Source organism: Coloeus monedula, assembly GCF_965178545.1.
Source record: "Coloeus monedula genome assembly, chromosome: 6".
Classification (NCBI taxonomy): Eukaryota; Metazoa; Chordata; class Aves; order Passeriformes; family Corvidae; genus Coloeus; species Coloeus monedula.
In genome coordinates this window covers 7,821,117-7,893,205 of record NC_138786.1, presented here as the reverse complement: position 1 = coordinate 7,893,205, position 72,089 = coordinate 7,821,117, and the positions used below count along the sequence as shown (strand labels likewise).

The 72,089-nt window shown below is 40.7% G+C and overlaps 1 protein-coding gene across 1 annotated transcript; it reads right to left on the bottom strand.

Moving 5' to 3' along the window:
- Positions 1 to 23,830: 23,830 nt before the first annotated feature.
- Positions 23,831 to 34,850, bottom strand: RCN1 (reticulocalbin 1; the record flags this gene model as incomplete). Its single annotated transcript, XM_082283076.1, has 6 exons — positions 23,831 to 25,085; positions 25,958 to 26,157; positions 28,743 to 28,803; positions 29,327 to 29,505; positions 31,066 to 31,259; positions 34,636 to 34,850. The coding sequence occupies 6 exons, from the start codon at positions 34,848 to 34,850 to the stop codon at positions 24,978 to 24,980; spliced, it is 957 nt and encodes a 318-aa protein (XP_082139202.1). The 3' UTR covers positions 23,831 to 24,977.
- Between the last annotated feature and the right edge of the window lie 37,239 nt (positions 34,851 to 72,089).

Sequence of the window (72,089 nt, the reverse complement as noted above, 5' to 3'; positions counted from 1 at the left end):
TCAAATATCTTGTGGTCAGCTGCAGAGCAGCACAACTATCCTCTGCTGATTTCCTTTCCCTCTGCCCTCAAAATGATTTTGTACCACTACCAGCCTGGGTATGGTGAATTTGAACAAATATATACATTATTCTTTTGCAAAAAACTTCCTTGTACAGTTTCTAATTAAATGATTTTAATCATTCCAATTCAATTAACCTACATAAACAACAAATATCAAAAAGGAATCTCTGTTCCTGTAGTCTTTCACTGCCTCCACAGAATTGTTCTCAGTGGTATAAATGATGTTTGTTCTCCTGTTACTGCATCTCCAGATAATGAGCAGTTTTATTATAGTTGAAGCATTATCCCAGCATGTATTTGCAAGAAGTATATGACAATGAAATAGTAATTTTTCATTATTTTTCTTAATATCTTTAGACCATCTATGCATCTGATAAATATTTATACTCAGCTTTGTATAGAAATATATTCCTCTTTTCTAAATTACCCTCAACTGCAACTGCTTTATATGACTTTTTTCTCTTTTTATCTATTATAAAGCTGTTTTTAAGGTCATCTCAGTATTTTGCATGAAAGTTTTTTCTTCTCTATGTTTGTTAGGAATATGTGCTATGGACAAAGGAACCATTATTTACCCAGGGTAATTTTCAGTTTTACTTTAGACCTACTGCAGACTGCTGCAAAGCATTTTGTTTTCTTTTATCTATATCTTAGTGATGAAATTATAATGATATTTTCATTACTTACTGATCTTGTTTTACTTAAGCATTAATTACTAATCTTGTTTTCAAGTAGACTGTATCATAAAAAGGGGTATAATGAGATATTCAAAAGTCTGTTTCTTACAGGATTTTTCCCATTTTTATTTGAATGTTTCCCTAGCACACAAGGTTCGTTACCACTAATTACTGTGGTTACACTTGGATTTATGATGTAGTTCCCAAAAGGAAAAAAAAGCTCTATCTATCAGTGTTTTCTTCAAAGAGAAAGTTTGGCTGATCTGGGGGAGTAATTGCACCAAAATAGTTCTTGTAAATAATAATGTCTTCGTCATTTTTAGGGATAAGAAAATGAGCATGAGAGCTGAGTTGCAGAAGGATGTGTGTGGGTCTCCTGTATCTCCTTACTTTTTAAAGTATATCCTCTTTCACAGCAAATATTAATGATGAGACCAGTTCTGATGTGGGCATTGTTTCCTTCTACTGCTTTGTTACATTTACATTGGTGATTGTTAGACAGATGATTCACACAAAATGCACTCTCCCATTTTAATTTTGGTCTCATCTAAAAATAGAGATCCTATATCAGAAGAGTGTAATAGAAGATAATGAGATGATACGTAGAAAGGAAATACCAAGCAGCAAGAGAAAGACCAGAAAAAAAATCCATGTAGCACTTAGCACTAATATGGAGGAAATGAAGACATTGCCCTCTAAAATCTTGACAGTTGAAATCCAGCTGTTTGTTGCCGCATCCTAATCCTTTCTGCTTTATGGGTTTCCGGAATAATGGAATTTTAAATTAATGGGGTTTTGGTGAATTTATTTTCAGAATTGTGAATCTCCCTGTCACAAATCTCATTAACACAGATTAAATGTGAGGAACATTGCCTTAGTGACCAAAACAGGCTCACTTGACTGCTCCTTGTTCCACACAAGGAAAGAGGCATTGGCAATCCAGGTAATACAGAAAATGCACGTGTGATGGATCTGTTTCCTTTCTAATTTAAGGAAGTTAACACGTGTCATCACTGCAGATCTTTTCAGGCAATTTAAACTGCAAGATCTACAGATCTCATGCCTATTTGTCATAGCTTTCCATGTTTTTTATTATACTATTAATGTTTGGATAATTCTCAAGCATTTGTTATTACCTTTTCTCCTCAAGTGCATATTAAACATGGCCTTGCACAAATCTTGGTACATTAAATGTAATTGGCAGTATTATTGATATTTGCAGCTATGCACTGTTTCAAAGGATTGCATTATAATGAGGAAGTTTTCACTTAATCGTCCTTTGTCTTCTGCCAGTGTAGGCTAAGTTAACTCTACCAATCACCAAATGTGAATTTGAACCTGTATTTTTATTGCCAGTGATGTCAGAATTAATATGAAAGAAATAATATGAAGTCTTTAATATACTGAGTGGAAAAATAAAGTGCAGTGAAAGCTTCCTGTTTACATGGTGGTCTTGGTATTGAGAAAAATCTTTTCTGCTTCATACCTCCTTATTGTATTATACAGGACTGTCATAGGTTAGCAAGCATAGTCCCGGAAGGGACATCCTTGCTAAGGGGTGCTTACAGTTTCCTCTGGGAACTGATAGAACCTATCAGCTGGCCAGTTTGAATATGGACAATTCTCTAAGCCACTTAAAGTTGTGACCACCTCTGTGATCCACATTTAAGAACAGACAAACTCCCCCTCCAAGCTCTCTCTCATTTCCAGCACTGGCACAGGTGGCTGCGGGCCCCGTGTGGGGGCCAGCGGGCCTGGCCAGGCCCTGCTTGGGCCAGGCTGGGCCGGGCCACGGCCATCCTGAAGCCGATGGACCTGTTCCAGCCATGGAACCCCCCCCCACTGCCTTGCCGTGGGCAGCCGGAGCGGCTCGGCTCTCCCCCCTCTCCACTGCGATAAGAAAAATTCAACATTCCAGCTGCAAAGCTGCAAGGCCGAGGTGAGATTAACCCTTTTTATTGCTGTGAAGAGCTGAAAACCTGAGGGAAGAGAGAGAGGAGATGCTTAAAGCTGAAATTCTCTTGTGAAGCTATGATATATCAGAGTATCCTGTTGTAATTTCATGAAGATATGGGGGGTGGAGTGTTCAACTCGTAAGCAAAAGCACCTGTGCTGAGATAGGCAGATGCTGACGCAGCTGTAATTTCATGAGAAGTTTGGACAGGGAGAGATGAACCAGATGAGGACTTTTGCTCCAAATGGGAAAGGAGAAAACCTCAGTACCTAGAGATGAACCAGATGAGGACTTTTGCTCCAAATGGGAAAGGAGAAAACCTCAGTCCCTAGAGATGTTCCCAGAGATAGTCTAAAGATGAAGATGATGAAGACCCTTTGCTCCCAGGGAAGGAGAAGGGCCTCTCTCTGTTCTTGTTTCTGAACGGCTCAACCTTAAAATTGTACCCCAAGAAACTTCAAGAGTGGACCCTCGAAAGCAGTTGTGGGAAAAGCTGCAAGTCGGGGGAAGGGACTCACATGCCAGCAGAGAGACTCCTCTTCCTAAATGGACTGAACAATATTTGGAAGTGGACGGCTGTCTCGTTGTGATAATGTTTTCATAGCACAAGCAAGAAGAGACTTCTCTTTCTAAATGGACTAAACAAGGTTATTATGGAAGTGGTAAACAGACTGAACATCTTAAGGGTTGTTTTTTCACATTGTCAGTGGGAGAAGAAAGGAAGGTGGGGGGAGGAGGAGAGTTCTGAAGGTGGTATAATTTTTTTTCTTCCCTCTTTTAGGTCTGTTAATAAACTTCTTTATATTCTTTCAAGTTTGGTGCCTGCTTTGCATTTCTCCTAATTCTTATCTCACAGCAGATAAACAGTAATGAGTATTTTGGACCAAACCACTACAAGGACCCATGAGAGTTTGATGCCATTAGCAAGTGCAGGAATGAACGCAGAAATGTTTCAACAGATGTCAGAATTGTGCATTGTTTTGTATTTCTGCTGTTTTAAAATATTTTTCATTTAACAACACCTTTGTCCTGTGAAGACAAAAAAACAAATGGGTTTCATGTGTATGTACAAAATTCACCTATATGTTACAAGGCAGCCTTGTCCTTCCATGGCATGCTTTACACAAGCAGCATGGAGCTCTGTGGCAGCTGCAGTGACACAAAAGTAGTTATAAACAACAGCCCAAAGCCTGGATTTAAAATTCCCAACAGGTGGAGCAGATCATATTGCATTTGCCAGTGTATTTCAAGGCTCTAGCTACTGTAAAGAAAATCCTTTTGTTGATATTTTCAAACAGAGCATAGCATTGGCTAAGGAGTTAATTATGTAAGAAAAAAATCAGTAGTTACTAAACAGGAAAAAAGTCTAGATGTGTGGCAACTGTAAGTGAAGGAAGGAAATCATGGTAAAAGATGGTAGAATAAGCTGGCATGTACATGGGTGATATTGTGAGTCTTGCATGTGGCATGTAAAGCATTTAACAAGTCAATCATTTCCACATTTCCCAAAGCACATGCTTTCAGCTTGCTTCAGTGGTACATTAAAATAACAAAAGTGTCATAACAGTTGTGATTTTTTTTTTAATTTAAAAGGATGGCTGTTAGCAGAATTATCCTAAATCAGAAGTTTGGAGATGTTGAACTGGTGTTTTTTAAGTCATGAACCAGACTTTTTTTTTTTTTTTTTTACAAGGAGAAAGACTTACTGTTTTAAAAGCACCTAATTATAAGTTGATGTTTCTATGAAGTTGTGTTTTGTCTATAAATTAATGTTACAAAAAGTTATTGCCTATGCCTTAAAGAGAGATTTTTGGATTCTTTTGTGAATGTTCATTTTTCCTTTTGTGCTTAGAAGTGAAAATGGTTTTGCTTATGAAGTGTATTTTCATATGTTTTTACTTTCTGTTAAAGGGCTGGCTGGCTTTTGCCTGTGCTGATTAACCAGAACACTTCAAGGTACACATTCATCCAGAATTTTTATTGCAGAATATAAGTTTCTAAACTTCAAAATTTGAAGTAAGGATCTAGAGATTATTGTATAGTTTGATACTGAAATGGTACCATTCATAAGTTTATATCCCTTTCCCCTTGCTGTGTACACAAGTTTCCTTGAAGAGCTGTGTGTACTTTTGATGCCCACTGCAGAATGTATTAAGGTAGCCTTTGCCTAAGGCAGTGCTCTGTACTTTGGCTCTTTCAGGCCAGTGCCTCTGGCTCCAGAGTAAAGGCTTAAGATCTGAAATGAGTTGCAATGATCAATTCCTTCAATAAATCTTAAAGAACTTTGAAAACTGAAAAACTGACTCCCAAAGGTGATTGAAACTTGTAATTCTGTTTTGCTCGACGTGAAGTTATATAATCCTTCAGCACATTACATGGTTCTCCCGTGGCATTAGGGTATTAGTACTAATGGAAAGACATAGTTATTACAAACAATTCCAAATTTCACGGTGTGTATCTTAATAGCAGAAAGGGATTTTCTCATGATTAAAAAGAAAAATGGGTGGCAAAATAAGGAAGAAATGCTTGTTCCATAGGGTGATCCCCTGGAGGCTTAATTACTGAAAAAACAAATAGGAGGTAAATGTTCAAGATGTTTACAGGTTAAACATTCCATGAGTATCTTTTAAATAAGAGTATCTGCAGCCTTGAAGCAGCTAATTGCTCAAGAATCACAGCCATTTGTGCTGCCTCATTTTCCCCTGGGATCGACACTCACAACAGGATAATTCTTACCCTGATGTAAGTGTCACAGTAGGGACTCAGTGTAATTTGCTGATATGATATCAAAAATAGCATTAAGGTAATTACATTTTGCACTTGTAATGTTTCACAGGCAAGAATATAACTGAAAATTACTCTTTTTTTTTTTGCTTACAGTAACCTGGCCGTTCCCCACCAGAACCAGAGCTTTCTTCTCTTTTTCTTTCTAAGGTTGAGCAGTGAAGTTACTCAAAAGTTTTGGGGCTTTTTTCATCTTCAACACAGAATTGAAGAACAGAGCTGAAGAACAAATTGAAGTACGTATTACACTGTTTGACTTGGGAGATGTTCTGTAGGCTAAGCTGATCCACGGTGTGATCTGTCTTCAGTCCAGTTCCACTGCAGCATAATTGAACTCTGTTCCTCTCGTTTTCTGGAGGAAAAGTAAAATGAGTAGATTGTTTTGCTCTTGTTGCTTGGATATATTTCAGTTGATAAAATTAAACCTTTGTGTTGAAAAATTTAATTCTCTGTAACATTAACTTGTGAATTGTGAAACCTATGCAAGGAAGCTCAGTATTTGCAGCTCTTAGGATTACCTGGTCATACAGTAATTCTTACAGTCCAGGGCAATGAGAGTGCAATGGAAAAATGACTACAGCAAGAAAACCAGACCTTAGTTTGCTGGAAATTGCCATAGAGATCTGGATTTAAATTGAGCTCCTCCTGAATTTACATCACGTGACAGAATGACCCAAGTGCTACTCACTTGAGTCACCAGGGACAAAGGCAATGGATTTAATGATGGACTCAGCTCAACAGAGATTTTGCAAAGTTTTGTAGTAAGTTGGTGGTTGTTTCTTTCAAGTCTTGTATCAGGTTCTGGAAAATGCCCAAGTCCTGGGAAGCACTTTTTTACTTGCATGTGGTATCTTATTAAGGTGGTACCTATCATCTTATTTAGACATTTTAGATTAGATTCACAACTTTGGTATTACAGAGGGGATGACTGTTCATTAAATATGAAGAGAGGGCTTCGGTGGATCGATGTTTTTTGCACAGGGTCCCTGGTGGCCACACTCAGGCAGCGCTCTGCCAGCACCCACGCGTGCACACGATCTCACCTTCGCAGTGGTTGTGAACAGCCGCTCACACCCACAGTCTGTGCACCACCCGGAGACAGAGGGGCGAGAGGGCTTTCTGTATGCAATTCCGAGGTGTTTAATGAAACCAACACACGCCAGGGAAGCAAGGACAAAGAACCCCCCAAAGGAGGCGCGTGTGGTTTTAATCTGAAAGGTCCCAGGGGCGGGCAGAGCATCAGAAGCCAATGGTCTGAGGGCTAGGGGGCAGAGGCAAGGGCGAGTGACACAACAGGAGCCAATGGGAGAAGGGATGGGAGGGCGGAGAGAGACAGTGACCAGGGGAATCTCGGTAAAGGGAGAACTTTCTGGCACAGTGGTTTAGGGAGAGACCACTTCCAAAGCAACATGGGGGGTGTAAAGTGGACTTCGCCACCACAACAATTAAATCCTGGTCCAAACAAGCAAAGGTATCCCAGAGATGACAGGCATGTGGGAACAGAGTTTAAATTTTTGTAACTACAAACTACAGGCACGTTGAAGAACTGATGGCAGCTTTCAAACCAGCTGGTTTAACTGGTATGGTGGTTAGCCTACAAAGCCTCCAGGAGCTGCCCCATGGAGAGCTGCTCTGGAGCCAGCTGTGACTTGTCTCTGCTTCATCCAGACCTCTACTGAGTTCTTGCAGGAAAAAAAATGTATTTATCTACCTGGCTTTGAGCGACTCACTGACCACGCTGCCCATGGGTGACTGTTTCCTGCCAAAGACTGGTCACGAAAATGCATAGAGGAGCCAAGCTGGACTGACAGTTTATCTTTGCAGCTGGTACAATTTCAATATACAGAAACAACCATTCAGAGAGAGATTGTTCTTCAATACAAGAAACACTCTGAACATCTCAAAATTAAAGCCTAGAAATGAAGGCAAATTCAGAGGATGTGTTTGTGGGCTCTCCTGCAATGGACTAAATCACACAGAGCAAAAAAGAAGGGACATTTGAATATAATTTTATTTTGCCATTGAACAGTGCTAGGGACCTTTTTTGTAGATAGACAAATGCTTGTCATTACTTTATGCTCAAAGGCAACATTGAAAGTGACCTGGAACAGGCAGGAACTGACTTTTTTCTACTAATATGATATGAAAGTTTTATCGTATTAGGAATTTTCTGTCATGGTGGATTAGTATCAGGTCATATTAACGTTCGTTTTTACTAACTTACAATGAAATGTGCTAACGTGACTACACTATCACATGAGAAAAAAAGGAGAATTATTTTATATTAATGTGATTCCATAGAAAGATTTCAATACCTCTGTCCCATGGCAAGTAGGAAGAAGTTAAAAATAAAATAAAATATAATGGCTTGGGACAAGGAGTTTTTTTCCCAGGGATGAAACTCCTTCCCTCACCCTCCCCATCCCCAACATCATGTCTATATTTGTTTAATGGTTTCTGGATTTTTGAAGTGATTAATTTTGAAGCACTTTGGGCTTGATTTCATAATTATGGTTGTTCTCCCATTTCTAACTAGAAGTCATTGGGAGCAGCAAATACTGGATACCTATACAAAACAACCCAGGATGTTCCAGGCTGATTATTCCTTTACTTTCAACAAAGCAAGTGTTGACTTCTCAAAATGTTGATTTAGAAGCCAAATTTAAAAAAAAAAAAAAAAAAAAAATATATATATATATATATATATATGGGGGAGGGGAAAAAAAAGGAAAAAGAAAAGCCATCATATTGTGTCCATGCTCCATTATGCACAGAATACTGTGGCCAGAAATAATTAACAGGCACAAAGGGTGGCAGTTAGTCATTTGGCTGTATGATTGTACCTGCAAGGTTTCTTTCATCTGGAGCCAAAATCTGATAAAAATGGATAATGTTTGAAATGTTCAGTCTTATCTAAATTATGGCCAGAAAAAGCCTGGGTTTAATCTTGGCACCAAACTTTATACAAGACAAAGCAGATGAGTTTGGCTCCTAGATGAAATTCAAGTCATCTCTAATTCTGGAAATCTGAAATGTGGTTTTCAATGTTTCCTTTTTGATGCAGCTAACATTCCTAAAGGCTTTGGTCTAAAATAAAAGGGATCAAAACCTTTCGAAACTGCAAAGAGGTGATAAATTAAAGCAGACTTATTTTTAAAAGGGCATGATTGCTTCATTAGATGACATCCATGAATAAGACTGGGTTCCCTGCTAGAAGGTGACGAAACATATTTACACCAGGTCAGAGGACTTGTGGACCCTTCTTGCTGCATGTTCAGCCCTTTGCTTCAGGCCCTTGGCAGGTAAGGGGAGGAGACCCCGTCACGCTCCCATTTCCAGTGAGAAGAGAACAGTTGTATTTTCCACTTGCTATTCTCAATAGTAACAGTGCCCTTGTGACCGGTCTGGAGCCCCTTGTCCTTTTGCTGTCTGTCATCCTGGCCCTGTGTGGGTTGTGCAGTGATGGCTTCCAGGAGCACTGTGGAGCTGCAGGGCAGGGCTGGAGGTGTTGTGCCAGCTCTTTTGTTTTAACACCTATAAATGAAATAGGCCTTTGTGCTCCAAAGCATGGCAAGGGCAGGCAGAGGTGGTGGGCTCCCTCTCTCCATCACTGAACTGGAGACTTCGGCGCTGCTGTCAAGCTGGGGAACAAGTCTCCCACTGATCCAGGTTGTTTATGATTAGGTCACGGTGTTGTTGGTCTGACCAGCACTGAGAGAGGTAAAAAGAGGTGGACTCTACCCAGGGAATTTGGAACCTGAAATGCTCTGCGTCATTCACAATACTGATTTGGGAATCTAGCGCAAGCAAACCTAATCCTAATGCATGGCTCAGCACAGCAGTAATAGCCAGCTGATAATGGATACTGGGGAGAAAGTGTGGATAGCCAAGTCGAGCTTGGTCTTTCTAAAACATGTAGAAGCACATTGTATTAGAGAGGAGAAACTCTGAAGTTTTTATGTCAGTATATTAAAAACATGTTTGTTAATATGTGTAGTCATTTAAAAGCTCTTGCAAGTTAGAGAGCCTGGGCTCCTCATCCTAGTGCTGTCCCTGTGAGCTTCTGAAGCTTCACATCAGAATGGCCTCAATTAAAACAGCAGCACCACTATCTGTAGATTACTGCTTTCCATCATTTATACTGTGTTATCTCTCTCTTCAGACTGGTTTTTAATTTTTATGTTTGCAATTATAAGTGATTTATAGGAAAATTCATTGCACGACCTGTCCAGAGTCATTAAATTCACCTAGGTTGAATAACCTGATGTTCACCTGGTAATAACCACATCAGTGACATTATCTTACTGAATTTTCAGCTAACTTAGAAGTATAGAGCTTATCTTTTCTTACTTTTTTTTTCCTTTCAAGTATAGTGGTGTGGGAGGGGGTGAACATTTTTAATTCATAAGAGGTAATTAGCCAAGTCTGAAAGGTGTGCACTAATTACAGAATGCTGTCCATCTCGTGTAGCTGATTGCAGCACAGGTTTCTGAATAGTAGGTATGATTTTTTCCAAACACTCTTCAGTAATTTGAAATGTTATTAGGGGATTAACTTTCCATATGAAAAGCTAAACTAATACTTATTATACAGATTATAACGGCAAGTGGCCTACGAAGCTGTTGAGGCCATTATTTTGCAGGCTGCAGTCACTGCCAAGGACCAAGGAGAGTGCTGGATAACCATCCCAGCCAGGGGAATATGCAGGGCACCATCCTCTGCTGTTCCTCATGCTTCCTACCTCTGCCAACACGAGGCAAGCTGATGGGCTCCATTTAGGAACGTGACTCCGAAATGAAGAGGCAGAGGAGAAAAGGTGTGGGGATTGTTTTGTGCTACATTGTTCTGCTACAGTTGCAAATCAGTCAAACTATGCTGATCTCAAATTATTTAGAAGCCAATCTTTGGGAAAAGTCTATTATATAGTTACTGTTTTGAGAAAACTGAGCACTACACCTTTAAGTATTTCAGCTTGCTTGACACAGGGTAAAGTTAGATTTTGCATCAGTATTTTTAAACCCCATTAAATAAGTTGTTTTGATTTACTGTTTATGGTGGTAGGTAGTATCTGTTGTTGATTCTTCTTCCCTCCTCCCCAGTCTTTATGCTCTTATAGGGTCACATATTCTCTCTTTGTGTGACCTCTGATATTTGTTCAACACATGGGAAATCTAACTGGATTCCTCCAAGCTAAAAGCATGAAGCTGTGGCTAGAGCTAAAGGCTTGTAGTTCCAGCAAAAACCTCCCATTCCCTGTGAACGAGGCAACAGCAAATGCAGACCTACTTTTAAATGAAGGCCATGCAGCTGTGACCATGGAGAATGGATGTGGGAGTATGTGGAGCAGGAGAAGAAAGCTCTTACATTTCTCTGCTGAATAAGTCGGCACTTAAGTGTAGGGCTCACACTGGGGCTGTAAAATGCACACTAATCAGTGGATGGAAAATACCTGTGTACAGTTTCTGCTTCTAGGGGAAATGTAACCTTGTTTTGGAAAAGAAAGGGATAAATGATAAAGTTTGCTCATCTTTTTAATTCTGTACCCTGGTTTAGTGTTAAATTCCAACACCACCTTCACCACCAGCACGCATCCAACCCCCAGCGCCCAGAAAAGAAAACAACCTTGCCATTGTTTTTAAAAGAAATTATTGTTATGTAAAAATATACTAATTGCATTATATTATTTACACTGAGTTGTATTCTTTGTTTTGGAAAGTACTTGGTCATTCTTCATTAATAATTTAAAACAGATTTCATTATGACTTTTTTCTCTGCCTTTTTGTCTTCAGTTTGGATTCTTTGATAGATCCCAGCAGAGTTCTTCCTAAGAGGACTTGCATCTTCTCTTTAACAAATGTCCAAATTATTTATTGAAAAGTAAATTATCTGTTCTCATATCTGCCTACCTTATTAATCAACGCTTCCGTTGCTTTGCTTTTCAATGCTGTTTCTGTTTGTAAAATTATAGCTTCAGCCCCTCTGTTTGTGCTGATATATGATTGAATAGCTTATTGAATGCACTTTGTCCACATTTCTGGAATACATTTGCTGTTCTAAATTTTTTAATGCATTTAGCTTCCAATATGAAACTTGGGGAAATGGTTCTGAACATCTCCACATCAGGTTCCCATTGCGTCCCTTTGTCTATCCTAGCAGTAATATCCTCTGAGATTTTCTCCTACAGGCATCTCTGAAACCCTTAATTGAACCACTTGTGTGCTTGTTTAAAGTGTTTCCCTCGCTTGGCTTTCTAAAATGATTTTTAAGCTTTCCCTACATACGTTTTCAGTTTCCCTAGCCTTTCCCTTAACTAATGGCATTATGATGGTCTCCTGTCTTCAGGGATCTCTCTTGAACTACATGAACTTGTAAAGTGTCAGTGAAGACTTCTCTCAGTTTCTGTTCCCACTTTTATTTCTCTTGGATATCTGGTGTCTAGTCTGTGGGCTTCCTTCGGGCTCAGTTGAGAGTAGCTGTGCATCCCTTTGCGAGCGAAGAAAGGGGTGTAAGTCACTACCTTGCTCCCTTGCATGGGCTGCCACTGAACCGATAGGGAAGTTATGTTGTACCAGGAAAAGGTTGGCATTGGTGCCATAGCAGTGGATTTAAGCTGTGAGTTCTTTTGACTGTTTATATCAGGATATGCCCATATGGTACTTGCCTCCTTAGCTGTCTAATCAAAATTAGAAAACTCAGACTAAAGTACCAGTGAAGCTTTCAGGTATAGCTCTGGTTTACATGTAAAGTCAAACATTTGAGAAGCCTTTTAGGAAAGATTAAGGAAGATCTATACAACACCCAGTATGATGGTAATTTTAAATTGTTTCTCTTAGCAATTTATTTGGATTTAGAAAAAGCAAGCAAAACCCAATGCTATCATAAGCTTTTTACCTAAGATAGCTACCATGAAACACTTCACCTTTCCAGTTTTGATCATTATGACAGGATAAGGAGCCAGACAGGACTGAGAAAGCCACTTTGCCCCAGTACCCTGCTGCAAAGTACCATCATGAAGGGCAGGCACAGTCTGTGGCATCTGCCTCATGTCAACCAGAGGTGATGTGCTGGGGGCACTCTGGGGCTGAGCTGGGCAAGGACAGTGTGTACAAGGAGTGACAGCCCCATGTTCCACCAAAGCTTCTGAAGGTCCTTAACCAGGGAGCACACACTGATCCCAGCACCGATACCAACAGCCAGGGAGAAGAAGGGCCATTCCCTTCACTCACACTGAATGAAGATGTGGTGCACTTCCTGCAGAAACCAAGGGAAGAAATTGCCTCTCAAGTGCTGCTGCTGAAGAGCTGAGGTTGCTAATGCACTGGCAGTGATTACCTGGGCTGCTTATTCAGTTTGCCTGAACGTGAGCCAAACTACCTGCTTGGTGAGGGCTGTCAGTGCATAACTTGCATTGATACAAGAAAGTAGTGAAGGTTGGAAACAGCCTTAAAAGCTGCTTATAGGAGTACTCGGGTAGGAGGCATCAGATGCAGTTATATCTTGGAACTGTTGTAAATTAATTCTTTAAATATTCCAAGTAGTCATTGCATTTTACTTAGATGCTTTTCACTCTCATTCTGAAAAGTGAATTCTTAAATCTTTGGGTTTGATGCAATTTAAAAAAAAAAGACATATTAAAAAACACAAATGAGGGAAAAAACCTCATACTGAGAGATTTTGACTGTCTGATTCACTTTTGTTTTTATTTCATTTGGTTTAGCCTTTTTCTTTTAATACTTGATCAAATCTTTCACTTCCGATATTCTATGGATGGGTTCAAAAGCATTTTTGTTTGTCTTACATATTGTTCCATATATCTGTCTTGAGCTATGTTGGCTTCTCTTGTCATTTTGACACTGATTTACTGGAATGAACTTATATTTTAAACTCTGTTACTGTTCTTTAAATGCCTTCCATTCCACATTAACATTTCCCAACAATAGTTCTAATTAGTTTTTTTTCCAGCCTGTTTGCAAATCTAGCACAATATCTTCTGAAAACAAACTTACGGAAGAATATCAGACATTTTAAGAAAATAAGTGATCAAGTGACTTTGCCTGCTGGTAGTTCATCTATAATTGGGTGCAAGTGTGTACTTGTACCCAATTATATCTATGTCTAATAGTCATTTAACTCCTCAGGGAAAAATTTAATTCTATTAAAAGGTCTGCTGCAGAAATTCATTTTTTTCAGTGACCTATAGCAAGTAGAGTTTCAAAGGCTTATGAGTAAGTCATAGATTTCTGTTAGGGTGTTCTCAAAGAGCTCACATGTTCTGTCGGCAGTTGAACCCAAAAAGCCACTCGCCCCCACCACACTGGGGTGGGGTAGAGAACTGGAAGAGGAAAAGTGAGAAAAATCATGGATTGAGATAAAGACAGTTCAATAGGGAAAGCCAAAGCAATCCACATAAGCAAAGCAAAGCAAGAAATTTATTCCCATGGGCAGGAAGGTGCCCAGTCATCCCAGGGAAGCAGGGCTCCATCACATATAACAGTGACTTGGGGAGACAAATGCCCCCACTCCAAACATCCCCCTCTTCCTCCTTTTTCCCCCAGCTCTATATACTGAGCATGAGGACATATGGTCTGGAATACCCCTTGGGTTGGCTGGGGTCAGCTGTCCCAGCTGTGTCTTCTCCCAGTTCCTTGTGCACCCCTGGTCCCTCTCTATGGGGTGGGGTGAGAGGCAGAAAAGGCCTTGGGTCTGTGTAATCTCTGCTCAGCAATACTGAAAACATCCCTGACTTACCAACACTATTTCCAGCACAAATCCAAAGCACAGCCCTATACCAGCTATTATAGAAAAAAATCAGTCTAGCCCAGTCAAAACCAGCACACATTCCTACTGGCATGTTTTGATGGCTTTCTAACTGCCCAGAGATATGTGTGTGCCTGTGTTTGTCTTAATCTTAAAACAGGTTTTCATTTTTTCTAGAGATAATGGAAAGCCAGAGCTGTACCAAGATAGCTTTATAATTTTCAGTGAAAGAAATTTGCATATATGGTAACATTTTTGTTCTGTTTTAAACCAAGCAGCTGAATAATTTGCTTCCTCATCTGTCTTTCATGTGCTGCTGCACATACATCCATTACATATCCTCTACAACAGCAAAAAAACATGTGCAGAGATGTTTCATTCAGTGTTCGTTTTTTTCTAGGAGGATTGTTTACAGACAAACTTATTTTGAATTTATTTTAAACAGTGCCTGTGGATGTAAATGAGCACATTAAATAGGAACATTGAAAGAGAGATAAAATATCATTTTTAGGACCATACAATTAATACAAGCTGAGGGTTGATGCATTTTTGGTGTGCCATTCTGATCCCAGTGATTATTTTCTCTCTCCCTTGTATGCTGTTTCTTCATGGTTTGGTGCTCTTGAGGTATGAATTTTAGTCAAATAAAGATAAAACTGTGGTTGTTTTATTACTTGTATTACTGTAATTCTTAGGAATCCAAGTCATGAGGCATAATTTCACTGTCCTAACCACTGCAGCGGTGCTGAAGCAAAAGAGATTGCTGAAGAAATTACAGCACAAGGAAAAGGAAAGCATGGGAGTGGAGGCAAAAGAAAGAATGCACAGCCTGAGTTCAACACCCTGGATGGGGCTGGTGGGAGTCTTAGGAAGTTTCTTCCTCCCCACTCTCTGAAATGTCAATTGCTCTATTAGATCTTCCTTTCTTCCTCTCTGTTTTGTCTTGCTGATAGAGGAGGCATAATAATGTGCTGGTTGGCAGTTATATTCTTAGAAGATGTGACTGACGAGAGCATTTGGAGCTAACTACAACTTCAGAAAACCCTCTGAAATATGAGGAGCAGCATGGGACCATACACACAATTTTTTGGTTTCTCTTTGGTCTTTAAAAAAATAACGGTGAACAATAGGTAGGTGAACAATAGAAATAAAACTTTCAGCAGTGGCTGAGAGATCAGCAATATGGGGGACTGTGACGAGTTTTGAAGGTGAAGATGAGTCCCATGGAGTTGGATGAACTGGAGGGAGTGAAGTATTTGCTCTGCTTTGCAGTGTTTCTTGGAGCTGTGCATTCAGGAAAAAACCACTATACTAATAAAGTTATGAGTAATGAGGGACTGCCTGGCTAAAAGGCTTAGCTGTGTGCATGGACAGGAGAGGTCTTGTATGAAAAGAACCTGCAAGACTTCAAAGATTGCATTCCAGAAACTGGGTTTGGATGGATATTTCAGAGAAGTGCAAGTGCAACTCAATCAAAGCAAGCAGTTATACCTTGTCTGAGCAAGTATTTACAGTAAACTTGGCATTCATTTTGGTTTTAATGTTGCTCAGATTTTCAAGGGGAGCAAAGCACAAAAGTAAAGCAGATTTCATCTGTGCAGAGGCTTGATTTCCAGATTTCATTGGAAAGCAGTTGGACAGGGAAAATTCTTCTCCTTTCACAAGACTATTGTTGTCTACCTATCCCCATCTTTGTGCCTGCTTATTCTACCCTAAGCATCAATGCCAATTTCATAACACTTAGGTGACCTTCTAACTGTGGTCTTTGGCTTGTTTCCTACACGCCAGCAGCTCAGTGAGATACAAGGATGACACATGAATGAGCACACCCTTGAGAAAAGAGGATTTTTGGATAAAAGAGCTGTGACAATCTCAGCAAGAAAACCTCCTTGTTCGATGCCTCAGTGTTGTACCATGGTGTCAAAGAAATGCTTGACATAACTGTCAAATTACCCTTCTTTCCAAGCAACCTGCAGTACCTGCAATTTAGGCAAAGACTCAGATTAAAGAAGCAAGCAAGGCACCACACTGCTCCTTAAGTTGCTGTGAGACTTTTGTGCATTCCTGCCTGCACCGTGCAGCCTCACTCCTGTGCCTTGTTACAGCTTCACTGTGCTCCTTCGTGGCTGTAAGAAATGTGAGCGACTCCTTGCGTCACTGCTGAGTGGAACTGAGGAACTGAGGAGGCAGCTCAGCTCTGAGAATCTTCAGGCAGCAAAAAAAAAAAAAAAGGCACAACATAGAGAAGGGATGAGCATGGTTCTGGTGGTGCAGGGCTGGCTTGTATCTGGGATTGTTCTGAGTTTTGCTGGAAGCAGGGAGGGATGGTGCAGAACTGAAGAGGGTACAGGAAATCTGAGGCTTTGCTTGCCCTCCACAAGCCTGTCACAGCTGGCTATGATTTGACCCTTTGACTTAACAATTTGCTCACAATGTGTATAATCTTTTCTCATTACACATAATTTAAAATTTAATTTTAAAATACATATTTGGAAATAGTGTAACCCTGTCTACAAAGCACATCTGAAATTTCAGCATGCAGGTGAGTGTAAAACATTTGATTTGATGCTGTTCAAATCAATGCTTGTTAACAGTGTCGCATACAGGTAGAGAAAGTATAAAAATATGGTGTAATGCAGTGGAATGAAAAAGTATCTTTCCAGTCGTATTCTGAGAATGCAGCAAAAATAGCCCAATGTCAAATGCTATTTGAATATCACTTCTTAATGTGTCTGATACACTTACTCTTTATGTGAGCCCACTGCTATCTTGCTTATGCTGCAAAAATTCAAAAATATCTACATTAAATTTTACTGGTTTTTTGCCTCTAGGTGTACCAAATTAGTTTCTTGGTTTCATTCTCAACTCCTTATGGTTTTTGCATTGACTAATTCATGGCATTCCTACCTTTATGTTGTAGAAGAGAATTAGAACTTAATAACTCCATATACTGTTTACAAAATCTTGTCTCTCTGCAGTGGAATGAATCCCACACAATTTCACTTTTTGCCAAATTGAGAGAAGGTTGCTGCAATGAATTTTATCACTGGTACGTCTGCTCTGACACCAATACTGGCCAAGAAGTAGCAGTAAGAAAGCAACATGAAAAGCTTCTCTGTAAACCCTGGCAGGCTCAGCAGTGGTAAGGGTGATAGTGTGAGAGGTTGCATTTTATTCTTCACTATCAGTGTGCAGTAATAGTAAAGCAAGCAGCTAAGTGGCAGAAAAAGGTATTAAACATACTGCCTATATTAAAATTAAACAGCATTTTAAGCTAAATTAGTTGATCTGTACATCCTAGTAGGACTGTCTTGCTATATTGTCTCTAACCTTTAGCCACAGCTTGGATTGCAGGCTTGAGTTACGTGCTGACAATAACCACGCTGTCTCGCTGACTTATTTTGACAGTTTATGTCCGGTTACTTTCAGTGATTTGCAAAGCTGACATTTCCCTTTAGTGAACCTGAAACTCCTTTCTGCTGTATTGCCCAGATATTTTTAACATACCAGGCAGTAACAAAAAGCAGAGAAAAGAGGGCTCTGTTCTCACTGAACCTGGGGAGGAGGTCTTACAGCAAATATGAGGGGTGAAAGGAACTGGAGTATAAACGATGACTGGACCTCAGATTAGTATAGTTGTGGTCAGAGGTTTATTTCTATTAATTTGTCATTATATAAATGCCACACTACTGTTCTGTTCCATAGCAGATATTCTTCTGATACTGCAATATTTTCTTTCCTTATGGTAAAGTGTATCTGATTGAGCCAATTTATACTGACAGCTTTCCTAAGTTAACTTCTCTGTGAATTCCCAGTTCATTTAATATATTTTCCTCGTGCTTCCCACATTTGAGTTACCTTTGTTCTGTGTCTGAATGATAGGAAGCTGATAGTTATTTTATATTTATATTTCAAGGCTGCTTAATGTTTAATGAGGCTGAATATGTTGTAAAAAGCTTCAGAACACTCAGGCTGCTTAATATTTCATGTCGATCTACAGAGACAACTATATTGATCTTTTAAGCATCTGCTAAACAAGACAAGGAATAAATTAGATTTTGGTCAGTTTGATTTGGCTGGTGAGTTAAATAGCTTTTAGAGCATTATCACCTTTTAAAATGTTTTGTTTCCAGTTGAATAAAGTAGATTTTAAAGCCAGTATTTCATGTCGTTTCTCATCGCTCTTCATCTTGCCTGTTTCGTTTCAGCTGTGTTTGTGTATGTTATGAAGGGATGCAGGAATATAAAGAAAGGATGTCTGCACTGTCTGCTTTATGCACCCATAATTATACCTTCTGAAGCCACAGTTGAAGGGCTCTACTTCTCTCTGTTGACTGCATCTTGGACACGGGTTCCCACTATTAAACTTATGTTCATTTACATCACAGTTACATGCCTAGAAAATTCTCTGAAAGTATAGCAAAGCAGGACCATGAATACAGTCTGATTCAGGGGAAAACCTACCTTATCCCCAAGTTCCTTATCCCAGAGGACCTATTTTAACATCTCGTATGCAAGCTGACTTTTCACAAGCTTTGGGGTAACAAGTGCAGAAAATGGATTTCCTTGCAAAAAGAGGAAAAATAAGTTATTGCATCCATTCAGATGTCTACAGAATTGTTCTGTAAACCTACTGCAAGTGGATAACAAAGCTTTAGAAAGGTCCTTTTTATACTGAAATAATTTCATAATGGTTTTGTGACGATTGAAAGTTTCCGAAGTCTGCACCCAGAACATGCAGCATGTGTAGAGCTGATCTAACATAGACAATTTTATTAAGAAGCTGAGTGGGCAGCCTTGGCACAAAGCCTTGGGGTTTGACTGTTAGCTCAAGGATAGGTCATGCAGCTACCCTACAGAAAGACCCATGCAGGTAACATTTGCTAGCTTGACTGAACTCAAGTGTAAATTACTGCATTTATTTTCTCCATGAAAACAGTACTCTGTAGCCTACAAGTATACAAACACTTTTGTGGTATAGAGCTAACTTCTAAATTATTTTGCAGGAAACTAAATATTTCAACTTAGTATAATCCTAAATATGTCTGTTTCAGGTTAGATAAATTTATAAGTATATATGGGAATAATGGAATAATACTTTCTTTAGTCTCTTGCATTTGTGGGGTTTTTTTGATTGTTTGTTTAACTGTACTTTGCTGTATCCAGTTTGGAGCAGATGTAATAGCTGTTAAAACCTCGTTTCTTTGGCATAAAACATTTCAAAGCAATATGGGGAGGTTTGGGGGTCCCCAGAAATGTTACATCTGTACTGTTAACTGAATTTAAAACTTAAGGACAAATAAAAAAGACAGGCAAAGGAATCTATGCAAATTCTTCTAAACTAAAAGCAGGAATGAAGAAAGGTTTTGGTTTTGTTATATTCTAGGATACCTCTCCAGCCACTCTTTTTGCTTCATTCCTGCTGCCCATGGAAGTTCCTTGTGAATTCACCCTTTAAAAAAGACGCTCCGTATGATTTTAAAATGTCTCACCTACATGTTACCATGTAAAGATTTCAGGAAGTTTTAGCCATCTGAATTCTTGTCATTTGATGGGTTCTCAACTAGCATTCCCTCCTTTTGTGTCCCAGCAACCAAGGCCCTGTGTGATGCAGTGAATTCAGCTGAATTTAAAGATGGAGGGGGGCATTGGGAGTAATTTGGGGGGATGTCTCTAACCTGCCCATCTCGTCAATACTATGTTTTGTATGTCTGTGTTATCTTACAGTTGATCTAATGATAAAAGCCCATCCTCACTTTTATTTTCTTCCTGAAACATTAAATTCACTGGCTTTTATCCAAACAGAAAGCATGTCCTGAGAAGTCCTGAGAACATCATGCTTTTGGGAGTTCAGTAAGTACAGTAATTACTTCAAAGTATGTCTTCAAAAGCTATGCTAATTTTTCATTTTTAGTACACCCACTGGTCCTTTTTAAAGGCTGTCAGGCTATTCCCATATAAAGAAAATATTTCCTAAGCGTCTCGATGCATATCTAAATTCTTGTTGATATGATGAAACATTGTCATTTCTAATGCATGTGTCACCCTTAATTAGTACTCATTCAGGATCATGTCATGACTTGTTCTATACAGCTGTTCTGGAATTTCAGGTGTGTGGTAGTTTCAGACCACAAATGTGGCCAACTTTACAAATGAGGTCAACTAAGAAACACTTAAAAATACAAAAAACTTCAAAATCTAGCCAAACAGACCATATTTGGACCATTTATGATTATGAAATAAATTCTTCCACAGGGAAAATAACTAATATGCAGTATAGGAAACGGAGCTCTGTTGCCTCTGTTGCCCTCAGAGCCAACACTTGTGCTGAGGATGGATATCCCTCACCTAGGCATAGTAATGCATACACAGGATAATTGTATTCTTGTCACTGCCATAGTGAAGAAACGCTCCCATCTGTTGGAGATATTTTCCTTTATCCTGTGGAGAGGCAGAATGCAGGTGTGAAATTGCCTGTTGTGTCACATGCACACGTGCCCCTTGATAACAGTTTCACACTAGGGGAAAGCTGGTAACTTGTTCTTCTAAGGTTGCTTTGAAATTTATCACGACTGGGATAATCTATACAGCACTTGAGTGTCAGGGACATCGGCCTTAATGGTGCCTGAAACTTCAGTGGAAAATAATCCTAAATTCTCCCTTTGTAATTAGTGAATATGGTTAATAATGCTCCTTGCTGGACATATTGAATGGAATACAGTACACACTAAATTGGAGCGATGCAAAGAGAAGTGGTGGATGCTTCCAAATGCTTGACTATAGGCCAAGCCAGGTTTTGCAAAATTCTTAGCTATGAAATCTTTTTTGTAGGTCCTTCTGTCACTTTAAAACTCACTTCATTTGCTAAGAGTGATGCCACCATGACTCAATAAAATGCCTCAGGCTCCTTGAACAGACCACTGAGACTTTGCACACTGTCTTCCATGAACTAGACTTACACCCTAACTATCTCACAGGAGTATGAATGTCAAAGTTCCTAAATGTTAGTGCTCAGTAGTAGTAAGGAGATCAGGATTTGATGGTTGTAAGGTTATTTCTGACCTCCAGTCCCACCACCCCCTTGTTCTGCTTGCCTTTGGGTGGCCAAGGCCCTTAGACTAGGACTTAGACTAGTTCTTAGACTCCTTAGGATCTAGGAGTTCATGTTAACTTCACTGGATCCAGATCAGCTCCTGCACTGCAAATAGTAAAGCATTATGCAACTATTGTAAGGTACCTATGTAAGTGTAACAAGATCAGGATGGGCTGTGATCTCCTTTCCTCAGGGAGTTATGCACAGCACTTTTTATTGGAATAGGAGACAGATTCAACCTGACTGAATCATTAAATGGAATTATAAGATAATGAACATTAGCCACTTAGATCATTTCATAAATTCCAATAATTAAAACTGCACAGGCAATAATAATGGCTTTTCCAGATATCTAAGTAAGAAAAATGCACCTTTGATGTATTGTGGCACAGGCATAGTGAAAACTCTGAGTTAATGGAGGATCTGTGTAATAAGAGTTACCATACAGAACCTGCACTTGGAAATATATAAACACACTTCCCAACAGAATTTCACTGTGTCACAACTGTTTAAGAAAATCGGCAATAACTGACAAGATAGGCACAAAATGGATTTTCATGTTGCTGGGATGAAGTATGGCTCCCAGCAATTAATGGTTTTTGTCATATTAAGCAGATAAATAATGCTATCTGACATTACAGTATTTCACATTACACTAAAATTTTGTAACGTTTGCTCATAATATGAGTTGAAATATGTTACCTAGGAAAAAAAATTTATCTCTGGAACAGTCAAACCCCATTAGAAACCTTAGGCTTGAAAAATCACAATGTTAACAGTTATATCCCCTAGCAAAGGTTTGCTTTCTTTAAATAGTGTTAAATTTAAACCCAGAAGCTCTAGTCTCTTTTGGAGTTACTCTTCCATAGTGCATTGAGCTTGAAAGGGAAATTTAGTGCATAGAATGTACTGTGCCATTACTGAATGTTGGTAAGAGAAACACCATGAAGAACTGCAGAAACAGCAGAGCCTTTAAAATGAAATCACATCAGGGACACTTATGTTCTCTAAAAAAGTGTTTCTACATTCTGCTTTATTAAAAAAGGTCCTAATTTTTAATATGACCCCATTACCCATTATTGATAAATAATTTTATTATTTTAAACTTCATTCTAATTGGCATGTTTGCCTTTTTCCTAGCTGGATATATGCTACCCGAATACTATTCTTTTGGGAAAAAAAGAAAAGCTTTTTATGGATCTAAATTTTCCCTTACTGTTTCCATGAACAACTCATCTGATTTCAGCATTCTTACTCACGTTAAGTATAGTTTTATCCTGGAAAATATCAATGTGTTCCAAGCAGTAACAGGAATCAAGAACAAATATGAGAACACGATTTTTCTCTTATGTGCTGCTAATTCTGTTCCAAATTCATTTAGTAATGTGGAAGAAAATGTGATTGCTTGTCAAAGCACAGATGTGTTTTTTTGTTGGGACAGTGCACAGTGCATTTGGAAGTGTCATGTTTAGCTGAGGGCAACAATGCTTAGTGTCTCAGCACCCAACTCCCACTGAATTTCAACAAGAGTGAGCAAACAACCTTCCCCTGGGCTCCAGTGAAAATCCTTGGCTTAGTATCCAGTCTGAGCTGCAGTTTCACTTGCAGGAAACAAGCGGTTTTTTGAGGTCTTTTAAGGTACTGTTTCCTGAAACAGAAGATAATCTGAGTACAGAGAGAGTACTGAAAATCTGTTAGGAAAATATGTTAGTTTGATAAAGATTGTCAGGATTATTGAGTACAATAAACCTTTCCAAATCCAAGCCATAAACAAAATATATAATGATTTACGTGATCCAGGATACAATTTTATTGCTTCTCAGATAACACTGCATTTAGGCTTTTATTTTACTTGAGGGTACTGTAAAAGCAGAACTAGTTCACTTTTATGACATTTGCCCTACTGTATGTTAGTGGAAGAGGTAGGGATTTTTCAGAGACATTGCTGGCAATGTCATAAGTGCACCCCAAAAGCCTAGTAGTGGTGCCAGCAAGCGCATGTAATCTCTGTCAGACTCAGCAATCTAGATTTAATTATCTTCAACTGCAAGATGTAAAATATTACACCACAGTTCTTCTATGACCTTATAAAAATGACACTGTTTATGGAGGTCACAGTTCTGCATTGTCTCCTGCTGATTTTCACAAATATGTTGAACTGCTGAAGTGTCTCACACCGTGGGAGTCTCAAAGCTCCCCTCTGGATGGTTATGGGACCAGTGTGTGAGGCTGGTACACCAAACCTTCCAGGAACCTCCCAGAGAACGCTGCTGTGGAGCCCTGAGCACCCAGTATTAGTGTCCAGAGCAACGATGTGTACTGCACTCCTTTTTGGCTTTGCTTTTTTTTTAATGAGGTGAGGAAGAACAGTTGGTGCTGTATGGCCAGATGCTTTTGGAAAAGACCACCCAATGCCTTGGGAACTACTGGCTTTAGAGGCTTGGTTTGTGCTTTCACATCATCTCTCTCTGCTAATCTGTGTTAGCATTATTGCACCTTCACAGTATCAAAAAGAAGTATTGGTTTTATTGTGCTTATTTTAAAACCAGTACATTTACAAACAACCAAACTTAGATAAGTTGGGTATATAAAAATATACATGTAACAACTCACATTATACAGTAAAAAAGAAAGCACCTGTGTGGAAAGCTTCCCCCCCCATTTTTTAGAAGGAGAGCTGTCTTTAGAGTTGCATCAGTAACATGTACTTAAAACATATATACACACAAACCCAGAACTTCAGCCACAAAAATCTGTCCTCTTATGTGGCAGAGGAGACAGAAGGCCCAGAGGGGTGATATGTCTCATTCCTTCTCCATCACAGAACTGCTGCCATTCACACTGTGTGAACAAGAGCATGGCTCGGGTAAAGTGTGAAAAGCGGGAGATAAATTATGCTCCATGTGGCACAACTCCTCCCAGGAAACAGCAAACCCGAGGGCCCACAAAGAGTTGGACCTTACCCTGTTGTCAGAAGGAGCAGCTGCCACGCTGGACTCTGCATCCCTGGCTGGCAAGGCTGAGGTTGGGCTCCAGTGCTATCTCTGCACTGTCGTGGGGCCAGGGACAAGGACCACCTTGCACTTGGAAAGCAGGAGCCAGGGGGCTGCTGGACACTCCTGCAGCACCACTGACGCAAACTGGGACACAGAAATTGTGTGGAGACAAAGCTGGTATTGAACTCTTCTCTGGATAGGAAGCTCAAAGGGTTAACTCTAAACTGTTACATGCTATTAGAAAAGACAACTAAATAACTTAAGTCTGTTTAAACATTAGGTTTCTAATCCTAGGTGCATTTCACCATGGTAAAACTGGGTATTTGAAGAAAATACTTGGCTATTAAATATTTTTGCAATTATGTTTTTAGAAGTGCCTTTTCTGTGTCAGGCTCTAACCTATACAGAAAAGTTACCTCCTTATTTTTTCAAAAACAAAACTGTAGTAATTATATACTGTATTTAACCATGTGAAAAGAGTAAAAAAATTATTTCTATGCAGTTTCTGAGGTAATAACCTGGCATGTTAAAAATAGTATTAACGCAGGTCATTCAGTTGTGAGTGTCCCTTGCCCATCTTCCTCTAAGAGGGGATGGACACTGATTTCAGTAAAGTGGAGAAAAGACGTGTGGCATGCTGGTTGGTACAGTGTATCATAGTTCATCATGGTTTCTTGTGAGGTCCTCCCCATAATTAGTAGCTTGACTTCCAACGAACATATTCCAATTGTCCAGAACCTCCTCTTTTGTTAGTTTTTGATCCTGGTAGGAGGAAAACAAAACCTCTGTAAGATTATTTTCAAAGCTAAGTCAAAGACACACCAGCACAGACTTGCAAGAGCCCTGGGAAGCACACAGTTCTTCACAGCAGAGGACTGCAGGTTCAGCAATCATTTGTAACTGTCACAGTGAGTGAAATTTGGACCTCAATGGAAGATAGAAGTCCCACACACTTCACTTGGGTCAAACTGCTAATTGAAAGTTCTTTGTAATGAACCCACTGCCAAGCAGTAGGTTAACAGTGGATTATCTGGTACACAGTTTTGCCCTGTGGTTTGGTTCATCTTCCTGACAGTAAAAATGAAAATCCTCTGGTATGCTTTGTGGAAGACGGTTGCTCATGTTAGCAATTTACACTTTCTGTGTTGAGTGTTTTGGCTTTCAGGTTCCAACTTTCCTTGCATTACACTTCTGAAGATCACCATCTGGAATCTACTGTCACACATCAGAAGTGGTGTTTAAGTGAAAGAAACATGCTTGATTATAGAACTGAAAGTGGTTTTGCTACCCCCCATCTAATTGTAGCTTTATTTTCCTCTTGTAGTCTATATTAACATACAAAAGTCAAGACCACTCTTAAAGGAAAAATTGTATTTTTGCTGTGTTAAACATCCAGTTTCTTATCTCACCTAATGAAAGCCAGGGGAACTTCTAGAGCTGGTAAACGGTATTTTACTACTTTTACTTTGTGACTTTAACACTACCAACTGAAACTGGCATGGAAACACTAATCTACTAGCAATTCTAGCCTCTGAAGAAAAGTTATTGGGAATAAATTCTTGCAAGCTGATATTTAAAAAAACCCTCACCACCTCATATAACTTCTTTAAAAACTATACTGGAACACTACATACCTTGTCTACATCAGATTCGTAGACTAAGTGCCTGGCTTCAGCTAGTGCATGATCATAGTCTTGGGGGAGGATCCAGTGCTGGATCTCATCTTTGTCCATCTTTCCATCCTTGTTGAGATCACGAAAATCTGAAAACTGCTCACGCTCTGTAATCACCCAGTCAGGCTCCGGTCCACCCTCTTCATTTGCAAACATATCAGCTGGAGAGGAAATAAGGGTCTTACTTGAGTCATATTTACTTTGCAAATTATGCACAAACTAAAGATATTTGCACAGTGCTCCTCAGAGAAAGACCAGTGTCTCTGTACAGAAAAAGCAATGTGGGGTGTAAATAGAGTAGCTGTGTGTACCTTCTCTCAGGCCTATTTCTTCAGTGCTGGTGATTCTGCCCGTTCTCACATTACCCTGTATCATACCTGTGTGCTGCTGGTGAGGCTAACAGGAGAGGTGAACGTGCTCAAAGGCCATCATCTGCTGAATTTCAGTATGAACAAAATCCTCTAACGATCTTTGGTTAAATAGCAGTCATAAGCTTTAGTGCTAGGCTCAGTCACATGGGGAGAAAGGAACTCAGCCATTTTATCTTGTCCCTGCCAGCAAATGATCAGACTCCAGCCAGCAGAGAGTGATTAAAGGAAAAAAGGTACAGGGGGAATTTAGGCAAACAAAAATTGCTAAGTGGAACTTGCATGCTTTTGTACTGCTCTTAGAGAAGTCTGTGTAAGAGACATTCAGCTTACTAGATCAGTTCTCTTTTAACCAAGCAGTTCTGTAGCACATGCAGTAGAAGACACTCTTCCACAAAGACAGACCTGGAGAAGGCACGGATCATGGTGCATTCTGTGAGAAACCACAGGCACAGTGCACTTGTCACAGATTGCTACCTGGGGAAGGAGCACCACTTGTGACACAGGACAGAGATTACACACATGAGCTGCTCTGTACATCAGTCCTGTGCTGCATTTTGGAAGCATTGGTAGGACCACACCACACTGGCAGCTGCTTTCTGCATGAACACAGGAGACTGGCAGTGATTATTAAAACCAAGTGACTTGTAACTGTTCTTTACATCACAGGGCTTTCCATATGATGAGTGGTGTGTCCATGTCATTCTTCTGGTCACTGTGGCCAATCCTTTCCTGCTCATCAGGACTGCTTATTCCTCAATCCTTCCACTTTTCTATTTAGAATTAAAGCTGCTTTGTGATACTATTCCTCTCCTCTCCAGTGCCTTTTGGGTTTGGTTTTCAAGGATGTGCTAAGAAGTGTACCCACACGGATGGTCTGAGGGCCAGAGGCTGGCTGGTATCTATGGGAGACATAAATGCTGAATTCAAAGCCAGAAATAACCCCCCCGACCCTGCAGGGTGAGTGTGTACACTGGGCTGAGGTTCTCCTTTGTCACAGTGTCCCTGAAATACTCTGTCACCTGCCCATGCACAGTGAGAATTTAGTTCTCTCTGCTCAACATTTTTATAGGTATTTTGCTCTGCTGCTTGTGTAAATCTAAACCAAATTTTGTAAAAGACAAAATGGGAGGAAAGAAGGAAAAAGAGGGTGGAATCATACCATACCCTTCATGAAATCTCCCCAACAGATACTCTAGATCTAGAGACCGAAATTTTTGGACGTCTTTTTGTTGTTCCTTATAAGCTAGCAAAGAAGAGATTTAGTTTTCTGTTGGTTTCTTAATCCCAACTTCATCAAAATTAAAAAAAATTACATCTGAAAAAGGAAAGTAGGAATATTTTAAGCATAGTTTTCTCAACTCATGAAGAAAACTTCAGACAACACATTCACTTTCTTTTTTCATTTTTTAAAGTGCAAATTATATTGTTTATTTGAAGCAACTGACATGTCCTGTCAATTTGATTTTTATCATCCTTGCCAATGTGGGGTGATCGTGACTAGAACATTCTATGTTCCTATCTATAGAAGACAAGAAAAACCAGCATTCACATGGTAACAAATGTTGACAATTACCTTATAATTATATGTAGGTAATGTCACTGAATGAACTGAAATTACTGTGGAAATTATGCTGCTCTGTTATTTCAGTCATAGATGAATAGCATTCACTTTCTGGGCTAAATATAATTTACAAGGAACAGAACCCCCCTGCCATTAATTAGTGTGTGTATATTGTTCCTGATTCTATGTGAAGTGATCTTTATAGCACCACCAGAAACAGAAAGATTCATCCAACTTTGCACTAATGCTTTCTTAGTGCTACTTTCTGGATTTAAAATTCATCAAAATGTAATGGCATCATCACTACAGAAGTAGGAGTTTTACTTACTAATTAAACTAGGAAAAAAACTAGTGGGAACAAGGTGAATTTTCTCTTTTTGCAATGTTTGCTTCCCAGATGTTTTGGATATTTGAGAACCATCCAACCTTGGCAAAAGACTAATTCATTTTCTGATCCTCCTGCATTTCTAAACAAAGCCTTCAAACAGCAGTTAACATAGTGTAATATACAGAGAATATCCCTGCCATGAAAAATATTATTCCAAATTCTCTTATTTTGTTCTCATATTAACTCTTAGCTGAGTTAAATGAGAGCAAGAGGAGAATTTGGTGCTGTGAAGTGTGAGGAACTTTTCCTGGTCATGTTGCTATCCACCTAAAATGAAATTAAACGTTCTGGGTTGGATGGCTGGTGTAAAATACTTGAACTGGAACACAGAACTGTTAATCTCTGAGTTGTTAATGTTGCTGCAAATTTGAGAGAAGATGGAAAAATGGACTGGAGATTATATAAGAAACAAGTAACAGCACTTACCAATGTATTCATCTTGATCCACAAAACCATCCTCATTTTTGTCTATGTCTTCTAAGGTTTCCTGGAAAACAATTTTGCATTAAACTAATCAAGAAAAAACTGACAGTTCTGACTGTCTACTTTTGATCCTTTAATATTCTGAGGCCTTGACCTGCCCCTGTACACAACTGAATGCAGTCTCACTTAAGTCCAGGGTGACTGTTGTTTATACAATGAATATACAAATATCCTTTCACATTGAAAGAATTCTGTGTATGAATGAACTGCTTAAGTTAGGGGCAGATACAAGCTTGCATGAAATACTCAGCTGCTGCATGTCAGCACACCCTCCTTTTATTTTGGTTTAAGTCTGTGCCCCAAGATTGTTTCTTGATTCAATTCAGGAGCTGTCTAAGTGCACTTAACAAGTCTCTCTTATATTGAGAGTTCTAAATCAAGTCAGTATCACGAAAGGCATCCCTTTCTGTTCCCCATTTAGCTATTATGTGTGTGTCTCTTTCTAAACCCTGCCTGGAAAGGTTAGAGAAGACTTCAAAGTTCATCCATAAAAGTAGAAACAATGGCATTGATTTTGCTTTGCTTACTAAGACAACGATGTTTTTCATGTGCTCAAACTCCTCTGGGTGAAGGAAAGCAGTGAATTCTTCACGAGTGGCAGCCAAGTCTCCATCCAGATCTGCAGTTTTGAATCGTCTTTCATCTCTGGGCAGCATTTTCTTAAAACTGTGCTGATCAGTTGCATCTTGGAATTCCTCTGGATTTTCTGCAAATAAATCAAGATGATCTCAGAAGTGTTTTCCTTTAAAACATACTGTGAAACAAAGCTGTTTGAGTCTAGAAATACAAGGGTTTATTGCCAGAATAGCTGTTGTTCTAAATGGAACTTCTCTTCCCTGTGAAGTTTTAAATTCAGGGGTCAAGTACTTGGTTTGATTTTTAAAGGTGACAGTAGTAGAGGTAAATTTCTGAGCAAGCCTTCTGTTGCAATCCAGATTAATGGATTTTGCAGTATTATTATCCCTCACAAATTTTTTTTATCTGCCTTTACAAGCATCACTTAGGCAGTAGTCGGGGTAGACTTCATTCACAGAAGTTTTCTTCTTCTTTAGGAATCAGTACAATCCATACAACTTTTCAGTTTCAAGAAGAGCAAACCAAGGAAACGTGGTTTCAGAAGGTGGCAGACTGACTGAAATTATCTCAGTGCTACGCCTCTGCTACATGGAACCTAACAATTATTTTCAGTTTAAAACAATGACATTTTTTCAGGGTGTTCAGTGGCATAAAAGGAATGGTATTTGATATAATTTTTAAAATAGGATCATTAAACTGACTTTTAAAATGAAAAATACTTCTAACAATTTCACAATTCATATGTTGAGAGACAAACACAGGTGAAAAAGACTATGCCAGGAATTAGAGATGGGAATTTTAAGTATTCATTAACACTAGCCCACAATGCTGCTCTCCAAATCTTGGGGCTTAGAGGGAGCAAAGACAAAGGTCTGAGAAGGGTTCCAGGGATAATGCTGCAGGGACTGTGTGTCAAATATTTCTTTCCACAAATGCAAAAAGCTCCATTTTAATCTAAGGTAGACTTTGGAATTATTACTGCTACAGGAAGCTTGCTCTAGAAACTGCCTCTGTGGCAGGTAAATATTGTCTTCTCATTTCCGGTAAGTATAAATGGTCAATTAATACTGATTTGTTGCTCTGTCAGTATTGCCCTTTAGCTTAAGTGATCTCTTCTCCTCCTCTTCCTACATTAACTTATAAAAGCAACGGGAACATGGAGGGGGGTGGGGGGAATTCAGGTATATTTTAAAATAAATGTTTCTTTTGCCTGATTTGTTAAGGATTTTCATTTGCAGTTGATCAGTCTGAAGCATGTTATTCTGCAAGAATGATTTTAATCAATAACTTTGCTATAGTTTAGACACAGACTAAATTTTTAACATCTAGACATAAGATTTTTAGAGACTAAATTCACAAATACAGTTAATTAGACAATATATTATTTTTTAATTAAAGTACCCTTTTTAATGTTAAAAATAATACATATCTAACTGGAGGAGACTTTAATTCAGCTGTGTCAGTATATTTAATGATACCTCTACAAAACCTTCTGTGTGCTGGTGACCCATGTGCAAAGGGCTGCAATAAATAACTAAAAAGTGCTTTTGACCTCTGAGCATCTATAAAATTTAATGTGAGCTTCAAGAGCCCTAAATGTGACACCAAACTCCTGTTGACTGTAAGGCAAGAAATCATATTTTATAATCTCAAAAATCCTTGATCATACAATGTGAAGATGTTCTCTTACCTAGATAATAACCATATGTGGCTTGTTTGTATTCTTCCCAGGCAATTTTATCATCCTTGTTTAGATCATAGTCTTTCCAAACTTTAGCCACATTTTCATAGATGTAGCGTTTCTGTACTCGTTTAATCCAGGTTTTTAATTCCTCTGTTGTGATATAGCCATCTTTGTTGTCATCTATTCTATCCACAATCTTCCTGTAAAAAGAGATCAGCATCTTTAAGAGCTGGCAGAAAACCCAACTGCATGTCAGGCCAATTTTAGTGATCTTTATCTGGCCCTGATTTTCCACAAAGACGGACTGTCCCAAACTCATAAAGCTGTCCTACTGGTTAAGGCTTTCCTGCATTTTACACATCATCTTAAGGAATATGTCTCTATTCATTTTTCAACATTGCTACAAATAATTCAGAGGGAACTTGCACAACCAAAATTAGTGAACAGAGAACACCTGGCTTTCTTAGGTTGTGTCTGCTATCTTAGGGGGACCTGTTCTTCACTGCCTATAGGGCGTGGCCATGCTGGCTCAGAGCAGGAGACACCAATTTCACTTCAGGACAAGCCCTGTACTCAAACTTCCTGGAGGCAAACAGGGCAAAAATCCAGGACTTGGTGGACACCCGCAGTTTCTCCTTTGGCTTTCCAGCAGACTGACCCCAGGGTGAAGTGAGCTATATGACTGTGTAATGCTGGGGATGTACACCAGGTACAGTCTCCCCTTCCATGCCTTGTTTCTTTTCTTTCATTCCCAGTGGAAAGCAGTATTGCTGGTGTTGCCAGGAATGCCTGTTACTCACTTAAGCAATACCAAGTCTGCAGCAGGTCTCCAGCCATCGCTGGCAGCTGGGCTATAAACCTCTGTCCAGTGTAAAGCTGCCAGCCTTAAGCCCTGTTGAAATCAGCAGGAATAACAGGTCCTGGTGTATTCCCAGGGGAACCTCCATCTTTGAAACATTCTGCACACAGCTGCAGTTTAAAAAAAGGACAATGCTCTCTCTACCATTTATGTTCTCTGCAATTAATCACTCTGCAATAGAGCAGCACCATTTTGGGGCTGAGCTTTTAAAACTGGCTTCTGTCCCTGCTCTTGGAATTGGGGCACCTTGGTTCTCTGGCACATCCAGATTGGCTTTGGGGACATCAGCACCCTTCACCCAGCTCATGAGGTGCAGGGGCAGCCTGTCTGCAGGTGGCCTGCGCCTCATCTGGTGGCCGGCTCACGCCATGCCTATGGAATACTGACGTGCCATTGGAATGATGGGGTAAGAGCAGGAGCTGACTTGTCTAAATCCTGACTTGACATTCAATAGGTGAGCTCCTCCAGGCAACCAGAGGACACAGGGAAAAGATCTGCACTTTTAAACATTCTTTTCAATTCCACATCTTGGTTCTCCACAAAGAAACCACACCTGGCCAACTGGACTGCTCAAGTAGTAAAGCTATGTCTCTTCCCAAGCCTTTGCTATAGAAGTGGTTGCTGAAATAACAGCAGCAGCTTCTGCTGAACTTCCAGCAATCTTGTGTGAGTCCGATAGCATCAGACTGAATTCATAAACATGCTGTTTCTGAGCTACGGGGCAAAAAAGGGGCTGCTGAATTTCCTTTCTGAATTAGTGAAGTATGAATTAACTGACTAGAAACCCTTTTCTCTTTTGTATCAATTGGTTGCCAATTGTCCCTTTTATTTGTCACCAGATTTTCCCCACAATGAATTTAATTTCATTTGTTTATCTGGTATTTCTTTTGACTGTTAAATGTATTAAATGATTATGCTAGTAGCTCTTGGCAATGTATAACATGAAAGAAGCCAGACTGTGTACCAGAAAATGTTTCATGCCTCCTCCTTTTCACCTGTTTTTATAGGTCCATTACATCCATGTGCACTATTCCACCCCACTTCTCAGCTGAAGATGGGGTCAATGAAAGAGTCTTGCCAACAGGTTCCCAAAGGCACAGGTAAAAAGCTGTTGTATGGACTGTGGACCTCACTTTTTACTGTTGTTACTATTGGGATGACCAATGTGCTGCTACACTTCCTAAGCAAAGTAAAATGGCTTATAAATATAGCAGCATGCACTGGTTAGAGCAGCAGACTGCATGTTTCTGTTTTCTCCCAGAAATAATTTTAAAATAACTTTTAATTAAATCTGCCTTCTTCCTAAAAGCAAATCACTTGCTGAGAAGTGACTCTATTTGTAACCCACTACAGAAGTTGCCCATAACAAAACTGTGGTGGAAGTGGTTCAGTATATCTGATTATCAAGCCACAAAATGTTTTTTAAATCCTCTCCTTACCTCCCAGTATGCTATCCAAAATTACAAGCTTGGGAAATGCTGAAAGTTATGAAACTTTCCCAAAGGCCCCCCAGGAACATCCCTGATGTTCTGATGCACAGTGCTCATCCCACAATGTGTCCTCAGGGGCCATATCTCAGTCACCTCCATTTAAAAGGTTATTGACTGTGGCTGTACTTGAACGTGCCTGTGTCACCTCTCCAAAGGGCAATCAGTGAGATCACTGGAAGTTAAACTTCTTCCCTTGCTTGTAAAACATTTGTAAAAACTGTTTAAAACCAGCTCTATTGTTAAATCATACCCCTGACTGCATTATCAGTACTAGTAAGTTCGGACCAATATTAAGAGGGCATGTCCATTTTGGTGATACAACTCGAGAATAGATCATGAATGCTGAGAACATGGTTTCTTTTACTCCTCCTTGAAACAATGAGGATGAAGTTGGTCACTTCTGGTAACCACTTTATCTGTTTACTTGCTGAGACACAAATAGTAGTGACAGCTTTCAGAAGGATAAAGAGGTTACTTGGTGAGATTACAGTGCTACTGCTTATGATGGGACTAGAGAGAAAATTAGCAAGTGCCACTCCCTATGGAAGGGAAGGCAAGGGGAATCTTAGTGAGAACGTGCAGATATTTTAATCCTCCTTGTGGTAACTACATCCAAGGATCTTTCTTTAACTTCTATTAAATTTAGTTCTTCTCAGTGATCTGGCTTCCTGTTGGTGTAAAGGAGGGAGAAGCAGTAAAGTAAGGCATGGTCTCTGTTCTTGGCATAAAGAGCAGCATGGAAGTAAGAGCAACTGAAACACTGAGCAAAGAAGTCACAAGTGGAAAAGCTGTGGGAAGATCCTTGAAGTAGCTGTAAAGGACGAATGGTTTAAACTCGATTAACAGTGATACGGTGTGGGCAAGTGCTCCAGAGGCAGGGAGCTGCAGCAGCAAAGCCCTCTGGCAGCAGGTCCAACACCGGGGCACAGCACCACGTACAGCAGCTCCCTCCGCGAGGCTTATTCCTGTGGGGCCAGAAAAGGCAGGAGAGAAAAACACCAAAGCCATGAATTGTTGGCTGCTCCTTTGCAAAAGCAGCGGGGTGTGAGAGAAGTCGAAATCCAGAGGTTCGACCCGCAGGCCACGCTGGGGTACAGGGTCCCGCTGCACGAGCCCCTCAGGCTGGGAAGGGTTCCGCACCCCCCGGGACACTGAGGCAGCCCCAGGCCGCCTCCTCCGTCCCGGGCCCACCCCCTGCCACGTCTCCCGGCCGGGCCGGGCGCTCACCCCAGGCGCTCGCGGCTCTCCTCCGGGCTGAGCTGGTCGAAGCTCCGCGCCTCCTCCTTGCCCAGGAAGGCCTCGTGGTCGTACTGGAAGCCGGGCCGGTCCTCGTGCTGCGCGGCTCCGGGCCGGGCCCGCTCCTGCCGCACCGTAGGCTTGCCCAGCGCGCCCGCCGCCAGCAGCAGCGCGGGCAGCACCCAGAGCGCCCCGCCGCCCGCCATGCCCCGCCGGCCCGGCTCTCGCAGCCCCGCTCCGCTTCGCTGCCCGCCCGGCCCGGCACCGCCCCGCCCCGGGCCCGCTCCGCCCCCGGGCCGGCCATTGGCAGCGCGCCCGGCCCGGCCGCGCCACGTCCGCACAGGGGCCCAGGCGGCGGGGCCGGGGCCGCGGGCAGAGCCGGCACGGGGCACGGCGGCAGCGCCCGGGCCGGTCCGCTCGGCATCGCCGGAGCGCCCCGAGCTCGGCCTCATCAACACCAGGGCAGCTCGAAACAGCGGCTAGGGGCTGTCCCGTCGCTGCTGTTCATTCATCCGCTGCACCAGGTTGATGATGGTTTGTGCTGTCATCCTAAATCGGTCGGGAAAGGACAAAAGTCTAATTTTTTCCTTTTCGTGCCAAGTAACAATACGGCTATAAAAAAACCACAAACAACAGCAAACCCTCCATGCTGTCTTGAGTGTTGATAACCCAAAAATGTGGGGAGAAAAGGCTGCCAGCACTCTCACAAAGGATATTTATCGTGATGGGGTCACTGTCACCGTCACTGTGAGGGGAATCGAACTTGGGATCCTGAAAATGTAGGAGAGGGGAATCCCAAGCCATACAGCAAAGGAAAAGGTTTTGGTTTGTTTTGTTTAAATGGCAATTTATTTTGTTCACAGTTGTGAAAGTCTCTAGGCAGAGGTAATTGAAATTTGCCCCCAGTGTGATTCCTTTTCCTGTGTTAGACACATCATTCACGACTCGAGAAAGAGCTTATAGAGAGGATTGTCACTGTGTGCAGTACATGGCAGCATCATGACCCTGTTGCTAAAGGGTCCTGTGGTGAACTGTGCTCCACCACCAAGGCTGGTCTGTCCATTGTTAGTTTGGACCTGAGGGTGTTACTAGCTCCAGATTGCAGCAACTGGTTTGTCAGCCCAGCCCACAGGGTATATAAACCACGTCTGATGCGGCCTTGGGGTGTACCACTAACACGGAGGTGCACCAGACCACAGCTTCCCCTTGTGCTGTTGTTACACTGGCAGAACTTTTGACCTAAACCTCATGTGTAACTGAGCTGTGCCTGGTAGAGGATTTGGTTGTAATGACTGCAGAAATGTGGTGTTGGAGATTTCCACATGTGCTGTTTTCTGCCTTTTGTGACTCATGCAAAGAGTAAATGAGAGCCATGCAGGGCTAGTGCTGGTTTGCCTCAGAACCATTGGCAACAACAGCAGATTTCAAACATTTAAACAGTCCAATATGTTGGTTTGTTACTTAATTCAACAGAGAGGAACACTAATGCATCCCCTTGAGCTCAGTCACGCGAGCTGCCCTGTAGGCCTGGACAGTCTGTCCTCTGGGGGTGTTTGTGCATCCACAGCTGAGCAACTGCTTCAGTGCTGTTTGGTGAGAGCTGTGATATACATGTGGCAGCTTGAAAATGGCTCAGCTGATCAGACCGGCTGTGTTTGAGTTTCCAAAGCTAGTGAAATGTAATCCTTCTACAGTGTTTGGGTTTGTTTGTTTGTTTGTTATTAAGTGTTTTTAAGTGTAAGTTATTAAGCTTCTTTCAAAACAAAGTTTTCATTAACATATTCAGGAATCTCATATTTGTGCAACAATTCAGATATGGCTCTTTTTTGTGTCTCAGTCTTCTAATATTCCTGTCTCTGATCCCCACATCTATAATATTGTTTTTAACATTATCCCAGAAGTAGGTTTGTGCTGAGGTGCTGAATTTTTAGCTTGCATATCCACAAGTGCTGGAATGTGCTGCTAGTTAAGAGATGAGTTATTTGCATGGGTAACAGGTAGGCTTTACTGCCCATTCACCCCATCAGTGTTGTAATCAAACATCAGCTTGATGCTTGATCTTAGTTGCAGAGGGATATGAAGTTATTTGAGGGATGTGGGAAATGAATCTGTATGTTTTGTTGTCAGAACAATTTGGAGGCACTTCTGTGAGGAAAGCTACAGTAAGAGCAATGCAGAATGGGCTAAGTGCATACATGGTTGTTCACTGGAAAGCCTCCAGACACTCGGAGGGTTTGCCTCAGGGTTATGGGTTCTGCCCATCGGAACATTTTATGTTTGGGTTCCAGTGAGAATGAGCCCTGAAATGCAGTGGTCTTATGAAAGATGGGAAATCATGAATGTTCTGATCCCTCCAGACTTGGTTCGGGACCACTGGTAATAACAATAAAGATTTGATTGATCCAATATGACTTTTTATGGAAAAGGAATGATATTACCATTACTTATCCTTAGAGGGCTGAAGTCCTAGACTGTAATGCTGACAATAGGCTGCACATTCAGTCAAAACAGTTGTTGATCTGGTCAGTCTTAGCATTGCCAGATCTTTGTATCATTCAGATTAACATTTACAGATTTTGCTGTTGGGTTGTCGTGACCTTGAACTCTCCATCGTCTGTGAAGACATGCCTTTGACTCCTTTTACTCAATTCACAAAATGGTAGTTTTCTCTTCAGTCCTTTATCCACGATTCCTGTTTCTTAAAATATTTGTATTTTCTGGTTTAGAGATATTATTTTGAACATGTCTGAGAGAAACTTACTGCTCTTGAATGATTAATTAGTTTTAGAGTTTGTAGTGCTGTTTTCACCATCCACGCTTCTTTCAATAATGCATCTGAGTTTTATACACGTAAGGTTTCTTTGAAACATTGCAAAATACCAGGTCTGCAACATCAACAATACATTTATGCAGGAGCAGGCATGCTGGGTAGTTTATAAGCTTTTAATGAAACGCTGGCAGATATTAGGGTTTTATGGGCTAGAAAACAGTGCAAATCAAAGAGCTTTGCTTACTGTTTATAGCATTTTTCCTCTGAATCTAACAATATTTATCTCACTTTTTCCATCTTGCATTTTGCTCTTCTCATATTTACTTTCCCTTTTGCTGATGTATTTAAAGCCAACATGCATATTTTGTATGAAGTGTACTCAAAGTTACAATACTCCTGTCACCGTGGGTGTCCAGTCACCGGCAGAAAGCCTGAGATGACTTATTTCACATCTGTCTTTGTCTTCAGTCTACCTTCAGCCTAATGAGGGTACGCGTGTCTTGCATCTTTAGCCAGTATTTCTGGACATCATTAATTGTGACTTCCCTGAGGCCATGTGAATGATCCCTAAGGGCTGCTGTGCTTTCTGACTGCCTGCTGGCTAATACCTGCTCTTGTCACGCTGTCAGTAGCAAAGCTCATCTCAGAGCATACCTCTATCAGTATGTTTTTCTAGTTGTATCTGCTAAAATAGTCAAAATACTTGATGGCATTATAGTATCCTGGTACTACTAGGAAGCAAAAATACATGTCTGAGAGAAGCAGATGATTTCTCAGTGAACAGAAGAGCTTGTTTTTAGGAGAAGCTACAAATGGAAAATATAACATTTTTTTCTCCTCAGTTCTACTACACCTTGTTAAATCAGGACTGGTTGCAATATTTCTCTACACAGAATATATAGTTGGTCTGAATGGATATGAGACTTGCGTGTACCACCTCAAATTAAATTATAGAAACGTATTTTGTGCTTTCCAGAATTATATTTTATGTTCCAGTTAGCCTAATGTGGTTTACTCAGGTCACAGTATCAGCACTATTTTTTAGAGCTTTGTCTTTTCCTGAGGACACAGAGCGCCTTCTTCAGACTTGTTGGAAAGTTTTCATTGACACCAATAGATTGCAGCTCAAGCTGTTTGTTTACAGTGCAGCTGTATTTTATTGAAAATGTAACAGTATCAGTATTTCAAAATGAGCTTTTAACGTCTAATTTACTTTGTATGACCTAGCGTTAGATACCCTGTGTTTGTACTTTCATCCAAATTCTGCTGGGTGTTAATTGCTCCCTTCAGCTTGGGTATACAAGTGTGGATGGATTGTAACTTTTGTCTCAGCTCCTGTGGGAAAGAGTTCAGAGCACAATCAGATCCCAGCCTGCAAATAGCAGCAGAAACTTTGTAGGAGAGGAAATAGGGGAACTTTCAGAGAACCGCTTTGATTAGAGTTGGTTTTAGCTTGTCCTGACTAGCTGCTTCATCACAGCACCATATATCTTTGTCTTTTTCTTAGCATGGGTGTAGTCTGCATCACTCCCTCCTCCTTCTCTTCCATTCATCTTTTTGTGCCTAGTTGCCAGAAGAAAGCTTCACGACATAATCAACCCAAAATAAACATGGCCTGTGCTGTCTATGAGGCTGACAATCTTGTTTCCTTTGTATGGTACAACACTTCTCCTTCTCTTTGCCTTTCTCATCTGCTTATCCTGTAAACTCTTTGGCGGGGGTTTCTACTGTTCCTACTGATTAGTTTCTGCTTACTACTACTGGTGACTGTTTCTGCTGGTTTTCTACTGAGCCTGTGCAGTGTCTTTCTTCACTTGGACATGGTCTGAGTTGGTCCTTAAGGGGTCAATAAGTGTAGTTAACAACAATTTTGGAGCACTCCTGAAGTTTTTCTCTTATCAGGAATCTTTGTGATTAGTGTTTTTTTGAACATGTACACTTTCAAGTGTATAAAAAGATCCTTTGCTTCTGACAGCATGAATCTGTGCACTGTATGTGCAATTTGCCCTGGTAATTACTTATGTATGGTGATAACCATAGCAACATCCCAGGTAGATAATGTCATGCAAATTACTGCAGCTCCAGGGATGGGAGATGTTAATACAAGTATGTACTTGCACCCCTGGTCTTCAATATTTTGCAGTGACTTTCCCTTTCCCTCCCCCAAAACATGTTGGTTTAAAATTTCCTTTCCTCACTATGATCGGGAAGTAAAAGAAAACCTCTTGCTATGTTTCTCATTGGTATGCACAGAGGGAGGGGGAGGATGGTCCTTCGGTGTTTCTGTCATAAATAATTTTGTATGCACAGTGGAAATTCCACAGTGTATGTAGGGCATAAAAGTCTAGAGACTTGGATACACTGCTGGGCCGTGTTGTGCTTAAACCCAAGTTGTTGCATTTGCAAACATGGAGTAGGAGCATGTGGGGGTGGAATTGTAGCCACAGACATTTGGGCTGAGGTGTAAACATCCTCAAATCAGTTATGGAAGATACGGGAGAGCAGCTTTGTTGCTCAAAGCCGACACTGCTGTAGCTGAATACTTATCAGGGCCCATGCATTGTTACTGAAATGAGGAAATAGCAGAGAAGGAGCTGGTAACAGTTATCCCTTGTTTGGTCATAAGCAAGAGCAACAAAAAAAAAAAATCTGTAGGAGAGGTGATCTGCTTATACGCTAGTTCTTGTGTAACCTTAGAGCCCTGGAGGTATGAAAATAAGGTATACGCCTCTAACCTGTAACTAGAGTATTTTGTTAAAGATATAAAACAAGCATGCAAGGAAATTGATTAAATAAGGTTTTGCTTTTTTTTGGTGAAGAATGAAATTGTTGCTGAATTCATTTTGCTTTGGAGTTAAATAGCAAGAATGCGGTTTTAGTGCTGCAGTCGGTGCTGAAGTTGCTGATTACTGAAAGCTGCACTGCCCCAGCCTTTAAATGAGGAAATACCCTGATAAAAGGAAGTGGAGATTTGTTGAGAGTTACAGAAAGACTGGTGCAGGCAGCCACAGGCACAGCTAGATCCCAGTTTGTAAGGTACATGACCCCAAAGCAGGTTGTGCTCTTCAATGGGCCAGCACTGAATAGTCTTCATCATAAAAACATGGTCTGTCTCGAACAGAACCATGGTGGGGAGGGCAAACAAAATTATTAAAGTCACTGAGAAGTTTTATTTGTACTAGAGGTGGTAGACATAGAGAGTATTAATTAACTGGAGATTAAAATTCTCCTACTCTGTACCCCTTGATACCTGTACAGGAGGGTTTGCCACTCTTACAGGTCTGCCTGCAAATCCCAGAGTGTAAAGTTTAATTTTTTTCCCCTCTAATTTCTCAGTGAATTAACAATTCAGTACTTTGCCTGGTGGTAACACTAACAGCACTGTTCAGCTTTGCCAGCCTCTCAAGCACAGCTGTTGATGGCAGTGGAATTTGAAAGGTTCCCATGTCCAGGTAATCCAGTTTGTTGTTAAACCTTGCAACAGCACTTGAAGTTATGGACACCCCTGACTTACACTGGAGTATTTCTTTCAGAGAAAACCACCTGTTATGGTGCCTGACTAAGAAAAACGAACTGCACCAGAAAGAATTATATAAGGTCATGCTTTTTAATCATCTGACAGAAACTATTGAACCTAATTATCTGCAGGAGGTCTTGCCTGTCTGCCTACTTTGCATGTAATGGATATTTCTTTGTCATTTCTATTTTCAGCATGTGATTGTCTGAGAATGGCCTCTCCTTAAAACCCAAATCACATCAAAGAGAACAATAGGTGCCTTGGAATTACAGGGATAGCATAACTAAGGCCCGGGCAAATTAAATACATGGTTCTTCAAAATAAAATAATAGCTGCACTGCTAGACCTACTGGAACCCTGCTCATAGGCCAGTTTCATTGACTAACCAGTACCAGAGTCAGAGAAAACACCTGACGGCAGTTATCCAGTGCTCTGCTTCCCATGGCTAGGGTGTCTTCTTCAGGAGTGAACTGACCTCTTCCTAAGTAAGTCCAGGGGGTAGTGGGGATCAACACCAGCATAATTTTTGTTTCCTGGTGGTTTGGTTGTGAAAGTGCATCTCTCTATTGTTTTGATTTATTGCTATTATTCACAGAGTGAGGTATGATTAGCAATGTTTAAAATTTAAAAATGAAATGGCTGCAAGCAACCTAGGAATGACTGAGCAATGGTGTGAGCCGTTAATGAAACTTGTAGCAATTGAAGATCTTAAAAGTTCATCCAGAATCTGCTGACATTGCAAAGTTTCCCTCAGAGCTGCAATACCATTCCAACACAGGCAAAAAAAGCGTGCATGAGAAAAGATCTGTCTAGGTTAATGCCACATGTAGGGCTAGTGTTGGATTTAGTGACTCTGGTTCCCTGCTTTAGTGAGGGTGCTGCCTGCCTCCATGCTGCATAGTCTCCACATTTTTTGGTTTGCTTCTAGCTAACCACACTAAGGGAACCTGCCAGCATGTGAAGCCCTGCTGTATTAGCCAGCTGGGCAGTTTCTATTTAACAAGTAGGTATGTGTTATCAACAAGAAAAGGAAATAGTAACATAAATTCATATGTCAAAAAGGCAACTGTTGAACAAGTATTATTTGATATACATGATTTTATTTACAGTCTTTTCTCCTCACTTTTTTTGCCTCACCAGTTGCTCACCTTTGTTACTTTATGACATGAAGTTCAAGGATACATTGCATTATCACAGACATCAGTGGAGAGAAATTGGCTTGTCATTAATAAAAATTGTAAAACTAACCCTACAATAAACCCCGCTTTTGGTCACGACCTCTGCCTGCTGGCTGCAGCAGTGAAACACAGCCCACAGCTCTCGCTGAACATTTTTAACCCAGGTTTAAAATCTCCATGTGCAAAGGTCGGGTGTAGGCAGGATTTCTCATCACAGGGCTGAGAGATGCAAAAGTGCTGTAGCTGCAGCACAGCCTGGAATGGAAGTATCCAGGGGAACGGAGGGACTCGGAATTCTTTTCTAGCTCTTTCTTAGGGCAAAAGGGGTCTGTTCAATGTCCACCAAAATCAGCTGAAAGCATCTTAGTAGCTCTATTTTGTCAATGATGCAAAGCAAAGCCACACAGCTTTTAGGGCAGGAAGTGCAGTATACGGGAAGCAATGTGAATTCCTTTTGCTCCTTTTTGCATCACTAATTTTTATTTATCACACAAAATCATAAACTGCACATAAACTTAAATGCAGGCATAATGTACATTACTATGATAACAGAGAAGCTGTGCTCCTTTAACCAGACAGATGAAATAGAAATAGACATATTGAATGAGTTCTCCTCAGTGGAGTGTTCAAATTCCTTGTTTTTTCCAAATTTATAAGTCTAACTTGTCTGTTAAGGACAAAAAACCCCCTGCAATTACACTAAAATGTGCTCTCAAAGGACAACACATCAACTAAATTTCTTCAGACAACAGCATATGAATGTCCAAAGACTTGGTTGAAAGCCTTTCATACAGGGCCTTGCACTCAGTATCTTTTCCAAGTTTTGTTGTAGATTGGCTATTTGGAATTTACAAACCATTCAAGCAGGATACACAACAACTGCAGTTTTGAATGTGTATAAATAGCACTCCTGTAAGCTGGGTTAGCTGCTTAAAATTATTAATTAAGGGAAGTCTACATTTCCAGTTATTGTTTTGTTTTGTAGCCATCAAGGTTGCAGCACACCAGGGCTTAACCAATGACAGGTACAGACAAAGTAGATAGGCAAAGCCAAAACACCTATGGGAAAACATATTAACCAGTGCCAGAATTGTGAAGTGGAGATTTAGATAAACTGAGTTATGAACTGAAACTGGCTACAGTATAGTTGCAAATGTCAGTGAACCAAACAAGCTCATTCTTTGCCTGTGAAGTAGTGTTGAAACACATCCTATATGCAGTCTACATTTAAATGTAAATATGGGATTACCCTTTAGATTGTGAAACAGAATCATACAGGCAACAAACATTACATCTTGGGTCTTCTGTGAGTGAAAACTGTTGTGTCAAATATGGTTAGTTTAGTAAGGTTGATGGGCTTTATTCAAGGTTCCTAGAATTTATCTGCCAAGCATAAATAATTATTTAACAACTAATAGGGCATGGCCAGAAATATAATAGCTTTTATGTTGAAATTAACATCAAGTGATCTGTAGACATCTGCTAAGCAAGCCAAATGTGGTCTATGTGCTGTATGTTTTGCCTCACTGCCTCAAAATAACAAGCAGTGCTTATATTTGGAGGGGCAGTTTTCCTTGTTGAAGTGGAAAAAAAAATGTTCTGATACAAAATCACTTGCACTGTTAGGATCAAATGTGTGATGAACATTAAATAGCCCTACAAATTTAAATAATGCTCGATGTTGAGATTTCAGCCTTGCAAATGCTCATTTCCTGATGTGTGCTTACTGTGGTTTGGAGGGGAGTGAAAGTTCTTTCTTGTTAGAAAGAAAACAAAGTATCACCCTGTATATTCCAGCTCGTAGCTGTTTCAGCTTCCTGGGGCCCAGTAAGTGCAGGAGCCTGGGCTCCAGCGATTTTGTTTTTTCCATAATGACCAGAAGGGTGAGGGAATCCTAAGAAAAGCCACAGCTTAAAGAAAGCCTGAAAAAGTTCCAAGTGGCAAGGACCCTTTCCAAGCAGATACTCGCTGTTGCCTTGCAGGGACCTGCATTGTGTGTGTAAGTGTTTGGGTGCTGTGGATGCCAGAACAGAAACTGTACTTCCTTTCCTTGAGAGCACCACAGTTGGCATGGCCTCTTTGCTTTGCTTTGCTGGCTGTTGCAGTTTGTCTGCTTCCAGGGCCAAGCATTCAATCTTTGGCATCTTCTCTAGAGGTCTTGGCCTTTCCTCTGTTTTAAAAGTGTTAGAAGGAGGTTGAATTGCTGAGTGGGGAGTGTAATCTTTGTGAGGCCAAGTCTAAAGATGTTAGTAAGCTGAAAGGGGTGCACTGGCAATTTACCGTGTACTGTGTAGGAATGAATGAGAGACTCATATTCATTGTGCTTATGTATGCTCAAGTTCTTTATGTCCATATTTAGATCTATTAACACGATAAGATTAAGCCAACTTGAATTTCTTGAATGAACAAAGCAGTAAATGGCAGATCCTCGACAACAGACCCCATAAATGTGTACTACTACCAGCAGCATGACTAACACTGGACCCAAGATCCTGTGGGGTTTGGCAATGACACAGAAGACGCTGTTCTGAACAAGCTGGATTCCTTTTCGTACAGGAGCCTTGGCACCAACCTCCCTGTAAGCTGGCTCAGGCTTTTATGGGGGCACTGAAGGCTGGGCTCTGCACTGGACTCAGTGTCTCTGCCCCAGACTTTCCTGAATATGGGAGTGCAGCCGCAGGCTGCTCTGGTTCACCCTGCCAGGAGTCCCTGGGAATTTGTCTGCCAGTTGGGTTAGCCAGAACACACAGTGCTCCAGCCAAAGTCATCTTCCCCCTATGAGGGTGACCTCAGTGAGGAAATGTCAGATGCTGCCTGGGCCAGTTTTCAAACCATACCTCACCCTTCCCAGCAGGGATTTCCCCAGAAGGTAAGTGGCAGAAATTCTGCCCTGCGCTGGCAACTCCAGAGGACAGAGTTAGAGAAATAGGACAAAACATCTGGAGGAAGAGAGCTGTTGCATTGGCAAATCATGGAGCAATAGAAGTATAGAATGGTTTGAGTTGAAAGGGACCTCTAGGGGATCATCTAGCTCCAAAGCCTAGTGTGAACACCTTCCACCAGACCAGATTCTTCACCAGAAACTGGGTTTAGTCTGTGACATTCTTCTTCACTGCTTCAAAGCACAAATGATGAGAAGGAAGAAATTCTGTTTGCAAAGACCTTATCTTAGCTTTCTGTACTGACGTAGTGCACAAAGGAGTTTGGAGTATCCTGAGGCAGTTATGCTACAGGAATTTTGTCCACAGGTGAGGCTCCTTGTCCAGCACAGGTAGAGCTAGCAATATCCAGGCTGGATCGAGAGTGGACAGCCACTTCTGTTGTTTGGTGGCCCTGACTGCTGCAGGGACTAAGTGTGGACTTCATTCTAGGTGGTATAGTTGGGCTTCATTGCAGGCATTCATCCGATGTGAGTGAGGAAATTTCTCTGTGCCCTTTGGTCTTGGCTTTCTGTGGGAGATGTGAATTGCCGATTCCAAATAACAACATGTAAGAGCTCCTGTGATGAGGGTGTGTAAAGGCCCATTCAGCTTTACTTTGATGATTAGGTTACTGCTTTTAGTACAAAATACATAGCAAAGCAGTCATTTCTATGCGTGTTCTAGGGTGGTGCATTATTGCATTTTAACACTTGACATGAGCATAATTTACACACAGTCACTGCTTTGTCTCCCATGAAAAACAAACCCTCTACCAGCAGATGCAAGAAGTCTACTAAAGATTTCATGTTATTAATGTTTACAGCATTTGTTGTAGTGCTGCCTGTTAATTACCACATTTAAGAGTGTGCCCTTCTGTGAGGGGTAGGCGTCTATTTGGAATGATGCTTCTGGAAAGAATGTTGACACTGATTCAGCATTGCTGCATCTGGAAAGATGCTGCTCTCAAGCAAAGTGCAAACTGGGGCTAAGCCTGCTGTGAAAAATGAAACTAACCTGGTGTAAAAATGGCTGTGGGGGAGAACTAGGCCCCCTGGTTTCAGAGGCTTCTTGCAGTCCTAGTGCAACACAAGTCAGTGAGAAAATAGGCCATGTGTTGGAGGGAGCACATTTGCTAAGGCTGCGAGGCAGAGACTGGTCAAAGGAGGGTGTATGCAAATCTGAAGCTCTGTCTCTAGCGCTTACCATCCTCCAGACAGCAACTTCTTCCTCCTCTCCCAGAGGAGTGCTCTGCTGAAGCCAGGCATTTTACTGGGAGTGCAAAAATTGCTGGGTAAAGAGCAGTGCTTTCTTCTGTCTGATTTCCTTCTGAAAGTGACTGTTTATTTCTTCTTTTGTCTGACCATTTCTTCCTGTGTGAGTGGAAAACCATGCTGTGTCTCCAAGTTCAGACCCTGTGGTCATCAGGGAGTTGTGCATGGCCCTGCACAGGGGCATCGCACAGGTGGTAGAAAGGTGAGGAAAGGTGGCATCATCCAGTGAAAAGGAAAAAAGTCAAGGAGTTCCTAACTTGGCATCATGCCCTCTTACTGTTCTTGTTCCCTGCATCCCCTTGCTGTCCTGTGGCTGGCAGGCAGGGACCCTGGGTCTGATGAGGTGCTGTGCACTTGTTAAGAAGCAGCTGTAACTACCTCAGTGGTGTCTGAAACATGGCCAGCCCCACTCTTGTATATTTTGATTCTGTGTGCTGCTCTTCAAAGAGTGGAATTATTAGGTTCTCTGGAAAAATTACAGTTTGGCTTGTCTTTATGCATCTGTCTCTCGCTGTGATCAGGGACTCTTTTTGTTTGGGTCTGTCTTTATCTCCATAGGTCTGCCCGACAGAATGAAGGTGTGACTGTAGCATGTTGGCCTGTCTTAATTTAACCGTCAGAGGTAATAGCAGCAGTGAGGAGGCAGCAGCACTGGCCAGCAACCAAGTTATAAAGTCTCCAGAGACCTTGTGTGTGTATCTCAAAGTATGTTGACACTGCAACTGCTGCTTGCAGAGCTACCCTGAGATAGCTGTTAATAATTTCACGTGAATGGTTACTTAGCAATGACTGAGTTCAAGAATTGTCACAGGTTTATTCTGTGCCTTGGGTGGGTTTTTCAGCTTGTTCTGAGTACCCTGCTGCTGTGGATGGGATGCACTTGTTTTAGCTAGCAGGACACAGGGATAGCGTTTTGCATGAGCAATATGAATGTTCATCCAGACACATCCTCAGCACATATGGAACCAATGCTAAGAGACTAAAGATGGAAAATGAGGCAAACAAAGAGAAGGCTGGCTCTATCTAAAGCAACTTTATGTCAGAGGAGGGTTGGGGACAAAGCAGTGGTTCCACTCCAGTGCTGGAAGTATGAGCCGATGCCAAAAAAATGATGACCAGAACTGTTGAAACCATCCCACGGTGCCTGACTGTGGAAGAGACAAAGTGCTGGCAGAGGCTGTGTCATGCTGCAGAACAACCTGCCACGGCCTCCGAAGTGGTAGAAATAGAGCATGAAAAGTGGGCCTCAAAGCCCGCCTGACGATGTGCGGCTGTTACCTGCCACAGAGCGATCCCTGGGGCTCTCCTGGCTCACCCCGTGGCATGGCTTATGTAAGCTGTCAGGCTCATGAGGGCCCGCAGAGCTGAACGGAGCGCCTGGGCTCGGCACTGCCAGCCAGGGCTTCCCACTGAGCTCTGCCTGCCTCCTGAAGCCTAGAGCTTGGTTCTGTCATCCTTGCAGGTGGGTTTGGGGTGCTAAACCAGGCACCACCTTTCTGTGCCCATTCTCATTCCTGAAAAAGAGCTCAGCTTCCTGCTCAGTCCAGCATAAGTGGACCTTTAGACTTGAAAATAATCTCAGTCTTTCAGCTGATAAGATTCGTCCTCAGGACTTTTACTGGCATTCTACTTTGAGCATCATTTTTACATGCTCCTAAATTTGATAGGGCAATGGGAATGACCTGCGCATGGAGATGGCCCTTGTATTAAAAATAGTTTGCTTTGGTCTACAATGTGTTCTAAATGAGATTGCACTGAAGTTTTTCAGGAGTCCTTCAAGTGTGCTCCCCATAGATGTAGACTGACTGTGTGTCACTAGCCAGTGGAGCTTTGCCACAAGAGATGCGATCCAGATTTGGGACAGGTGTCTGGCCTGGATCTTTCTGTGTCAGTGTTTTAGTCACACACAGAAAAGCACTCGGGATTTGGGTAAAGCTTGCCGAGGCCAACAGGAGCGATGAAAGAAGTGATGTGAGAGCCGGGCCGTTTGTCCTGCGGTTCTGAGCTGGAGCCGTCAGGTCCCGCAGGTGAGTTCGGAGTTGCAGAGCCTCCCTCCTCTCCTCGCTGCCTCCCTCGGAGCCCGCCGAGCCCGCACTGCAGCAGCCCCACCTGCTGTCGGACGGGCAGGACGCGGCTCCCCCCGGCCCTGCCGCACCGGGACTCGCTTCACGTCTCGCTCCGCCCTCTTGCACCTCGTGCTCCCTTTTACGCTCACTTCTTTGCGGTCCTTGTGTTTGTCGTCTCTTATGTTGACTCTAAGGATATCTTATCTCTGCTTGTAAAGCGCTAAGTAAATTTGCACACCCTGTAGGTGCTTGATAATAATAACACTAATCTTTTGCTTTTACTAGCATTTGATTTCAGGAGCTCTCAGTGAAGAAAAAGTTACAAAGGCAAAGGTATAACTAAGGTTCCTGAGATGGTTTTATTCTAAACTGAGGAGAGTGACTTTACGTGTTTTGAAGGTTTTTTTCTCATTAGAAATGAGAACAGTACATACAAGTCTGCCCAGAATATGAATGAAAATAAATGAGATTTTTTAATTGACAATGCTTGTAAAAAGGACAGGGTGATAACCGATGTATTAAGGTACTTTTTCTTAAATTATGCTGCTGCTTTTATGAGTTTGAGATGAGCAGAGTGATCAGGAGTAAGGCTTATTTACACCACAGAATTACTTTGAGATGAGGGTGCTTTTGGAGCAGAAAAAGAGTTTATGTCTAAAGGCTTTCTTTATATATATATAATTTATACATATTTAAGGACAAATTCTGCAAGATACTTCAGCTCATGCCTGTTTTCAACAACAGTTTTGTTTTAGTTGATGTGGATGTTGCTGAATCAGGATCTAGACCATCAACTTTTCTTCCTCTACAGTTGCAATTATCGCTACCTCCCCAAGTATCTTATTTTAGAAGAGTTTGTTAGCCTACAGTGTGACATATTGCATTGCATTTGGGAGTAGGGAGGGACTCAAAACAGCAAAACTTGCCTCTGAAATGAGATTCCAAACACTTTGTTTGTGAGGATTTTTTAGATTCATGCATTAGAAATGTGAAATTGAGAGTGCATGCATGTATGTGTTGTTATGCCTTCTTGTAGGATATGGTATGCACAGGTAGAAGTAGAGTGAAAAGGTGTTGTTTAGTTTGGGGGAGTGTGGGGATAGTTGATATAATTTGTTTCCAAAGCAAGTAGAATTAAAGTTCAGGCATTATCTGAGATGGATGAAGCTTCCTCCAAGATACCTGCTCTGCAAAAGGCCAGTGAAGCAGGCTTCAGCTGACACTGTGAAACCCTTTGTATTTGTGACATAGCATCTGTTTTACACCTGGACTTATAAAATTTTTATAAAAAATCTGTTATTAAGCCTCCATATGTCATTTTGATAGGCTTATAGGACAGTTAATAGACAATGTTGAGCATGTGCTCATTTCCTGCACATTGAGAGTTGGATTCATCAGTGAAGCAAGATTTTAAAATATTTTAAACCAAAAAATGCTTAACCACGCGTTCTGAACACATAGCAAAGGTATTTATTTTATTCATTAATATAATACGCTTCCTCTCAAAAGATAGTTTTACCTTAATTTTTAAAAGGATGTTTGGATTTCTTAGATGAGTAAATGTTTTTGCCTGTGTCTCTGCCTGATCTGCTTTGTGCCTGTGTAACCCAGCTGGGAGAGCACAGCACTTTTTGATATTCTCAGACAGGGGGAATGTACCTTGCTTTGAAGATGAGGGAGGCACAGTAGTGGTTCGTGTGCCATATGCAGGTTCTCCACAGAGGTTACACGTTACCCCACAAGAACTTAAAATGTCACAACTGCCACAAAGTGCAGTGAGTCCAGAAACTCAGTGCAAGATGTACAAAATGAAGAGGAGAGGGAGCAATGTAGCCGCTGCTTTTCTTGATGTCTTTTGAAATATGAGCATAGGTCATATCTACACATTAGAAATTACCTATATGATGTTTCACTTAGTACTAAATAGCTGGAATTGGAATAGTTTCCTTAGTATAAAGCATCTTAGTAGGTACCTCTGATGCCAGAGTCATTGCAATGGTATGTAACAAGTAAGAATGTGCCCTGGCTTTACCTTACAGGCAGGACAGTCCTTCCCTTTCTAGGAATATTAGATTCATATATCTTAGAATCCAGCAGCACCCAGGCTGAGACATCTGGCAGCAACAGCTGTGTGGCAACTCAGTGTTTTGGTGTCTGTAATATTCCTATGTGAGTGCAAGGTAGATTCAGATGTTTGGAAAATTGCAAAAGGGGTGAAAAAAGTATATTTTTGTGAGGAATTCAGTAGGCAAGTGGGTCATCCTTTACTATACTTCTGTTTCCAAGTAACGTAGTAAAAGCAGGAATCTGGACCTCTGAAGGACGAGGCATCATGACAGTCTTTGTAGAAAGTCTTGTGTCTGTTACTAGGCACAGCTCATAACCAAATAGAGGACTCTGAAGTGACTGATTAATCTCTTCTTCAAATGCTTGTTAATAAGTTGGAGACTTTTTATAAACATGGCAGTTAAACAAATGTACAATCATGTCTATGCACAGGCTCCTGTCAGTCTGCTCGCTCAAGAATGTGGCAAAGAAAGTGTGTTGAGTTTACCTTGTTTACCCAAGGTTTTAGCTAGGCATGTTAGAGAGGTCTGAGTTAGCCAATAATCTGACTATCCCTAGCTTACATGGCTGAGGTAAGATTTGTAACAGGAAGTTTTTAGTTTATTAAATCTACAGCTAGATTTGGGAAAAAAATACACAGCATTCTGGGCATATGAACCATCCTTTGGGCACTTGAGAGGGATTGATGGCAGCATTTGCTGTGTTGAAAGCTCAGTGGATGTGAACTTATGTCTGTTTGGCTCAATTACTGTGCTCTGAGCAGTGTAATTTAAATATTGTGTGTTTCCAGAAGGTTAACATTGCTGGTACACTTCATGCTCTTCACTGTAAAAAGCAAGCACTTTAAAAACAAGTGACAATCTCCCATTTGCCACTATGCAATCAGTGAAAATGTTCTGTTAAGATCGAAATTTTCAAGGCTAAAGTCAATTAAAGGGGGAGGTTTCTTAAATGTGTTAGTCTACGTGAAACAAACACAGAAATGACACTGTAAGACTGGTGATAAGGGGCAGGCAGCACTCCAGCCAAGTGGGGGGCTAAATTTATTTATATAAACAATACTTTCAGGGGAAAGGCTGTGCCCTGGGGGCAGAATTGCCCACCCTTGCATGGTTTAGAAACTTGTCAGAGATCTGCTATCACTCAGGCAGACACTTGCTGAGCGGTATCACACAGACACAAATTCTGCAGCTTCCCTGGGAGCTTAGTGCTGCCATTTTCCTGGTAGCAATATCCCATGTTCAACCTAGAGCAAGCCATGGTTTTACTGGCAAGGAGCAGCTCCGTGTAAGTGCCCTGAGGTCAATGTCTGTCGATGTGATCATGAGGATAATCCCTTCTTCAGGCACCCTTACACATTGCTGTGCAGCAGGGAAAAGTATGGAGTTAGTATACCTTTATCTATACATTTATGTGTATTTATAGAGCAGCACCAGCACAATTTCAGTGAGGGGGAGCAGAGCACAGACAGGTTGGTGTGCAGCTGGTTTTTGCACAGTGAGTTCATCTAAGTATTGCAATAATTTGTTCCTGTAGCTGTGTTCTAGGATACAATCCCGGTCTTAAATGTCATCAGAATTTAAAGTAAAGCTCATTTTGTGCTTTTTAGTTTTAGATATTATTACCAGTTTCCTAGCAGACTTTTGGAAATCCAGCTGCAAATAGCAGACTTCACAGGATGGCTGTATATATATATTTGAATTATCTTCTTGACTTCCAATCACTTCAATTAAGTGGCCCATGATTTTTATGTTATAGGACATAGCAAAAGATGCACCTGCCAGTTTTACTTCTGTTCTTATATTGTTGGAAGAGGTTTGGAAGTTTGATCTAAGTATATTCCCAAAAGTTGAGATGTTCCTCTCAATCTTTCCAGTTTGCTGGAGGAATACTGTGATGGGGGTTTTTTGCTGGAGGGCAGCCCAGGGTCTTAAAGGTCTGTTTGAGACTTACAACCTCTGATTCTTGGAATTGAAATGTAGTGCCCAAATTATGAACACCTATATGGGGGTTTCTAGTGACCTCAATGAAAATCTTGTATGAAATATGTGCTGTCACATGCTGTGTTGTCTTCTGGGCAGATCAAAAATATCAACATTTCTCATGGAATAACTCTATTTTTGACTCAGTAGCAAATGAGCAGGAGCTGGACATGACATAGAATGAAAAAGAAAATGAAATATGAACAAAGAGAAATCTTTCTTTAGCCATTTACAGAGTAGCCATTTGTTAGCATCTGGTAAGTACATATCTATTTTAAGAAGAAGAACATTTGAAATGTGCCACTCATATGTGATTTGAGTCCCAAATGTAGCTTTGGAGTTATGAGTCTGTCTTTAGCATATTGCAGTGTGCTGCCCCAAAGCCTTTTGGTCATGTAAACTTATCTCAGATTTAATTTTCTTCCAGTTGTAGTATTAATTTAGGGGTAGTTACAGTTTGTTTGCATTAAAAAAATCTGTGTGATTTTTCTTTGCATTTTGCAAACCTCATCATTTTGGAATCCTAAATGAACTGTTAAAAGAACTATTTATTATAACCCTATTATATGGATATATTTTGACAAAGAATGTGCATGAGCTTGGTGGTGCATCAAAGCAAAAAAAACCAAAATGGGCTTTGACTTTAAGGAAAAGACTTGAACCACTGTCAAGATCAAAGTATATTTCATGTACTGGAGTCCTGATTCAGCAAAGCATGTAAGAAATAATTTCAGACACAGTGAGCTTTGGTGGCAGCCAGTGAACATGATTGCATTTACTGCTGGGATTCTTGCTTCTCAAAAATCCCAACCAAACAAAACAGTTGCCAACAATGAAGCCATCAAAAATATTGTAATCTTTCTTCATTTTCACATCCTTGCACAGCATTTCTTACACAGTTTGCATTATTCATAATGAATTGCTTTAATCAGAAGGACTTAAAGTTTTTAAAGTTCCTGCATTTGCAGATCTGCTTCTCTTGGTAAATGTGCTTAGGTGATGGGAAATAGCTTGTGTGCTTTTCCATGTCCTAGTAATCTTTTAATCAAATAGTAATACTTCATGCAATAGACTTAAAGCTCTTCCTCCTTCTCCATCACCAAGAGTCTTAGAATATGTATGCTGACACCAAATAAATGAAAGCAGTACTTTTTTTCTTAATGGAAAATGCCTGGTAAGACACTTATTCCCCACAACCCTCTTTGTTTTTCAAGCAGACCAGTGAGAGCTTTCAGCCAGACAAATGTTTTATGGCAATAGTGCTTTATGTTTTCGTAACACCCTTCTTCTAAAGGTCTAAAATGCTTTACAGCACTAATAAATTAAGCCTTACCACATCCTATGTGGTAGGTAAGTATTATGCCCCTTTTGTGGGGGCTGGACTTTGTAGAATAAGCTGTATTCAACATGCCAGCACACTGTGAACAGCCATTCGGGGTTTCATCCCAGAATGATCATGTGAATGCTGTCTACAATGGAGTCTATAAAAGAGGTTATCTACAAGGCAAAGCACTAGGACTTTTAGGAGTTTGTCTTTGGACCTTGTGCAGAGAGCTTTTAAAAAAATTGTGAAGAAAACTGTGATTAGACATCAAGAAGAGTCTCGGAAATAATTCAAGGTGAAAAACCCTAATAAATGATGAAATGAAGGTCCATCAGTCTGGAAAGAATGGTAGTGTGGAAGATGGTCTGGGGAATCAAAGGAAAGGTTTTAGAGTGGAGGAACCATGACTAGATTTTCTTGGCTGCAATTCAAACTGTACAGGAGCATCTGGTCACCCCATAATACTTCAGCTGAGATAAAAAAAGTCATGACATTGTTAACCATGCTCATTCCCAACCTGAAACCTAAATAACTCTAGGCAGCTGTGCTAACTCAGCTTTTAAATCACCACAACTGAGCTGCAGCTCTGGGTGGTTAAAGGAATAAAAGACTTCAGCAATGTATTTGTGTCTGAACTCTGACTGGTGACACCACACAAGCCTTTGCAGGTGTGCTAAACATCTCACCATCTCTTTTGCTCATGTCCCTTTGGAGTCTGCAGGGACAATGACCACTTAGGTTTCAGGAAACACCAAATCGTGGAAGAAACTGTGACACCAAATATGTAAATCCTCAGGAACAGAAAAATCTAAATTACTTTCAAAATTAAGCTCAGTCATTGTATGGACAGGCATGTGGGTTGTGATGGTCTGGATTAGCTGGGCTCAAGACATTGATCAGGGAGGGGCCCCTCCCAAGACAAATTAATGTCATGTGATAAACTCAGTGCTTCATGGCATGTTTTTTGTTAAGTTGTTTAAAAAATCATATCATACAGGGATAACCTCATCATTCTGTTAAAATTAAGCACGGAATACAGGCACCAAGGAATATCTTCTGTTCTGAAATATTCATAAGTTTTTTTGTTTTCTTTTTCTACTGACACAGTCAAAAAGCAGCCTGGAGGAAATGTCCTTCGCTTTTGGAAAATGAGTTGGTAATTTATTCACATAAGGCCATGTAGTCATTTTGAATTAGCACATTGTGGAATCTACTAATAAAATGAAGTCAGTTTACATTTTAAACAACCTTTAATATTTGTAAAAGTAAATATCCCTTAATTTCTCAGCAATTTAGATGTAATGGAAATTGTCAGAAATTTTAATTTCTCCCCGTTTAGCTCACTCACAATGGCTGTCAAACAGTCAAGTGATATGACGTAAAGTACTGCTAATCGTTTCAGCACAAGACAGTGCTTCAAAGGTAAGGCAAAGGATGTGCAGACACTAATGAAGTTTTATTATCAGAACATAGAATTAGATTTGTGACAAGAGACAATGGTTACAGTGACATGCAGCTAGAATGTTAAGCTTCTGAAATCTCCAGGCTGAGTCTCGCAGACAAAAATAGCTAAAGCTACAGACTTCTTAATAGTCTTAAATGGAAATTGAATGGGCTCAATTAATCAAATGAACAAGCCGTAGGAGATTACAAAAAGGGCTCATTCTATATTTTCAGGCTATTAACCTGCATGGCCACTATGTCCTGTTTATAATGGTGTGGTTTGAAATCCATGTGTTGCTTCTCTGAGAGCATATGTTTTTGTAATTCTTAGGAAAACATGGAAGGCTCATAAGACTGCATGGCGTGATGATTTTTGTAAGCACCTGCTTTGGCAGACTCCACCTAAAGGGAGTCTTATTTCACATGATCAAGCCAATTCTGTCTGTGAAACAGGACTGCATATTTCTGAATATGTGATCATGAGGAGTTTGCTTCAGAGAGGGTCACTGGTGCCCCCCAGCTTATCCAAGGTAAAATGATGAATTTAAATGACCTATGGGCATCCCTTACTATTTTGGTATTCACTAAAAGAGTATCTACTTTGCAGAAACCTGTGAGAATCTCTTGGGTGTTAAAGAAGAGACAGGTTTGATATTAGTGGGTTGTTAGTGACTTGAATTGAGTCCTAAAGTATTTGTAAAGTAACTGTCATTGTCTTCTCCTCTCCTCATTCTTCTAATCCTTTGAACTGTGCTGTGTGTCCTGTTGCCTTGTGAACCTCGGCAGCTGCAAGAGGAAATAAAAAATGCCACATGGAATTTATTAGGTTTGCTTCCTTTTGCATGTGAATTAAACTTGGGTAGGAGGGATCAAAGCCTGGAAAATTCTCTCTCCTTTGGAGGGGACTTGTCCTCTGATACTAGGAACTTGGTCTCTGATTCTCAGATTAGTCCCATCTACAATGCCATCAGAGATAAAAAGTATTTGAGAAGGGTTGGAAAAAAAAGATACCCATAATTGTGTTCTATAAGCATGTTTTGGGTCCTTTTAGAAAATGTCAGTTTCCTTGAAGTTCAGTGCAAATATAAGGGCTTTATGAAAACTCACACCCAGCATGGTTGTGATAGTAAGGAGATTGCTGCAACTTGCACAGGACACAACTCAGCAGGAAGTCTGCAGTGTCAGGCACTGGCTTTCCTTCCGCCACCTGTAAAGTAGCTATTGGCAACGGGGAAGGACACAGAAGTGTTCTGAGTGTAGAAGTGAGACTGGAAAATTGTTGTTAAACTCCCCTAGCTGCACTGGTGTCCTTGCAGTACAATTTCTAGCTTAATTTGAAGTGGGGGTGGAAGGTGTATTGTTCTGTTTAGGACATAATCCTGCACTCTGACAGATCTCTTGGCAAGAAGGGAGACTTTCCTCTACATAAGGAAAAGGTCACCAAAATCATGTAATTTATTAGCCCTACCATAGAATTCCATGAAACTGGCAAAAACACTGCTTTCTAAACAAGCAGGCAGGGCCACAAAACATCTAAGATGTTTTGGCCTGGCAGGAAAGTCCAGATTTTGAGTCCTAGTCAAGACTGCCTGTGCCTGGTGCTTTCTGCTCAGAGCTGCTGCATTTTTGTTCCAAGGAATGTGGCTGTATCCCACTGTCCCTTTTCCTGTTCTCTTCCTACGGTGGCTGTGTTTTATTTTTCCTCCTTTTCTATTAAAATCTTCCATTTCTTTCTCTCTCTCTCTCTCCCTCTCTTTGATTTTCTCTCCCTGTAGTTTTATTCTTGCGAAGGCCATCTCCAGAGTCCAAAAATAGATAATTCGCGTTCCCTCATGCTATTTCCTGTGCCACACTGCCACTCCCCTGCCAGTGTGGAGTGTAAACATGTAAGGATTCAAGCTATGCTAGTACAGATGCTTGCCAAGGGCAAACTGTAACCCAGAGTGCTTGATCATTAGCTGAAAGCAAACTGCACATCGTACATGCACATATGTTGTCTGTTTACAGTTTTGATTCCATTGCTAAGTTATGCAAGTCTACCAGTGAGGGAACAAAACCAATACCACATATGTTTGGTGACTAACCAAAAACGTGATTTGTCCTCACAATAAAAGAAAGCGGGGTGGGGGGAAGAGTCAAAAGCTTGTATTCCACTTAGTAATGCAATTTGGAACAGAGGTGACATGTGGTTTGAAAATATTTTGGTAGTTGTGTTAATAGTAAAAGCAGAGCAAATTCTGAATGGGTAATACTCAGCTGTGTTGCTGCAGGGAGAGCAAACATCACCACATGGCTCATGCAATGCAGCCAGCCCTGTGCCTACCATGAATATCTGCACCAAACTCCTTCACAGAATTTGCCTACTAAGTAACAGCTCCCACTCAGTTTCAGTCTCACAGTTAGTTCATATGCAGAGGAATGCTTTGGAAAATTGGGCAGAGAAGGAATCCTTATGACTTGTTTGTTCAGGAAAGAAGTTCTCTGTTTTCCTGGCCCTACCTGGAGCTGAAGGTTCTGGACCATGGGGATGTGGTCTCTATCCCTCAGCTCCAGTGTCCTGGGGTAGCAGCTCTCTCCTCACTAATGCAGGTGGTGAAGGATTAATGAATTGAAGACTGTAATATGCTTGTGGGGGTCACAGAGATGTTTAAAATTGATGGATCTGTAGTGCTGCCTGTCATATCCACTGCCAGCTCCTCTGATACCTTAAAGCCCCCATCAGTGATGTGTGACTGCCTGGTAGAAAACTTATCTTCCTATGGTATTCTTGAACAGTAAGCTTCCCTTGATCTGCAAAACCTTTTTCATGTAAAATTCACATATATCTTGGAAGGACTGTTAATTAGACAAAAGGGATGCAAGGAAAATTCAGATTAAAAATGTGTTCTTATTGGTAGCAAGAAATTGTTGTCCTGGCAACAACAAGCATCTCTGTTTTTCTCTCTTTTTTTTTAAATTTTTTCCTCTTGTTTTTCCCTTTTCCCTCTTTTTTCTCTCTTTTTTTTTTTTTTTGTCTCTTTTTTTTATCTTCCTTTTTCTTTTTTTCCCCCTCTTTTTCTTCCCTCTCTTTTTTCTGCCTTTTTTCTTTTTTTTTTGGGAGAGGGACCTTGCTTTGTATTTGCAGTACCCTGCAAGAGGACTTTCAGGCTTTAGCTGTTCCTGTGGGTTGTAATAGTCAGGTTGGTCCTTCAAGTAGAACTTCATGCAGCACTCTGCAGGGGAGGTTTTTATCCTGATTTTTTTCTCATGGGACTCAGATTGGTATAAAAGTGGCCTCACAGAATCAATTTCATTCTTGGATGAGGAGGTCTGTCTTAAACAATGAGCAGCTACTCAAATTTTAGTTAAAATGCACTTACACACTTCATGGAAACAACAGTTCTTGGAAATGAAAAGCTTTATATGCAGAGGAAAATTATATGGAACTTGTTTATCTTCAAATTAAGGTGTCTCTTGGCAGATGAATAGAAAACTGCAGAGCTAACAGGCTTATCTTAGTGCATTGGTACTAGTATTGTGTATTGGATCGGGATAAACTATTAATTATTAATCCAAACCTTTCCTAACAGAGTTGAAAAGGCACAGACAATATTTTAGTAAGGGGAAAAACCTTGAAATTGTCATAAACCTCCTCTCCTCACCTTTAATACAACCTCTTGGTTTTTAATTACTCCTGTAAAGTGGAGCAATCACAGGATCCTCCTGTGACATTTTCAAGTTTTCTGTCTGCTCCACTTACAAGAAACAAATGGGTCTGCTCAGCTCCATCTAGATTGAGTTTTTCATGAAGTCATTACTTCTGTCACAGGGACTATTTTCAAATTGAAAAATCTGAAACAATAAATGATGGTGAAGCAGTTAATAACTGTTAAGAAATCACATTTGGAAAATTGCATTTAAGCAATAACCTTTCTCCCTGTAATTAAATGACAGAAAGGTCCTGGTTTTAATTAAGTCAGCAATTTATAGTTATGAAGCTATACTTCACTATGCAGATTAGAAGATGATAGGTCACAGAACACCCTGAGTGCATTTTTAGCGGAGCTGATCTGGTAATTACTCCACTGTTCAGTGGTGACCACAGTGAACCGTATCTCTAGATTAAACAATTTTCTTTTCCCTGCTCCATGATGTATAACCAGGATGAGTAAATGTACCACTAGGACTGCATCGAACATCTTTAAATTAAAATGGATTTTAAATGAGGGGGCATGAGCGAAGAAAGTAATGTTTGAAGAACAGCGGTAAAAATGAATGGGCCACTAGGCAAGTCTTGCAAGCAGAGAATATATCATTGTTTTACAGGGCTTTCTATCTTGTGCCTGAATGTTTGGTGCAGATTTATGAGGAAGTAAAATGCTAATGTTAGTGTATTTATAAACATATGATGGGGGTTTCATCTATAATTTATTCCCAAGCCCTGCATTATGCAGCCTATGAAAGAAAATGAAATGCTGTGTTGGACAGCGAAAGGGTTCATTAATACAGCTTTCACATTTTATTTAACTAACCCCTAGCTCATATTACACATTGATTATTACATTGTGAGATGGTTTTGAACACTTATTGTGTTCTGCTCCTCAGGCCTTTTGCTAGCTACTTCAGTAAGATTTCAGCAATATTCAACTATCTTATTTCAAGTAGCACTAAGTATATTCACTTGGCCTTCAGGCATATCAACAATGTATGTATATTTATGGATTTTATATTTTTCCTTAAAGATTTTGGGGAAAAGAAGAAGAGTACAGTGTTACAGTTTATTAGTAAGGTGTGTTATTTTAATTAGATACTCACAAATAACCTGTACTCAAGTTGCGCCACAGAATCCGTTCCAATCAAATGTAACCAGTGTAAGCTTTGCTGAACCAGAGTTTGTAAATAAGGAATATTTAAATAGCACTTTAGTTCACAGTTACTACTTCCTTTTACTTGTAAACAAACTAATTCATTGACCAGAATAACTTCTTTAATGGTCAAATTAGCTAACACTGTGTGGAAATCCCTTAAGATTGGCCAGTACAGTCTGGAATTTACTTACCAAGCTCAATTTTCCCGTATATTACAACTGAGTGCTTGTTGAGGGGGAGGGGTGGCATGTGTGGAAAGGGATGAAAAGCCAGTTACAAGATGATATTTATGAAAGTGGACATGAGTAACTATTGACATTAAGTGAAGACAGCAGATGATGGTTTTCAAGTTTACTGATACAAATACTTGCTTGCAATTCCTTTTTACTCTGTTTGCTGGGTGATTGTTTTATTTTTATTCCCAGGTTTTTTCAAACCTTATTCTGATTCTCTCTGACTTTAGCAAAAGGGGCTTCAGCCAGCAGTGGCAGGATTATATCAAGGTTGAATTTGTCTAAAGAGGGCAAGGAAAAGAAAGGCAAAAGTAGCATCTCTCAAGCACGGTTACTTTGTTTCAGGTTTTGAGAGGGATTTCTTTTGGGGGGTGGTGGGTTTTTTCCATACAGTCATAACTTTATATTCTGAGAGCATCAAGGAATAATGTACAGCACTGAATGCCAGGTTTCTAAAATATGCAGTTGTTTAACTAAATGAGAAATTGCTTGAATAATTATAAGCCTGAAAAATTCTCATAGAATCCGATATCTTATGATGTTTCCTCTTTTAAGAGAGGAGAGGGTAAATCTCCACTAAAGAAATTCTGGAATGCTGAGAGAATATGAAAAAGAATGGAAAAACATCTTATTTTTCGTTTTCCTTTCCTTTTTTTCTGTTGATGGGATTGACATTTAATTTAATTGATGGCAGAGCTTTGTAGTTTCCCCACCACCACACACACACGCACATCCTCCCCTCTGCCATGTTTATCCTGTATGGATAGAAACAAGCTTGCCACCTCTTTGTGCATCTACCGGTACGTAACTTTATTCTGAGGCACCCATATGTTTATAATGAAGTTTAGAAATGATGGCTGTTGGTTTGATTTAAATGTGGGAGCAAAGCAAGGGGACAGCTCTTTGGCTGCTCAGTGAACAATGGGAATTTGGCCCACTGGTCATCCAGCACACAGGATGCATTTTATACTCTACACAGTCCTGGGGAAGCTGGGCAAACAAAGCAAGCAACAGTTATTTAGCAGAGGCATGCCTTGGGTTCAATGACCTTGACACATTTTCACACCACTGAGTTGTGAACTCTTATCAGAAGCCCCCAGTATATCAGGGTAAGAACATCTTTCCTCATTACAGTTGGCTTGTTTTACTTCCCTTAACATCCTTCTCCCTTTCTTTTTTGCTCAATATTTTTATGGCACTTCTTTTATTTTTTTTGTCCTTATCTCTACTGCTGTTTACAATCTTCAGTGGGTACACAGCATACCAGGGTGAAGATATTTCAGAAAGCTGCTGTCTAGAAGGAATCCAGTGATGCAGACTGAATTTTAGGTATTTTTAAAGATTTTCTTTAGCAATGTGTGACATTTGGAGTTAAAAGGGTAGGGATGCAGAGCTGCAGAGTCCTAATCCCTGAAGATGTAGCACAAATAATGCTTTCTGCATAACACTAGGGACAGAGTCAGAAAAACCAAATATCCACGCACATCCAGATTCCAGGGTCTACAGTCTATTAGAGCTCTATGAAACTTGAAGCACGGAGATGAACATCTACTCTTTTCTAGCAATTACTGTCTGTCACACCAGCTTCTTGTTATCAACAGAGCTTCTTATCAGCTCACTGGAAGTTGTTAAAGGCAAATGGAAATATGTGAGATTTTAACTGGCTTCCACAGAAATGTGCAGTTGTTCTCAACTCCTATGTTTAAGACAATTAGCTAAATCAGGATTTGTTTTATTGCTTCTGAAGAGCATGAATTTACCATTTTGTTTTCTCCTGAAACAGCTGGGATTACTTACGCTTGGAGGTATAGATTTCCTGTCACTCCTTGCAGACTCTAAGGAAGTTCATGGCAATATTCCCTGTAGACAAGGCCTTTAAAATGGCTGTCATGAGGCATGGAGATGTAAAGTAAATTGATGACAGAAGAATTATGTGTAGGACTTACCCTTCAGTGATCATGTACACCTGCCTTATAAGGACATCCAGGGGAAGTCTCCCTTCGAGACAGCCCATTCTTCCTATGTTACACCCAGAAAAGAGACACACAATTAAGGTGGGCAGGAAAGCATTTGAATTACGGAGAAGTACATACTTCCTGATGCGTTTGACAGCACAAATCAGATAGGAAAAGCTGATGAATTCTTGTACTTCTCAGGGGAAAAAGTGAATTTGAATCCATATGACAAAAAACTGTCAGGTGGTGCTAGCATGCTTTGGAAAAAAGCAGTAAAATCCTACCCCCTTCACTTTTACTATGGAGATCTTGAAGAACACCTTTTCAAGTTCACTTTAGGTGTGGTAGCTTTGCAGAGAAGCCTACTGGAAAATGCTGGAGTACTTTTAACACACCATAAATCAGAATATTATCTTCTCTCTCAGCACTTTACCTACAGGCATGGATGGTGATACTTACACTGACTTTCCAGCGATCTCTGCAGCTGCTCAGTTTCTGATCTGAAATTCTGCATCTAATGTTGAAACAATTACACCAATCAGTTTTAATTATTCCTTTGGCTCACTGTGGTGTTAAGAAGAAGCAGAGTGCACAGATTAGCATGGTGAGTATTAGCACTTACTCATTCCCTCCTTTGGCCAGTGACTCTCTTTAATGACATGGAGGTAACATTTACTATTTCTATTAGGAAAGCCCTTGTGGGAGTCACTGTACAAGCGGAACAAAAAGCTGTCCCTGTTGTCCCTGCCCCAAAGTGCAGGAATATCAAACATGAAAGTTGCAGCGGCTACAACTGTTCATAAGGAGTAGAGTCCTGGCTTGGGATGGGGAATGAAAGCTGTTATTAGCTAATAACTTTTCCTTGTGTGTCATGGGCTCATACATACTCATTTCCATATTTGAAGGCTGTTGGGAGCTCTGAAGCCTTATGGCATTTTATTTCCAGGATTGCAATGTCATCACCATGGACATTTTGTTACTGTCAGTGTTAACAAATATTGGGATTTGAAAGCAAAGTGTGAAACCTTTAGAGTCTACATAAACTAGATTATGCATTGTGGCAAGATTCTGCCTAAAACATGAAGCTCAACTTTGAAAAGCAGGTATTCAATCAACTCTCTTCAGGAGGTCGGTCAGGACATGAACTTGTAGGTCTCCAGAGCAGTCAGAGCCTTGGTTCCTACAGCCTGTTTGGGTCTGTGTGTTTTGGGGAGTAAATTAGAATAACTTTGCAGAAACTTCAACAGATGCTGAGGATCAAAGTGGAAAGCCACAAACATCAGGTCCCTGTGTACTGCATTCTGTCCTGTAGTGCACACAGTGCTGTCAGCCTGAACTGCTAAGTTTGCACAGTGAAGTATTGGATATCTTCCCCTTAATTTTTAATGGGAAAAACATGAGGTTTGTTGAGCTTAACCACCCCCCAAATTTTAATTTTTTCTTCTGTCAAAGAGAGTCAGTTTTCCTTGTGGCTACAAAAGTGCTCAGCCTTCTGTTCTGCCTCCTCACAGGAGGATCCTCAGACTCATATTTTTTGGTTTCTGCTTATAAGCTGGAGAGTTGACAGTCAGTATTAAAATATTGTGTGTTTTGCTGAGCAGCCTGACAGTGCCGCCAATAGACCCCTTAAATCCTCTCAGATTTTTGAAATCTCTCTTGGAGTATTTTACTGAATTTTCTGCTATTGCACTTGAGGAAAAAGTGCTTAAAGAAGCCATGACACAATGCCCTTTTCTTAGGTACTGTTGAAAATTGCCAAAACAGGTCACTTATAGATCAAAAATGCATCTAATCTTCTATTTTTAACTGTATTGGTTTGAACAAACATCAGATAGCAGTATCATACTGATATTGTAAGTAATAATAAGAGAATATGTAAAATTTTAGAAACAGTCAATTAATGAGAAATTGTTGCTCCTTGTTCATCCAGAGGGGTCTCTGCCAACCTTGTTCCAAGGGCGGTCGGGAGTCTCATGTTGTGTAAGTGGTCTCGGTTACATTGTGCTCCCTGTATAAGCTTCAGACTTCACAGCAGGACACTTTATCTTTGATTGCATCTCTCATGTCTGGCAAGAACAGGACATCTCAAATGCTGTTTTTACACTTTGCAACACCCAAATGGGAGCTGCAGATTATGTTTGCTATGTCTCACCTCAGGTGTGGTACTAGAGTGCAGTTGTCTTTGTGCAGAGTCCCATCCTCAGCTGCAGTTTTGCCTGGCTTAGGGTGGAAGCTCTGCTGGTTTTTTTATCTGGCCACCCATTTAAAATCTGATCTAAAATGGCAGCATGTATTAACTGAACTTTTTAAAATTCAAGTTTTCTGTCTGTACTGCGAATGTAAAAAGAAGTTATTTAAAGCATTTCTTCAGCGAAATGCCTGGTGTGGGTAAAGACTGAGAGTTAAATACATTATATAAGGGATGATATTTACACCTTGCTGTGTCTCCCCATCGACTCACTGGGACCTGGTGAAGGTCACAGTCTGTGCCTGAGTCACCTATTGAAAAGTAAGCATAGCAGCACTCTGGGGGCATAGCAAGGCTGGTTGGCATTGGAGTGTTAAAGGGATTTTAAATGTTAAGGGAAGGGATGCCGTGGCAGCAGCTAATGGCACCCCTTGGGTGACTTGGGGGCAGTATTTTTTGTATGGTATCTTCAGGAATGGGTTGCCTGAAGTCTACAGGGTGAAAAATGTTCTCTGCAACGTTGCTGGCAGCAATTTGCAGTCATTTCTGGTACAAATGGACACAGCTCTGTTCTATTTATGGAAGGTTCCTGTAATGTGCTCAGGCCTCCCACTGACTTCAGTGAACCTGTGCCCACTTACAAGGCTGGTGAACCTGGCCCGTGAACTCTGCCAGTCACTCATCAGGTCTGAGACACAAAGCCAGCCTGAGAGCTGACAATATTTATGTAATTCTGCCTGAAGATTGCTATCTTGGGGTGAACCCAGCAAGGAAGAGAAATTTTGCGTGCTCAGACCAAAACTAGTAACATTTAAGTGCTTAATTTTTTCCTGGAAGATTTGTCCATTAACTTTAACGAAGCTTTTTCTGGCCTTACAAGTCTGAAGAGAGCTATTAAACAAAAGGGAGAGAGTTTGCTTGCCAGGAATTTTCTCTGCTCCCTCAGTTCTCTTTCTTTATAGCCAGAGAAACACTTTCAGCCATATATCTTTAGAGCAATGCTAACACTTAGTGACCAGTTAAGTAAATCCCACTTGTTAAATTCTTATGGCTGCATTATGCTGGGAGCCTTACTCTAAGGGCCCTGTTCTGTCACTGCTTGTTTTTTTCCACTTTAAATGAAGTGACTTGGATGGGATACACAGATTGGTGATGCAGGAGAAATCTTCTACTGCAACTGAAAGGTGGCATGGTGTGGGCACTAGAACTGATATTTGCCCTTTCTGTAAAAGGTAAGCCAAGAAACTTGTTTGATTTTCTGGACCTCAGGCTAACAGGGCAACACCTGGATGCAAGCCAGGCTGTAGATGGGCTTCTTTAATTCTGACTCCTACTCCTGAATTAGGACTCCAAGGATTTGCGTGGCATTTGCTATCCTAGGTCTCCAGTTTGTCCTTGGACATATGGAATTAGAAAACTAAGTGGCAGTGAGCCACTTCAGAAGCAGTGTCTCACCTCTGTGACACCTGCAATGCCCCCTTCCCTTCACAGTGGTGGACATTAATGTCCTGCAAAATCTTACACATTCACCTTTGGAATTCCAGAGCTTCCTCGGGACAAAACCTGCACCTGCTGATGTCTTTCTCCCAGACCAAAGAGACAAATGACACCTCCGACCATTCGCCTGCCTCCTCTGCAAGGAGTGTGTCCCTCCCGTAGCCCTTGCACTTACCAGCCCCTGACTCCCTTCACAAACACCAAGGTACCACATTTATCTTTCCCTCTTTGGTGGGATTGAGGCCCGTGGATTCCGGATGTGCTCCAGTTTAAGGTGAGCACCTTATCTGTATGGGTATCATCGCTGTTATGGTCTTGCAAAAATAAACGTCCAAGGTTTCTTGGTGTACCAGATCTCTTATTTCAATTACAAAATACTATTTAGAAGTCATAGCTCAGGAGTTCTGGCCTAATTTCTCTTACAAATTGCTTATATGGATTTCTCTTGCTAGAAAATTAATTGACCATACAATAAACTATTTTCCCTTGAGCAGGGACTATTCTGTTTCCGATGACGTTACAGTAAGCTGTCTTTGGGCCAAATATTTAAAGGTATTTAGGTGCTTAAAGATGCAGGTAATGTGAATTTTCCGAAATACCTAGCTGCCTAATACACAGTGATTTCAGTGGGAGTTGCCATCAAAGAGCTTCTAAAAATCCCACTGTGCACCCATCTGCTCCTTTAAGCACCTGAATTCCTTTAAAAAACAGGTCCTCCCCTCCATCAGTGGAGACAAATTTTATTTTTCCTAATGTAGAAGGAGCTTCTTAATACATTTTCTCGGATATTGCCTGCCACCTTTATCTTATTTTCATTGTTTTGATTATGATGTCAAATGCAGTTGATGATCATGTTTATGCAGTTCCAAGCAGAGCGTGGGCACACAGCATCTATCCTTTATGACACGAACTTGGCACAGCAGCTCATGTTAATAAATCAGGGCTAAGAGGTTTGTAGGCAAGCAAACTGTCAGGAAGTTACTGCAACTTTTGCAGTATATTAAATGATCTGTGTTTTGTTCTAACTTTTTAAACCCTGTTTGAAAACCAGTGTTCTGTTTCTCATTAGTGGGTCTTTGATCCAGTGAAAATATCAGTCCCTTGAGTTAATATTTCATCTGACTATAGGGCCATGTAATTTGCCACGACACTAAGTCAATAGGTCTCTGCTGGCTTACCCCAGCAGGACTTGTATGTGTAGGTAAAAAATTCCCTGCAAAACATGAATAATGTGGGTCTAATCAAGAATTTATTTCTCTGGTTAACCAAAGGAAAAAAGTGGAGTGTGAACATCCGTCCATCTAGGCACAAAAGAAGCTTGAGGGAAAGAAAGCATTTCACTTTGTATCAATTCACATTCTCAATTTAATACATAAACAGGAGTGTCAGGACATGTACATCTTGCAGAGCCACAGAAATAGCAGTAGATTGATCTATCATTATTTACTGGCTTGGCCATCCTATTTCTGTGCTTTCTGTTATAATATACTTGGAAACCTCAGACAGTCCTTCTGCATTAACCTCCACCTTCTGTCCTCATCTCTCTCTCTGGCCACCCCATGCTACATTCCGAAATTTTAATTTCATTGCACAAGGTGCTATAGAATGAAAATAAACATTTGTCTATGGAGAGTTTGCTGAGTATAGAATATTCAGTGTGGCTTAAGCTAATTTGAAAACAAGTGACTAAAATTGTGCTTTTACTTTTTAAGGCTTTTCCAGCAATATTTCATTTGTGGTCTCCAAAGGAGTGAAGCATTTACGAATATGCATTAATCCTCACTGGGAATTGATCCAGAGCTTGTTTTAAGCATATGCTTAAGTGGTTTGTTGAACTGGGGCCATGGCTGCCCAGACCCATCTCTGGATGAGATTTAATTGAGCAATGAGAACATTTGAATTCATTTACTGGTACTTGCAGGGTTTGAGATAGATAGATAGATAGATAGATAGATTATAGATTTTTAAATAGTTATTGATGAGATTTATAAGGATTTGTGCACATCTGGTATTTGGATTCACTGTGTGAGGAAGGGTCAAATCCTTGCTAAGACTCTGCAAAAAAAAATATCTTTAGTGCAATACCTGCCTGATACTGTGTCTAAAGAGCTAGCAAATATTTTGTCATATTTTCACTATGCTGAAAGTAGATCTTTGTTGTGTGGGTTTTGATCCTTGCTTGGTTTTGGCTTGAGATTTTTTAAATTTGTTTTATTGCATGGCTCCCATTTCTGTCTTGGGTGTGTGAGGAAGAAGGGCCCTGTTGCAGAGGAGCCTCCTGCTCTGGTTGATGAGTTAGCTTCTCATTGACCCACTGCAGCTCATTCATGAGTTTTCAGCTCTGACAGGTTGAATGCCCAGAGTGGTCACTGATTAGACTGCCACTCCTAATATTCTCATCCCTGCAGTTATCAAGCAGGAAAATAGTGACAAGCAAATCTAAGCAGCGTGGGAAATGCAGAGTCTGAGAAACCACGGACTTTGGCATCTTATGGCATTTACTGAGCCTGCAGTGGCATTCAGTGTGATAGCACAATATTCTGGAGCAGAACAGGAGCCCAGAGCTTGGCAAATAGAAGGCAAATCTCACACGGTATTTGTGACTTGTACATTGCTGCATGATGCCTTAGGGGTAGGAGAAGAATTTCGGAGTCCTGGGTGATTCCTTTGAGCTTGGTTGTTTTGTGTTCAGTTGTAGTACTGAAGAGATCTGACCCCGAAATTTCAGGGCCACCTCCTGAACTCCAAAATCTCTATTCATCAAGACAAAATTCTCAGTAAAGTCACTGGGAGTTTTCCTCAGACTTGGGGATATCAGAATTTAATGGTCCTTACTTTTTTTTTTCAAGAGAATGGTTTAAAGCTTATTTATCACTGTAAGTGCAGTGACCTCATAGAAGACATTCTGTTTTACCAGGTTTTATAGTAGCAGAACTCAGCTTTTTACTGTTTTAGAGCATTTCCTGACTGACATGTGGTAAAATGAGATCTTTTTCATTTCATTTTTGCAAATTTCGTTTTGCACCTGTTTTTCTTTCCCATTAATTTGTGCAGATTTGAGTCCCACTCCTGCCATTGTCCTGACTTCTTGATGAGCTTCCAAGGAACATTTTTAATTCCTGGGCTCCCTGAATTCCCTGGGCCAATACCAAAGGCTGAGAGGTATGCAGTTGGTCATGACATTCACCTGGGATTTGCTGAGGCCAAAATTAAATCAGGTAAAGCTCCAAGTTGAATCTGGGTCTCCTGTGTCTTAGGTGAATACAGTAATGTCTTTATTCTCTATAGCTTTTTTCTTACAAAAAGTTAGAGTTCTGAAAAATATTTCTTTGACCTTCTTCTTACCAAAAAAAAAAAAAAAAAAAAAAAGAGAGCAGGATTCCATGAATCAGTATTTTCTAGTGATTATTTTTTTTTCATAATACTCCTGATTGATTATAGTTGTTTTCTTAAGAGCACTTTTGCTTAGGCTTGTGTCTAAAAACATAAATTCTCCTTAGAATATGGGGAGTGCCATTTACCTTTAACAAACAAGGGACGTGCCTCTGAAGTTACATACATGTGAACAAGGTATTCCAATAAATGTGTTATGAGCAGAATTAGAAAAATAAACTGCATTAGTAACCCAGATGGGTAACTGTAAGTCCCCTGACTATGGTGAGCACTTCCCTGTGGCTCTTTCCTGTCTTTTTCCTCTCCTCAGAGCAGTGTTTTTAAGCTCTGTGGCACAGTTCTGGAGTGTGCTCTGTGTCCTCTGGGCACAGGTTTATCCACAGCCTTGGGCAGGGCTGTGCACAGCTGACTGTGGCTGGGGGAGATGCTGTAGCCATGCTCACTCCTGTGCTCATTTCTGTGCTCACTCCTGTGCTTCCCCATCATGTCACAGGGAGTTTGAGAGCTACTCTGGACCATGCTAATGGCAGACAGAGAGCAATTCTGTGTGTTTTACCACACACAGGGCAGTGAGCTCCCTCCATATTCCTTTGAAAGCAGCAATACATTGAGCTCCAAATGGCATTAGTCAAATCTGTTAATATCTATTTTTTTTCTTGAAAGTTGAGGACCAGTGTCCAGGCATCCATGTTTGATTCCATATAGAGATGAACATCTGGATGTGTGGCTCTTCCATATGTGCACGTCCACCCCATCTATAGCACCAGCTAGAACCCAGGCTTGGAGGAAGGAGAAAACAAAATTAAAAGCTAATAATTGGTCTTAAGTCATTCTGTTAAACCTTAACAACAACTTTCCTCTGTTATAACCAGAGATAGTCACTGTGTTTGGGGCAGGATGGAAATTCTCAACTTGAATAGTAAAAAAAGAAGACAGGGTAAGTGATAAAGTGTAGCAGCTCACACACATAGTGCTTGTAGTAATCATTTTAAAATTACTCAGCTGTGTAGAGAGACATGGGGATAAAATAAGTATGGCTTTTGTGGATTTTGTGACTGTACATAAAGTGTTATGCTATCCTTAGAAGGGAGACTGCATAGTAAAAGTTTAGTGCAAGAATCAAATTAGAAGTGGGGAAAACAATGGTGTAGAATGTGATGATGGTTTTGTCTTCTACTTCCAGCTGTTGCACTGAGAAGGGAGGGAGTCCCCATCTGCACACGTTTCTTGCTGGAATGTCAGGGACTTTGGAGCCAGGTGGCTGAATTCTCCCACAAAAGCTCTGCTGTGCAGGAGGAATGTTTCAGGATACTGTTGCAAGCGTGAGTGCATCCATAATTCTGTTTTTAAAGACAAATCATTTCAAGTAGAGTGCATAGAGCTCGTGACACAAACACATCTGGATTTCAGTTGTTGATCTGAAATATTCACAGTCCAATATGGTAAGAGCAGATGTTGGATTGACACTCATCGTAAATGTGAATGATCACATCACAAATCCCATATGTAGCTTAGTTGAGAGCAGCAAAGCCTACCTGCCCTCCTTTGGTTGTGCTCTGGGGTTAAAAATACTTGCTTGCACAATTAATGTTAGTCACCAATCTTTTTTTAGGTGTAGGAGGTTATTACAAACCCCAAAAAGGTTTAGATGTAAACTGTGGTAGGAATTGAACTGACTGCCTTAATCAGAAGTACTTGGTTTGAAATGAAACATAAAAAAACCTCTTTAAAATGTTTAATATTATCATATTTTGTGCTTAGTAAGCACTGCTGCAGAGGTCAATGGTATCAAACTTAATAGGTTGATCATTAAAAGACATCGAGTATCTGTGCCTTCTGCTGAGGTACGTAGAGGTTGAAGAACTTCTGATGCCTTTGAGGAAAAGTAGCTGAGGCAAGAGAAGTGTAGCTAAATAGGTGAGTCAAGGGGTCCATAGAAAAGTCACCTGATTTTCCAGAAGCTTTTCATTTCCACAACCTTTTGAATGTGAGTTCTATGGGTGTGAATACTGCATACATGGCCTTCTTTTAGTATTTACTTGTGAGTGTACCCATGAACCGGAAGATGTTGAAAATTATTTTGGATTCTTAAAATGTGACCATCTTCCAGAGCAAAATGCTCCCAGACACAACAGCTGGGGGCAGAACTTTTGCAGAAGAAAAGCCCAAGTCATGTCCCCTTTCCCCATCTCAAGGCCTCGTTGGTTCACTGAACATTCAGATCTAGAGACCCACATTCTGTTCTTGGTGCAAGTCACAATTCTCCAGCAGACTGAGGGCTCCAAACCAGGGTAAGTTTAGGCACTGTGGGATTTCAGTGTGTGACCAAGGACGAGTGAAAGGTGTCAGGTAAGAGATTAAACAACCAAGGAGACAATTAGGCACAAGCTGAAGGTAGAATATTCATCCTAAGGTGAGGGAGAAATCATAGAGATTCAAGAGAGAGTCAAAGGGTTAAGCCCATGAAAATCGTATTGGCCACAGTGTTTTAAATAAAGAAAAGGAAAGAGAAGTCAGGGCAAAAATGAGAAAGTTTTGAGGAAGAGCTGGAGTGAGAGGTAGGAACAATCTGAATTAGGAAAAATGCACTAGGGAACACGGGTAGCAGGGAATGTGTGCGTTTTTATGTTGCAAAGAGCGCATCCTAAATTGAGCCCTGTCAGAGTTTAAAATTATTCAGACTTCAGCTTAACTTCCTTTCCTAAGAGAAGATTTTATTTCTGAATAGGCTAACATTTAAAATCCTAAAGGAGAAAAAGCAAGTACTTTCTTTGGAAGGATGGATAATACATA